General features: G+C 49.9%; 2 protein-coding genes across 4 annotated transcripts; one reads left to right on the top strand and one right to left on the bottom strand.

Annotated features, from left to right (window-relative positions):
* Positions 1–4993: 4993 nt before the first annotated feature.
* Positions 4994–39831, bottom strand: SLC4A3 (solute carrier family 4 member 3). Of its 2 annotated transcripts, none has more exons than XM_030454144.1 (23): positions 39668–39831; positions 34365–34505; positions 33013–33169; positions 29126–29454; positions 28518–28660; positions 27719–27930; positions 21745–21896; positions 20934–21114; positions 20245–20380; positions 19964–20138; positions 19452–19551; positions 17524–17708; positions 15307–15520; positions 14771–14992; positions 14292–14440; positions 12104–12298; positions 11448–11654; positions 10763–10852; positions 9015–9181; positions 8527–8780; positions 8027–8196; positions 7379–7552; positions 4994–6661 (listed from the first exon to the last, which is right to left on the bottom strand). In XM_030454144.1, the coding sequence occupies exons 2-23, from the start codon at positions 34416–34418 to the stop codon at positions 6584–6586; spliced, it is 3744 nt and encodes a 1247-aa protein (XP_030310004.1). In that variant the 5' UTR covers positions 34419–34505; positions 39668–39831; the 3' UTR covers positions 4994–6583. The 2 variants fall into 2 exon arrangements, with proteins under 2 accessions (XP_030310004.1, XP_030310005.1); XM_030454145.1 differs by having other exon boundaries at positions 19452–19548; positions 39668–39742.
* A 44-nt stretch (positions 39832–39875) lies between these two features.
* Positions 39876–58854, top strand: STK11IP (serine/threonine kinase 11 interacting protein). Of its 2 annotated transcripts, XM_008498186.2 has the most exons (25): positions 39876–40104; positions 40189–40391; positions 42398–42472; positions 42781–42876; positions 43783–43890; positions 44093–44164; positions 44924–45053; positions 45226–45329; positions 45991–46083; positions 47113–47154; positions 47634–47801; positions 48105–48186; positions 48296–48646; positions 48830–49020; positions 49962–50072; positions 50740–50932; positions 52410–52904; positions 54224–54339; positions 54531–54628; positions 54800–54978; positions 55233–55317; positions 55790–55872; positions 57378–57604; positions 57899–58020; positions 58556–58854. In XM_008498186.2, exons 1-25 carry the CDS (start codon positions 40050–40052, stop codon positions 58605–58607), a joined length of 3531 nt encoding a protein of 1176 aa, XP_008496408.2. In that variant the 5' UTR covers positions 39876–40049; the 3' UTR covers positions 58608–58854. The 2 variants fall into 2 exon arrangements, with proteins under 2 accessions (XP_008496408.2, XP_030310450.1); XM_030454590.1 differs by lacking the exon at positions 57899–58020 and having other exon boundaries at positions 39877–40104.
* The last annotated feature ends 4454 nt before the right edge of the window (positions 58855–63308 follow it).

The following is a 63308-nucleotide window of genomic DNA, read 5'->3' as shown; positions in this document are numbered from 1 at the left end:
GTCTCTTGGAGGCAACTTGCAATGCTGGGCTTGTGGGAAGGAGGCAACCCAAGGAGCACGTGAAGCTGGAGGCACCCCAGCTCCATCCTCTCTCTGTCAAAGGTGGCTATCTCCTGTCTGCCAAAGTGTGCAGTTTCAAGGTGAGTTCAGCTCCATTTCAGAGCACCAGGAAATCAGGAAATGGCCCCAGCATCTGACCATCTGTCCTTGCTGAGTTTGAGAGCCTGTCACTACAGGAGTCAGTCACTTCCCAGCCCCTCCCACCTCCAGTGATGTTGCTGGATCAGAGGGAGACATCCTCCAGGGACTGGTAGATAAAGGCAATCATCCAACTGGGCTCCCTCAGCAGGGACCACAAGGTCCCCTCTCTGCAGAAGACTACAGAGGGGCATTACTTGTCTGTCCTGCTCAGTGGCAAGGTCACTTCTCGCAGCCTGTGGCTCAGGAGATTGCAGTGCAATGTGACAAGAGCAATGGAAGACAAGAGCTACTCTGGTGCTTGGCACTTCTTACACCAGTTTGTGGGTGGCCTCTTCTGAGGGAGGCAGGACACCCATGGGTGCCAGCCCACCTCCCTGCTGCTCCCTGCAAAGGAAAGCTTTGTCAGCCACATTTCAGAGCTCAAGCTGAGTTTTCCTTATGTTACTGCAGCATTTACCCTCTCTGTAAGGGAGCTCATATGAGCCGTCTTTGTGCAGCAAGACATGGCAGCACATGGGTAGGTGCATCCCAGCCAAAACTGTGCACCTGGACAGGGGAACATTATAGTATCTCAGCAGCAATGTTCCAGTGATGTCCCCCACAAGGAGCTCCCAGCCAGGAGACCCTGGCTCCCTCCTCACAGGGTCCTGATGCCAGGCAGGAGGGCCAAGCACAGCCCCAGAAAGCTCTGCAAGCAGACAAGACTTTCTCACTGAGCAGGGCTGAAACATCAAGTCTCCCATGAGCACAAAGCAGCAGGAAGGCAGTGAACCTCCCAAGACTAGGAAGCCTCACCCTTGCTGTGGCCAAACAAGCCTTTGGGAAAAATGCAGGGCTGTGCACAGGTGTGCTCACTTGTATTGAAGAAATGTGCTATACAAACCTGTGCCCCCAATTCAGGCATCCCTGCAAGAGAAGCATCCTCTGCAAAGACCTGTGAGAGGGAGAGGGGCAGGAGGGAGCTGAATCCCCTGTAGCTCCTTGGCAGGGATGGTAACCAGCTCCAGGAAAGGCTGTCACAAGAGACATGTCTGAACCTGCTGTTCCCATGGGGAGCAAGGTTTGTGTCAGTGCCCAGGGAAGGCAGGTTCTTTCCCTAGCAGGCAGAGGGGCTCAGCTCAGCACTTTCCTCTCCCTGGTGCCTCTCCTGGGGCTGGTGAGTCTTTTCTTGAGTGACAAAGAGGGGAGGTGGATGGAGGGCAGAAGGGGTCTGAGAACATGGGGAAGGGGTGTGTGGGGTCACTGGTGCTTGGCAGTATTCAGTGGTGGTCCGCAGCATCTGCCACAGCATGCCAGACTTCAGCTCCCCTGAGCTGGGCTTGCTCTTTAACAGGTCACTGGGGCTTCACACACAGGTGTCTTTCCCCTCAGCACCAACTTTCCTCCCAAACTGATGCAACTCACATTTAAACAGATCTGCTTGCAGACATGGCTTGGGGAAGGCTTGGGGAAGGTGAATGGAGCTGTGGGCCCACCAGACTCCAGAGCACACCATGCTGCCTCCTCATGCCATTATTGCCTGCACCCAGGTGCAGGGCTTACAAACCCCTCCTCATCAGGAAGAGGAAAACTGATTTTAAAATTTATTTTAATGACATTTGAGTGCCTGGAAAGCAGACAAAGACCAGGGAAGGACTTCAATGTATACAGGGGAAAGGAGAAACTTTGCCAGTGGCACTGGTTCCCAGTTTTGTTATGGAATAGTCTTAGCCATCAATATCCTTAACTTCCCAGCCACACAGCCATGTGAATGGGTGCCAGTGATATCTCACAACAGAGATGTGCCAGCCCCTCCTGGCTGCCAAGAATAAAAATAGCTGGAGAAGATAGTTGGAGCATACTTGAACAGGGGTGGCAGAAACAGAGACCCACCTAACACACAATGATTTAAAATAATATGCTTGAGTGTTTTGGGACCAACATCCTATTTTTAGTTTTTCAGGCAGGCAAGGGTGGTTGCTTAGTCTTGTAAAGATAGACCTCTTCTCAAACAGCAAAGAGGTGGGAGACGCCACCAGTTAGAGTGCAGATCTGTTCTGGCATGACTGAATCCCTTTTTCGGGAGCAGGAGGACACTTGCACCATCCTACAGCATCCCCCAGGGCAGCTGGGGCCTGCAGGCACCTAGGATGTTCTCCCTCAACCCTGTATCTTTTGGGGCTGCAGGCAGCCTCTCTGTGCCTCTCCCTGTGCAGCATACTCCTTGATGTGGCAGCACCCAGCAGCCTTTCCCTTCTCTGGTTCTGCGGAAGTGGGACTACTCCTCGGAGCTCATCCTTTGCAGATCTCTCACTCCTCCGGCCCCAGCCCATCCCTGTTGCCTTCCTCCTAACTGTCCTCTCTCCAGTGGAGCAACCAAGGCCAACTGATCCAAGCAGGTCAGATGTCACAGCCTTCAAAGCAGCACACCAGCCCTTGGTAGCACTATCTGCTGGCTGAGCCCACACGTGTGACCCAAACCAGAGCCCTGCAGCAATCCTGCCTGCACCAGCTGGTGCCTCATGTCCCAGTACAGTGTGTTTTCCCGTGCATTAAGGGCCCAGGACTGCGTGGGTGAGCTGTGATCCCAGCTACCTTCTCTCCATCACTGTGGTCATCCATGGAGGCCCTCTACTCTGCCCTCGAAGGGGAGATTAGCACCTTCACAGGGCACGTGCAGCAGTGCCAGCAGGGCTTTGATCTGCGCAGTCTGTACCATGTGCTGGTGCTGGTGCTGCCACAGAGCCCCTCAGGGCAAGTGGAGAGCTGGCAGCACCTTCAGAGGCTTGCCCAGCACCAGTCCAGCTCAGGCAGCCCTGACGTGGCCAGCTACGTGGGCTGGCTGTCATCCTACCTGCAGCACCTAAGCATGCTGAAGGAGCAGTTTGACACCAGGGTGGTGGTCCCCCTCTGTGAGAATCTGTATGTGCATGAGGAGCTGGCCACTCACCCTGCCAAGCAGTTCCCCCTGACATCCATTCCACACCTGGCTGCACAGCTCTTCACCCACCGGCGCAACTGGGGGCTGCTGCTGCGAGGGGGGCCCCTTGGTGAGTGGGTATTCAGCCCCCAGAGCCTGCATGACCTGCGTGGTTTTGCCAGCACTGGACCCTTCATGAAGGTCTTGCGGCTGGTCCCTGATGTCTTTCACCAGAGCTTGGCCACAGCGAAATTGGCCCAGCAGTGGATCCATGTTCACCGCAGAAGGTACAGCCTCTCCCTACCACCATCACCGGTGTTGTCACCACCATCTCTATCACCATCACTATCACTATCACCATCACCATCACCATCATCACCACCATCACCATCACCATCACTGCCACAGCAGCCAGCAGCTCAGGGCAGAGCAGGGCTGGCTCCCAGCATGGTGCAGCCCTCACCATGCAGCAGGGATCCCCACCAGCCTGGCTCTTCTCTGCTCTTGCCTGACCTGCTGCAGCCTACAGGCACAGGAAGAAGAAGCTCCAGGGTGCTGTGGGCCCAGCTGCAGGAGAGCCGAGAGGAGCTGCTGACCCTGCTGCACCATGAGGAACGGGCAGCCATCCTGCGTTCCCAGATCCATCATGTCGCCCAACGCATCCACGCCCTGTGGCAACAGCAGCAGAGCAAGGGGACAGAGTTGTCCAAGCCCCAGTATTGCCTGGGGCCAGGAGGCCGCTGGCACCAGGCTGCCCTGGCTGAAGACCTACAGAAGAGCCTGGAGCTGGAGGAGTACCACCAGAGCATCCTGGAGGGTGACTGGATGCTGGAGCTGGAGGTCAGGCCCATCTTTACCCAGAGGATCAATGTGGTAAGGAGCACACAGTGGTTCTGCTTGCACTCCTGGCCCTATATCTCAGGGTGAGACTGGGGTCACTGTCATGGGCAGGGGAATGGAGAGGTTGGGGGAAAGGCTGGACATCAGGGCAGAGACACAGATCTTATAGGACAAAGGCCACAGCATCTTCAGTCCAAATGGATGACCCATGTGGCATCCCTAGGCATTCACGAGGAGTGGGGATGGGAGAGGGAGCATTTCCCAATGACAGGGGGTAGCCTGCAGGATGCATTCATGTCCACCTGGATGCTCAGGAGCCAGGCACCTGTGCTGTCTCCTCTCTCACAGGTTCAGCAGCGCTGCCGGGACCTGGAGAGGATTCTGTGGGGCTAAGTGCTGCCCAACCCACAGTGGGCTTGGCTCTGAAGAAGGATGGCACCTGGGTGGGCACAGCCCTCTGCAAAGTGTCCCACATAAGTGCCCAGCCCTAGGAGCAACCAGCAACCCTGACCACAGGAGGCTGGACCACAGCAAATTCCCAACAACAACACCTGGGAGAGCATGCCTGGAGGATTTCCAACTCATCACCACATGAGGTGCAGGCATCCAGCAGCTCACAGGGACCTAACTCAGATCCTGCCTGGGAAGAGGGGAGTGAACATGTGTTTTAGGAGATGTTTCTTTCCCCCATGCTCAGCCCACAGCCCTGCCCTTTGGCATGTGGCAACAGGTTGGGTAAGGAGATGGGCACCAAGTCCACAGACACACGTGTATGGATGCATGTAGGCATGAGTACATGCTTCTGGTTAAATATGGGGCTCAGCCTCCTGTTTTCAGCACAGGGCCTTCAGCTGGGCCCACCATAACCAGCCAAGTTGGTGGTGGAGAGCCCGCCTCTGTTCTGGCAGTGTGTGACAAGATGTCAGTCCCCACTGCAGCTTGGCTTGCTCCCTCACTGGCTGCTGTTGTGGTCAAGGAACAGTTGTGTGTCAAGGAATTTCAATCAGTTTATTTTATTGCTACTTACAAACAAAAGAGGAGAGCCAGACATGATTCCTGTGACAAGTTTATTGGTGTAGCTGTTTCCACTACAGTCAGAAGAGTCACAATGCACAGCGACAACAGGCCTCCTACACTACAGGGAGGACAGGACACACATGGCCACAGACACACAGAGACATTTGTCTCTCTGGCGCAGGCCCTGCAGAGGGCCAGGCTGTGGGGCAGGAACCTGCCATGAAGGGAGGTTTCTCTCTCTGGTGGGATATTTCTGCAGCCTCACAGGGATGGTGTTGAACCCTCCTGGTAATAAAGTACCCACCATCTCTTGCAGGAGCTGGTAAGTGGGAACTGGGGCAGTTAGCTTGTCCTAAATCCAATGGTGGAGTGAACATCCCAGTCTCCCCTGCAAGGCCACTCCAGCTCCAACCATCACGGAGAGGCTGGGGTGCCTGTCTCCTCTGGCACCACCCTCTGAGATGCCATGGGTAGCAAGGGCACCATAAGCAGATTCTGAATCAGCTGTGAATGGGGGCTGCCAACCTGGGGAGACAGCCCTGCCAGGCAGAAAGGTGTTCAAAGGTGCCCAGAGCTGACAGGGGCTGACTGCTCAGCACACTGAATGTTGCTCCTTCCCAGCTGGAGAGCACCTCTGAACATGAAAGGTCACCCTGGTATGGCAGCAGAAATGGAGCTGAGGGTTTCAGAGACTTCCTTGTAGAGCTGCAGGGAGCCAGCCCCAGTGGATCACTGCACAGGGAAAGGAAGGGGACCCAAAGGACTGTTTTGTGCTCCAGCATTACATTATTGTATAGCTTCTTAAATAGTTTGTCCTCAGGAATGGGAACATGGGGATCAAGAACAGCCCTATGATGAGTTTTTACTCCTGCAACCTTTGTGGAGGTGCAGAATGGACTCCTCTTATTACCCCAGTAGGGCAGCTACTTGAGGCTTCAGGATACCTCCTTGCCCCTCCCTGCGTTGTTTTCCTTTCCAAGCAAGAGATGAAAACAGTCCTGTGGGAGGGTGACTGGGCAGATGATGGTCTAGAGGACAGGGCCAGAGTGCTGGTCCCTCCTTGCCCATCTGCCTGGCTGCAGCTGCCCTGTGGGCCAGTGGTTGTGGCACAGGTCCAGCATGAGCTAGAGGCAGAGGCATCCACCAGCCAACCAAGGAGGCTGCTGGCCTGGGAGGAGCCCACTGGCCATCTGCAGGCAGCACCTAGCCCATCCCCTTGACTTGCATGGTGGCACACGGTGCTGAGACATCCAAGCCTCATGGTAGTGGAGGGGGACACAGTGACACCAGTTGGCATGGCTCCCCTTCACCACTGGGAGACCAGGCACAGGCTGCCTCTACCAGGGAGGGGGAAGACCCCTGACCCATGGGCACTCTGGCACCCACACAGCCTCGGGATGTGAGAAGCTTCTCTCAGCCCACCAGGTCCAAGAGGAGAGAGACTCTCAGCCTCTTCTGAGAGAGCAATGGGGCAGCAGGAGCTGGGGCTGTCTCCTAAGGGGCTAGGGACAGCCATTTGGTTTGGGCAAGAGATCACGTGACTCATGGCAAGTCTCCAGTCAGTCCTTGGGAGGGATGAGCAGGTATGAGCAGCCTGTCCCATGAGTGGGGAAGGCAGATCCCAGCTCACACAGGCATGTGCAGCTCGTTGTACTCGTCCTGGCCATCCTCATCAAAGTTTGGCTCTGCATCCTCCGAGTCCAACTGCAGAGAGGCAGAGACCACGCTCTGAAGGCCACAGCTGCCCCCAGCAAGGGTTCAACCCTGGCACTGGTGGATCAGCATGCAGTGAACCAGGCAGCTGGGCTGCACTGAGAAGAGCAAAGCTTTTGCTCCTTCCCCTCCCAACAGACGCATGTTTTTTGGCCCCTTGTGTTTCCCCAGCTCCCTGCCCTTTCCTATGAGTGTCTTGTTTGAAATCGACCCACCACCAGGACTTTGGTACAGCATAGCAGCTCCTCCCTCCTCAACTGCTGGCAGCACCCAATTCTAGGTGCCACTCCAGGCTGCTATCCAACAGGAGCTTAAGATGTTGGCAGCAGCAGAGGAGAAGCCAGCACCCTGGCACTGTGGTTATGTGCTCCTGTGCCAAGGAGCCACAGGGTGTGGTGTGCTGCGGGGCTCTCCTTGCTGCTCTCTCAGGGGCAAAATGAGGTGTTTCCTGATGAAGAGGCCACAAACAGGGAGGAAGATGGAAGAGAAAACCCTTATTTCAGGCCTCTGCATAGCCAGATCCTCTGTCTCCTTTGTCCGAGGCTGGCCATCCACCCCACACTGCATTCTCAGGTCTACAAGCCCTGTGGAAGCCATCATCCCACCTACTGCCATTAAACAAAGAGGATCTCCCAGCCTTTTGGTCCTCCAAGTCTCAACCTCCCTCCAGTGTTGCAAGCTAGGCTGTTAGGACAGCTGTCTGCTTACCGCTTTGAGCTCCCTGTCATGGAAGAAGCGGGGCAGCACGAAGCGTCGCAATGGCACTGTCATGATCAGGACAAAGGGGAAGGCCAGGGATGCCACCGTAGATTTCACCACCCAGAGCAGCACAATGCAGGCCAGTTGAATGCAGGTGAACAGATTCATTCTCCAGGTCTTCACCTGGGGAGGTAAATCCCATCTAAGAATGCATTATCCATTCACACAGATTAATAAAGACCCAAGTGGCAAAACATAACCCTTCTGCATAGTATAGTACAGTACAGTACCTACAGCACTCCCGCACACTCCACCTTCCTGTACTCAACAGCAAGGCAGGCCTCTATAGAACACCAGGCTCCGTGCCACCTAGCAGCACACCCACCTGGCAGTACAGAGTCCCTGCACTCATTCAAGTGAGGTATCACAGTATGTCCATACAATATCCTGTCAATACACTCCTGTGTACAGCCTGTCAGCACTATCATACCACTCTATCACCTCTGTGCATGGCCTATACAATCTCTCAGCACAAACTTGCAGCCAAGGGAGGGTATCCAAGCCAAACAACACTCCAGCAAGCCACCATCCCCCACCAGCTGCCTCTTCTTCCTCTGCTCCTCATTATCTAGTTCCCCACAACCAGCATTCACTCACCTTGACAACATAGATGTGGTCAGGATGGTGCTTGGATGGCATGAAGATCAGGAGCAGCCGTTCGTAGAGCTGGATGCCAGTGAGTGATGTAACCCCCATGTAGAGGAAGATGCCAAAGAGCACAGCCAGTGGGATCTGCCGCAGCATGTTCCCCATCACAATGGATAGACCTGCACAGTGTGTCTCACATCAGCCCCTCTGCAAGGTACCTTGGACTCTGTCCCTCTCCCAACTCCTCTGTCTACCCTAGGGAGCATGGGTAATAAAACTCAAGAGGGGTCTAGCTGGAAGGGCTGCAGAGATGGACTGACTATAGGGGAGAACCAAAGTCTGACAGAGGAAAGCTGGTGTAAGTATACATGGTGGCAGCCCTGCAGCAAGTGGTCAGGCCACGAGTGGTCCCCCTGTGGGACAGGGATGCTGCCAGAGATTCAAGTGGTTGGTCCTAACCTCCCCTCCTCTACCCCACTCCCCACTCCTCCACCCAATCAGAAACTCACCAACAAGGGCAGCAATAAGCACTCCTGTCACACGTTGCTCTTTCACCTCCTCAATCTTGGGCTTCTCTCCTGGTGCAATGGCCTTGCTCATGACCGTCAGGGCATTGACATGGGTGACAGAGCGCACTGTTGCGGCGGTCAGCCAGGGCAGCCCAAAGAGTGCACAAAGCCCCCCCATAGTGCCTATGAGCAACAGGTCCAGGTGGAAGCCAGAGCCTTTCATCAGCTTCCTCTCCTTCTTGCTCACAATCAGCCTGGGAGGAAAAAGAGCCCAGGTCAGTACTAGGCCCACCTCAGTGCCCAAGAACAGCACTGTGGCTGCAGACAACATTCACTCCTTGGAGAGGACACACATGAGAAAAACAAGGAGTAGGCTGAGGAGAGGGATGGTGGCTGTCAACCTCAGGTTAAAGGTTTCCTTCTCATTCTGTCCCAGCCTTGCCTGCCCACGGGTTAGTGATAGATGGCGTTGGTGGGGAGGTACTCACGTGGTGATTTGTGTCTCCATGAAGATAAGAATGAAGACCAGGAGGGCAGGGATAGCAGAGGCAAACATCATCCACAGAGGAAAGGTCCCACTGCTGCCCATGGGGTGAATGAACCAGCCACGTTTGTGAGGAGATGTGACGGATAGGCCAGAGGGAACATTCAACTTCTGGTGGTGTGGCCACAAAACCCACAAAAAGCAGTTACTCATCAATACACACATGCCCACAGCCTCACACAGGACTAGCCTTGATCCTCCTGATATCCCTGGTCTAAACGCTTCAGATGATGGGATACCCACAAATAATGGGATTATCTCATGGATAATCCTCTTCCATGAAAAAAATCCCATGTTCTCCTAATATGAGCCTGTCTCATTTCCTTTATCTATTGGAATTTGCTTGGGTTTTGTCCAGAAAACCAAGGAAATATCTTCCCCCAGGAATCTCACCCCTATGTTGGTTCTTGTGTAATTATAATGCTCCTTGACCTCTGATTGGACAAATCAAATGTTCTGAGCTGTCTACCCTTCTCTGAGATGGCTTTCCAGACTTTCCAAGCCTTTTCTGAGACATTTTTCCAGTATTGTTTTTGCAGTGTGGACCCCAGAACTGGCCACATTATCTGGAAATGACCTCATTTTGATTGTGTTCAGAGGGAATATCATGTTTGTGCTCCCATCAGAGACCACACAGACTCCTAGCTGCACATTGTGCCGACCCTGTGTTTGTCAGCATTTGAACTCTCAGCTCTGCACTGCTCTACAGCAGTCCTTGCTATGTGCCTGCGTGAGCACTGCAAGAAGAGTTTATGATTTGCATTTATGTTAATCAGCACAAGTATGAATAATATTCCTGGAATGCTTGTACTTGAGCTAAGCTGTGTAGCCAAGTACCATTTTCTCAGAAAGCTTTGTACATATGCTGAGTTAATACAAAAATGATAATGCCTTTGATAGGAACTGCAGAAGTGTAGAAGGGTATGAAAAGGATGTACAAAGTGCATGGTTTTACTAACATCTGATAAAACCAGATTTTTCATTGAAATTTAAATGAAAACGAGTGCATTTGTTAAGCCTTGGGCTGTTTTGTTAAAAAGCTTGCATGCTGAACAGGAACTACCTTTCATCTTCTCCCTGATGTTAGCTGAAATAAATACCAAAACAAAAAGATGTAACTACACATCGACTAAAAAACAGGGGGAAAGGGAAACCTGTGAGATGGATTTTCTTGATAGCTTTCTATCTGGTACACAAACCAGGAAATAAATAATTGTTTTTGAGATACGGTGATCAAAATCTATAGAAGCCTATAGTCAAGAAGAGTATAAATATGTTAAGTACTAAACCCATGGCAAGCACCCCACTGAAACCACCTCCAGACTACATGACACCCCCTTCAATGTGCATAATCAACTTATGTCTTGCTGCCTGATTGCAAGTTTTAAGAGATACAAATAAGGAATTAACTGCATTGAATTTCTCCAGTCCCTTAATGCCTCCCCTGCTACTAGCTGGAATTAAAAGAGGGATGCCAGGGGTACTCCAGTCCTTGTCTCAGCCTCAGTGAGACCCTTGGAGCTTCTATTTAGCGGGGGAGTGAGAATGAGATGAGCATCTCAGTTTGATCTGTGCTGTTATGACTAAAAAGGCAGGAAACACAAATCTCCTGTTGCACAAGAGCAGGCCCAGGTGCAGCAGGGTTCACTGCTGGGCTGCAGGAGGGACCCTGAGGCCGGTGCTGGCGCCTACCTGTGTGTATGTGTCAGTGATGGTGTAATCCACCAGCACCATGACCAGGATGGAGATGGGGATCCCGAAGTCTCCAATAATCCGCCGAGCCTGCAGAACAAACATTCCTTGCTGGCAAAGGGAGCAGGCTGGCTCCCCACACCCAGCCTGCTACACGGAGTCTGTGGCAAAGCCAAGGGCCACATGGGGCCAAGCACCACTGCAAACCTGAGTACTGCTGATGAGCAAGACAAGGGAACCCAGCCTTGGCCTATGGGGCTGCACATCCCACTGCCCACAAAACACAGAGTCCTTCAGCTACTCTTACGTGATGAGTTAATTGCTCCAACTGGCCTGTTTGACGGTGCTCCAGGTACTACACTGATGCCCTGCACATACAGAGATTTGTGAAGGGAGTAAGTTGTAGGCTGTCCTTCCTAGTTTAACACATTTGTATCCAGCGAAAGGAGCTTTCTCAAGGTCCAGAAAACTTTTCAGCAAAGGTCACTGAAGCAGGACTTTGCAGACACCATCAACAGCTACCTCTGGTCTGCTAGCCTACCAACCTTTGGTACTGGGGATTTCTGAATTGCTGGTGTTTCTTTGTTCTCCAAATGCTCTGGAGAACAAAAGGCTGTAGCAATAATAATTTTTTTTTTTTGGCACTTCCCTTGTCCTTAACATCTGGGTCCCACAAACTTCCCACCTTTCCTCCTAAGAAACGGCTGTTCTTGAACTTGCGCATAAAGAAGGCAATGAAGAAGGTGCCCAGCATGAGGATGAGGGAGAGGAGTGCAGTATTGGGCTGCATTCTGATTCCCAGTGACATTGCATCTGCAGACAGCATGCTGGCGTTTAGGCTGCTCTGCACGTTTGGTGGATAGAACTTCAGCAGAGGATGTTCCGCAAACACCTGGGCAAGTGAAAGAAGCAATGGGCACTGTCACTGCAAGGATGGGCAGCAGGGCACTGTCACTACTAGGGGCAGGGGGATGCAGAGGTGTCCTTCTCTGTGGAGAGGTGAGGGCAGCAGATGGTGGGTGTGGACAATCCCAGCATCTGTCACCTCGCCTCACAACCTACCCAGCTGGAGAGGGCTGGGGAGAGAAAAAGTGGCCCCTCTTTAATGCCTCCTGCAGGAAGAGAAGGGGAGACAGACATTAGGGATTGTCCTGCCAGCCTCTGTGGTGGCACAGGGGCCAGCTGGGCTGGGGCATGAGAGACCAGCAAAGAACTGCTCTGCAGAATGTCTAGGAAAGCTGTGGCTGTGCTGGCCCTGTTCCCCTGCCCCTGTACACTACACGGTGTGTATGCTTGGGTGACCAAAAGAAGCGGGAGCCCATCTCTCTGGGGAGGGTTCACCTTGTACAGTTTGTAGAACGTCTCGTAGATAAAGATGAGGGAGATGAGGAAAGCAAAGATCTCCTGGGTGAAGGGTGAGATATAGCGCACCAAGAAGCTTCCCTCAGCTGCCACGATAATGAAGATGAAGACGATGAGCCACAAACCAATCCATACTCTGCCTGTCAGATACTCAATGCCTTGTGTCTGGCAGAACTGAAAGGGAAAGAGGAAGGAGTTATTAATGGCTGCCTCCTGCATCTCCTCTGTATTAAGCTCACAGACTGTCCTGGAAAAAAAGCATTCACAGCTAATTGAGCATCCAGTAGATACAGTGAGACTCCAGACCTAAAGTTACAGGTAAAGTTCCAGACTTTGCATTAATGCCTGCCAGCTCACACCAAGAAAGTCTTCACTGGCCCCACCTTTGCAAACCCCACCTTGCAAGGAACTCCTTCACTCTCAACTGAATCTATCACATGCATGACACTCCCTGTCCCACCCGTATCAGAGGTGCCATTACTCCAACACAGCTCTCTACTGCTTCATGCACGCAATAGCACAAGCCTGCTTCAGGAAAAGGAAAACCTGAGCAGCCTGCTGTGTCCTGCTGCACAGAGACTACAGTAGCTGGGGCACAGTTCCAGACAGCACTCTGCATACACACAGTTGTTTGTGTGGAAAAAAACCCTGAGACTCTCACCACAGAACAGACCATCTCCACTGCCTCTGCTCATCCCAAGTACACACAAATCCCAAACCTCCTCCCATCACAGCAACACCAGCTACTTCAGCCACAAATCCTAGGCATACCTCACTCTTACACATCCCTCCCTTTGCAGCTTTCCTAGCCCTACCACCTAGCAGTACCCTCACACAGGGCAGAGAGACATCTTTCTACACCATGAGTGGGCAAAGCTAAAGCAGTCAGTGAGAAGCACAGTCATAGAATCATAGAATGGTTTGGGATGGAAGGAACCTTAAAGATCATCTAGTTCAAAAGCCCTGCATGGGCAGGGGTACCTCCACTACACCAGGTTTCTTGTAAACCCATCCAACCTGGCCCCAAGGATGGGGCACCCACAGCATCCCTGGGCAACCTGTTGCAGTGTCTTGTAGAATCATAGAACTGTCAGGGCTGGAAAAGACATCCAAGACCACTGAGTCCAAACGTCAAGCCAGAAAAAGAACATCATCACCCTTATAGTGAAGCATTTCTTCCTAATATCTTAAAACCTAAATTTATATTCTTCTAGTTTAAAGCCATTACTCCTTGTCCTATTGCTACGTGCCCTTTCGAAAGGTCCTCTCCAGCATTGTTGTAGGCCCCCTTCAGGTACTGGAAAGCTGCTACAATGTCTCCCCAGAGCTTTCTCTTCTCTAGACTGAACAACCACAACTTTTTGCAGCCTGTCTTCATAAAAAAGGTCTGGAGGAGAGGTCAGAAGAGAGCAGAAAAACTCTGTGCAATGGCATTACTGGCTCCAAACTCTTGACACACCAGAGTGAAAATCTAGCTGTAAGAAAAAACATGCTTTAAAAGCTCAGACATGCTAAGAGAAAAAAATAGGAGAAGGATTAGATCCTCTGCTTGAAAGTACATTGACACAGGGATGGTTTTTAACAGTGAAGAGGTCATGCTACTTATGAAAGAAACATGTCCATCCCAGCTGGCCAGTAGTATCTCTGAACTGAGCTTGGGCTCCCATATCCTTGGGGTCCTCCTGAGAGGTGAGAGTACATGGGACATCCCAGATGCGTGGTACACTGAGTGTTGGGTTCTCGTACAAGGAAACCTGGACACAGGTAAAAGTTGTGAACTAGTCTTCAAAGGAAGCTTCAAGGACAGGAAAGAATTACTGAGCAATATTTTAGGATGCAGCTACAAGCACTCCTTGTGCCAGGATGAACTGTAGCACAGGGCTGAGGAACAATGTTCCCCTCACAGCCAACAGGTAGAGAAGCACTGTTACCGCTGTCACACCTCAAGGGTGTCAGCCCATGGGATACAGCAACAGGAGGCAGAAGTCTCTATGGCATAATTTGCAAAGGGTCAGTAGAAGCAGGGCCAGCCCCAGCTGAGTTGAGAGCAGCCTGGCAGGATCCAGGGAGTCCACACCATTACAGACCCTTTAGGGAGCTGAGAAATGCTGGCTGCCCTCCCCAGCATAAGGGTGGGTGCCAAGCATAGACACTGCTTCTCATGTACCTTATAAAAAGCTTCTTCAAACACCAGCAGAGGCCCTGAAAAGCCAATGACCAGGAGTGGCTGGGCTCCAAGCAGGGAGAAGAGGATCCCTAAAACCGAGGTGGAGATTATCAGCTCGGAGACCCCCATGAGACCCTCAGTTTTCTCTCCTGGGAAAGAGAACAACGTGTGAGTATTATAACCTGGACACAGGCACCATCACTGCAGGCAGACAGGCTGCAGACACAGCTCCAAATGGAGATGGCAGGTCCCTGTTCCAGCAGTCAGAGGTCCCCTGCATTGGGCAGGGAGTTCAGACAGAGTCCGGGGAGCCCGAGCTGGAGAGGCTGAGCAGCAGAGAGGGGACAAGGCAGGAGCCAATGTGCAGCACTGCCACTCTGCTTAAGTGAGCAGCACTGAAGCCCACCCCAGCACAGCATCACACAGACACAGCCAGTGTCCCAGCGTGCAAAGAACAGACCAGAAAGCAGGCCCATTACCTAGAAGTCCCCCGAAGGTGATGGCAGGAGAGAGAGCAGCAAAGTAGATGAAGAGAACGGCCGCGAGACACTGGCTGTGCAAGGCGTCTCTGATGTCACTGAGGTATTTGGGGTACCTGCGCTTTATGTCCCGAACCAGACCTCCAAAAAATATCCCGGTCCGCTTCAAAGGGTCGTCCTCAGCTTCCTCCTCCTCTTCCTCAGCTTTCACTTCACACAGCTCTGGAAGTGCATGGAGGGCAGGGCTTGAGCAGGGAAAGGCAGGTCTGCCATTGAGCTGTCCCACTCCCCTATACCCCCTGGAGACCTTCCTCCAGCAGTGCTCCCTGTGACTGCACATCCCACTCTCTCCAGCTGCCCTCAGCTGCCAGAGCTGCCCACAGCTACTGCCCTACCTCCCCGTGTCCCCCTCCCTGCTGCCCACTGCAGGAGCCAGGCCCCGCTCACCCCTCTGCCAGGCTCTGTGAGGGGGAAGCTCATTGGGGCACGCAGGGCTCTAGGCACAAACTCTTTTGCCAAAATGTGAGTGGAGAGACCTTTGGCTTCCTGGACAGCCCCCTCCTTCATGAACTTCTGCTCCCTCTCTTTCCTCTTCCGCAGCAGCAACTTCTGGAAGGTGGCAATGGATTTGAGCAAGTCTTTTCCCTCCACCTCTGATGGGGGGATGACAATGCTGCAGTCCAAGAACTCATTGATTGCATTGAGGAGGTCTTGACGGTCATCTGCCATGTATGCAGCTTCATGGAAGTGCTGGGAGGTGCAGGGAAAAAGAGAGAGGGAGAAGGCTCAGACTGAGATTGCACTCATCTACCTACAGCCTGGAAACACACCACTTCCTGTGACCAAACAATAACATCCCACTCCCTCAACCCATTACTTGTCTCACTACTGCCACTGTGACTCACACTCCTGAATCCTTCCTGTCCAACTATCCAGTGTCCCACATAATCCTATGTCTGTCCTCTCTGCCCTATCCATCCTTTCCAGTAAACTCCTTGCTCATGCTTTTCTCCTCCAAGCCCCACTGCTCTTGCCTAAGATGGTGCTACTGCAGCATCTCTGCCAGCTGCATGCTCCAACAGACTACAGGGTGCCCCTTGTGGGACTTCACCAAACAAAATCAAATCTGTGCTTTCCATTGCATGGTGCCCCCCTTTCCCTAGCCAGCGTGCTTACACCAGATCACTGCATCAGGCCAAGATCCTTCTCCTCACAAGCTCTGTATACCTTTGCTCAATTGTGTAGGGCTTTTGTTCAGAGTCCAGCTCTGAGATACCAGAAACCAGGCACCATATAAAGACTTTCCCTGCTCCTGCAGCCCAGAATTAGGACTCTGCAATACCCTGGTGTCCTGCTATTCTAGTCTTGGGTTTGTTTGAAAGGAGAACTGGTGGAGCTCTGAAGCACCACAGATAAAAGCTAAGGAGGGAGTATAGGAGACCCTTAGGACTCTCCACACAGGAGAGTGAGGGAAAACAGGAGTCTGCAGCTTGAGGGAATCTATGCAAAGAAAACCAGGCAGAGAAGGGGAGATAGTCTTTACAGCAAGGGCAGGATGACAAAGAAGGACTCCAAGGAGACCATGATGGGATAGCAGATAGGAGGGCCGATGCTGGCAAATGGGCAGAAGTGCTGCATTGCCTCTGGAATGTGCCTGCAGAGAAAGGGCTGGAGGAAGAAAAAGTGAACGGCCTGTAAAGCAGGTAGGGGACAGCCAAGGTCCTTGCACACAGACTCCCTGGAGCCACAGCTTCGAACTGTAAATGATACTGTGCTCTCCTCATGGCGCCAGCCACTGTGTAACCTTGCTGCGGCCAGGCAGCTGCCTCCTCTCTCTCAGCAACACAGGAGCAGAGGCTCTGATGAGCGAGACCAGCCCACAAACACAGTGCTAAAGCTACAATGTAGCACCTCACCTCTTCTGGCTAAAAACACAGCCTCAGATGAGCCCTGTACAACTCCTGGAAAGCAATCTTTCATCTAGAAGCCCTTGTTGCCCACAACCCACCTCCTCTAGGTGGACCTTTTAGACCCCAGTTCAGGGAGAGTTGTGCACCAGTGGCAGGACAGGCAAGTTTGTTATTCTGTTGCAGTTACATGGTACCAGCCAGAAGGACCCTGTGAACCTCTGATACTGGTGACCTCGATGTATGCAGCACATGCTCAGATTGTCTTTCATTTGCCTTTAATTCCTTCCCAGGATAATGAATTTAATTTTCCTGCCATGTAGCCAGATGGGGGACTTACTAGCACATCACACACTAGGCAGAAAAACCTTCCTGCCTCCTCATCTCTCCTCCTCCATGGATGTGCTACTCTGCATAGATGCCCCAGCCATGAGGCTCAGCTAGAAAACTCCATCCAAACTCCATCCTGGCAATAACAGTCCCCAGGCATTGCTGGGTCTTTCTGTCAGCGTGGTCTGGGCCTGGTGACATGGTCACAGGCATGACTCAGACTCCCATCCTCTGTGAAACATCAAGACAATTCCTCTAACCCTGGGCAGTCCTTCACTCCTGCTTTTACATTTGGTCCCTGTTTTCACCCAGCCAAGAAGCTGTCATTCCCTCTGTACTGAACCCTCCTACCTTGGTTGAGCGAGGCTGCTCTTAAAAATCCCAGGTGCTCATGCCTGCCTATCCTACCTGGGCCTTTGCTCAGCATCTCTCAGCACTCTTATCCCAGAACTGACTTCTGAGGAGCTACTGAAGCTCCCTTGCCTGTGCCAGCATCACCATCTGTCAGCTACTCACCTTGTCAGACATGAGGGTGGAGATTGAGCGTCCAATTTCATGGTAGTCCATGTTGGCTTGGCTTGGTCCCAGCAGCACAAAGATGAATCTGACAGGAATCGGGACCTCCAAGACAGATTCCAGGAAGACAGCCTCATTTAGTCGGACAAAGGCCATAGTTGGCTGCTCCAGGAACTGGACACAACCTGCCAGGAGGGAATGTTTGCAGCAGAGTTAATTATTAGGGTGAACTGTACTGGGCTGACTTTAATGGTGGAAACAGGGATTCTGCGTGTTCCTATGAGCCCTGCAGCCCTGTACTTGTCTCCAAGACCATGGACACAGCACTGATCTTCATACTGAGGACTGCTCCATGTCTCCAGTTCACTGATCATCCCCAAGCAATACTACTTCCCTTAGCTCTCCTATTCCACTCTTAATGCATGGGCTCTACTTACACTGTAAGAAGCTAATTTTTAAATCAGAAGGTTGTTTCCCACTATGCCACTGCCTCATGGAAGGAAGTCTTTTCCATGTTACTTATATCAAACAAACTTCTAATCTCATGGAATAATGAAATCAGGTGACCTATTTCCCATAAACCTTACTGCTTGGCAATAATTACGTTCTTTTCTTTTAGCACTTTATTAATTGAATCCTACATTAGCCCTGCCATGATTTTGTCTAGGAAGGATGTCAGGTTAAGCAACCTATAGGTACTGGGTGACTGTCCTTTCATTCTTCAGCACTGATGCTACAAGCTTTCTTCTGTTTTTCTCGAATATTCCCAGTATTCCTAGACTTTTTTTCAGATGAAAATGAGCCAGTTCTTTAAAGACTCTTAGGTGCAAATGGCACAGTTTGTTTTACAATGTCTGCATCTCATCAATGCTTGGCAGCCTCCTCAGCTCCTAACAGATTGGGAAGTTCTCCTGCATCCTCCAGCACACCAGCCGCTTCCTTCCCATTCTGAAGACAAATGTTGATTGAATACTTGCATTTCTCTGTGATTATTATTGAGCTTTCTGCCATCTGCGTCCAGCAAAGTGCTGTGATCTGTGTTAGACTGGCAAATCTGGGCCATCCGAGTGGCCAAGCAAATCCCAAGACATAGCCTCGGAAATGGCCAATGTTCAGTTATCTGAGTTTACAAAGCTGATTTGGCCTCATCATGGTTAAGCATCAGCTTGGTTGAGCTGCCAAGCCTCTTTGCCTGAGCTTTTCATCTATTGGATAGGCAATGACATTTATTGTGCTTGTAGTGTAGCTAATGTTTGCTGAGATGTTACTGCCAGCAAAGTGCTAAGAAGGATTACTCTTGTGGTCAGAAGTCACTAAGCCCACTGATGCTCGAGACTGCCTGCACACAGCCCTCTTGTACAGAGAAACATCTCCAAGCAGTGCTATCACCGATACCCGAGACCTTGCCACCAGCCAGCCCCTGCTTCCAGAAACTCAAAGCTCCTAGACACACACATCCAGCAACCAACATCAGCCAGGGCAGGGCCCAGATGCTGGCAAGGTGTGAGGAGGCCAGATGGAGAGCAGCAATGGTCAGAGGACAGCGTGAAGCCCAGTATCAATCAGTGCCTGGTCATTAGTGCACTGGGCAACACCTACTTACTTTGGAGCTGCAAAATGTGATGGTCTGGTGAGCCTGGAAGAACTTTCTCCTCTAAGCTGGGCCCTGGCTTCCAGCAGCAGTGTCTATCAGCCTCTTAATTTAGGAAATGAACTACTCATGCACCCCTTACATTTACCACAGACAAAGAAAATGTGGGCTGTCACCAAAGGACAGAGGAAACAAGGCTCCCTCCCCAGCTGAACTTTGGAAACATGTACAAGATGACTGAATACCTCTCAGGAGGAAGAACACAGACAGCTGGAGCCAGACCAGGGTCTGAACTGGTCTCTTTTGGCACCAGAGGACTCTAAATGCTGCCTCTTACCCACAAGGACCACTGTGGCCTCTGCATCTTCAGGGATCTTCTCCATCAGCTTCAGGTATTTACGGTGGCCCTCAGAGTTATGGAGATGTGGGTTTTTCTGCTGGGGAAGGATACAAACAAGTAAGGGTGGAGTTCTTGTGCCATGATCACCCTACACAGCTCTGCACCTCACGAGCATATCTATCCAAGGTTGCCTCAGCTGCATGCCTGACACCCTGCTTCAGAGGCAAGGCACCCTCACAGCAACCGGCCACCCTGCAAGTGCTGAGACTGGTGCTGCCATTACATGCTCAAGCAGACATCTGCATACAGCATGAGGCTAAAATCAGGTCCTGAAATCATAATGCAGTGACCTGATTTCCAGTACTCCAGGTTATCCAGGGAAGCTCAGCCCTTGCACATACAAGGCCTCTCATGAAAGAGCCCAGAGGTGGGTGCCAAGGGCTGCCATTGGCCAACAGTTGTCCCCAGGGTGTGGAAAAAGAAGCAGTAACACCCCATGTCACCCTCACCTCCTTGCACTCAGTTTCTTGGGCCTTGGGGTCAGCCATCTCAATGCGCTCTTCTCCCATGAGGGGCACACAGGTGTCAGTGGTGTGGTTGTGGTGATGGTTCCCCACAATAGAGTTCATGCTGGAGCTGGAGTGGTTCCTTGGGAAGAAGCCCTCCTTCTCATCATTGGGGTGGCTGAAGGGAAGAGCAGCAGCAGCCATGAGAGGACCTGCCTCCCATGCCACCTGAGGCTCACAGACAGCCCCTGAGCCTCCAGAGCCCTTGGCCATCTACAACCCACCTGTGCTTTAGCAGCAAAGCACGCAGCACATTGGCTCGGTCCTCTGCTCTGATCTGGTCAGAGATGATCATGGTCTCCACCATGAGGTGAGCGATGCCAGGTAGTGTGGTCTGCTCCAGGTCAAGGAGGACAGCACCTGTCAGCAGAAGGGGAAGAGCCCTGCTCCTAGTGTGCAGCACTCCCTGCTGCATGCACAGTGTGGGGACACACCTCTCCCACCAGGAGCCAGGCTTTGGTTGGGGTACAGATGTTCTCAGTTGAGAAATGCCCCAAGTTCAGATGTCCCATATCCTCTGAGTAAACCATTGTCCCAAGAGAACCCAAAAGCTCCGAGACACACTAGTAACTCCAGTACTTCCCTCTCATTTTGGTCTTCCACAATGACTGAACTTGTCCTTTCACACCAAAGATGGATCAAGGACCTGCAGGTCCAGGCACAACTGACTGTCACAGCTGCCATGTGTCTGACAGCAGCCAAGCAGAGAAAGGAACCAATACAGGCACCCTTGGACTACTGCAAACCATGGCAAACAGTTTGTAGGATGGTTTGTCTCTGCAGACCCTACATGGAACCTGGACACAGACACAGTTGGATTGTCTCCAGTCAAGGGCCAAACAGCAACAGAAGCTGTTTAGCAAAACCTGTCCCAGTGCAAGACACAAACCCTGGCTCACAGTTTCTGACTCACCATGGGCAATCGTCTTCCTGAGCTCCAACAGGCTGCGGAAGGACAATGAAGCCACATGGGGTTTCCCCCACCTTGCTGTGTCCTCCTCCACATCCTCTTCAAACTTGATCCAGCGGGCTGTCTCCCTCCAGTGCATCTCCTGATTCTTATCCACCACCAGCTCATTCAGCTCCACAAATACCTGGTGTAAATAAGTAAGGGTATGAGACTGCTAAGGATATGATACTTCTATCAATTGGACATGGTAAGCCTCAGGCTTGTTTTCAAGGTACCACTTGGTATAAAGCACTGTCTGAGCAAATCTGCCTTAATTAACCAGAGATTTGTTGAACAAAAGCAACCAGGAAAGGTATCACTGGCAGCATGGCAGGAGCTTCCATCAGCCTGTGGAACACCAGAAAGCTCCAAGTCAGATAGTGTAGGTAGAGGAGAATGAATGATGTAGTGCTGCACCTCTCTACCAAACTGTGACATTTTTGTCCCCTGCCTGCTTCTTGGTTTCCCCCAATATTTCCCACACTTACCAGAGATGGTGATGCTACTCTGCTTGCAACTTCCACAACATCACTACTATTTCTGTGACTTTTTAACATCTTTCCTAAGGTTGAAGCTTTGTGATTTTAGAGAAATCCCTGCTTTTTATTGAAAAAAAGTTTATTTTCAGTCCTTGTGATAAGAGCTTGAAATGGCACCCTCAAGGTCATGTAAAGAATTAATTACAATGAAACTATATCTATCACTTTATAAAGTGCCTGTTTCTAGTCCTGATTCATGGCTTCTGAACAAGTGTGGGAGGACAGCACACGGATACCTCATGGGGCTTTCTATCCAACTTCTTTTTCTTCTTCTTTTTCTTGACAGATGGAGTTGATGCTAATTTTTTGCTTGTCCTGGTGATCTGACTCCGAGATGGTTTTTTCATCAGATGCCTCCTCACACCAGGATTATCTTCAAAACGGTGGCCTTAAGACACAGGAAAGGAAAAAAACCCACCGTTGTGTATAGCAGAAACACAGTCTGGCAGGGAAACACAGCTAATGAGAGAAGGGTGGGCTTAGATAATTCTATCATTTGATAGTTACGCTAGCAAAGCCCTGGCAGCTGGAGGACTCACCATCATTCTCCAGACCTTTGAAGATCCTTCCTGTCTCATCTGCCTACTTTGCATCCTTCTAGACATCTGACAGCTGATCCCTTCAAGAAAAAGGCTTCCTCCCAGGCTGTGCATACTCTTTGGCATCACAGTAAAAGCTTTTATTCATGGTACCTGTGTAAGTGGTGCATGAACCCTTCCCATACTCCCTCAACAAAAAGCAACTTGAAGCATTGTCTGTGCAGCTCTGCACCCAAGCAGCACAGGCAGGGACCTGGCTGGGGTTTATTGCTCCCACTGAAGGAAGTCCTGGTGCTCAGAATAAAGGGCAGTGAAGGGGAAAGATATTTAACTCCTGGTCTGGGAGACACATAGAAATATCAATTACTATTTTATTTAATTGTGCAGTGAGACTGTAGGATAAGAGCACACACTGAGCCCATGAAGGATGGGCAGTTAACTCCAGGTATAGCTGTTTCTAGATGACCTGCGGTGCTCCTGTAAAGCCCTCTGGAAGGTCAGTATTACAGAGGATTGCTTGCTGAATCAAAGCCTCCTAAAGCATCCAGAGAGGCTGTTGAAGCTGCATTACAGACCGACCCATCACCAACCTATCGGTGCCAGCACCCACCAAAACCTGGCCACAACCCTGCCAGTCCTTTTTGCAGCGTCAGAGAGACAACACACGGGCAACAGCCTGCCATGGGAAGATGTTTCCCCGGCCACTTCCCAGAGAGAGTAAATATATCTTCCTCAGCACAGACAGCCCATGGGGAAGGGAAAAGCCTCAGAGCCCAGCTCCAGGATAGACAGGCTCTCCCAGGTCATGAAGTCAGGGGTTTTGCTTAGTTTCAGTCCATTGAGGTTTGTTGGCCCTGACTGTAAAGGCAAAGACAAGGTCTTCTCTGTGGGAGATTAAGGGCAGCTCTTCACTGACTGGGATAAATGTTTGGTCTCCACATAGCTTTCTACACTTAGTTTCAAGACCTGCAGGCATGAGAGGTAGTAAAAAGCACTGGGTTTGATGGCCAGGTGGTGTCTTTGTTGCAGGAAAATATCTTTACCTCTCTGGCATGGAAAGAGACAGCCCAGCAAGAGGCCAGGCATACCATGGCCTTGCTCCTTGGAAATCTGGGTTGCTAAATTAAGTATAAATTAATCAATACTGACCCTGAGGGTATTTTCCTCCACTGGCTGCCCTGATGATGGCTGGACTCCTCCCTGCTCCATTTACTGCACTGCAATGTCAATAGCAGCCAATAACTGACCACTACCATGAGTGCTGTGCTTCCTTGCACTTCTGCATAGATTTCTCAATTCCTGCATGCATAGGACCCACTTCATGGCACTTGGTGTGGATGTGTGCCTAAACAAGCAGGTCACCAGGCAGCACAAGACCTTGGTTTCTGGCATCTTTCCTCCAACCCCTGAAGCTTCTGATTCTCCCATGCATCCTGGGACTCATTCTCACTCATGTTCACCCTAGAAGAACAGGGCGAGAGGATGCTCTGCCCAGCAAGGCAAAGCACTTATGAAGGCACAACAAGCCTCCCACATGGCAATGCCAACCTGCCACACAATGCTTTTCAGCAACAGCCTTAGAAACCACACACAAGTGTTGGCCTCAGCCACTAAATGGCTGGAGGATGAATACAAAAGGAGCCATGTTTCCTGCCAGCATCTCCAGTGACTCCCACACTTGCTGACAGGGCTGGGAGCTGGAGTGCTGCAGGTTCAGAACAAGCTGGTGAAAGCACACTTCCAGAGCCCCATAGAAGAAAGGAGCAATCCATTTTTCTGCTTTCCCTTGGCAGTGCTTGTGGCCACTGAGATGGTAGCTGGAGAAGACAACTCATAGCAGCAAGGTGGACAGATGCTTAATTTTGGAAAAGGCCACTGCTTTTGGGAGCTTCATGCAGAGTCCATCTGTCTGTGCTTCAGATTGCTCTACAAAGAGCCTTTCTGTGTGCCATCAGATTGGTGCTTCCTCCAAATAAAGTCAAGCTCAAGTGACCACTAACGTCTGGGGTCCTTACTTGGGACAGAATCTTGAACTGAGACCAAAGGGTGAAGTGCCCAGGGCACTCTGTTCTCCTTGCTTGAAGCTAAACTCTCCAGGGCGAGATGAAGCAGCCAAGGACAGCTCTTGCTATACCTCCTTTCCACTGTTACCCAAGAGCAGAGCCTGAGACAGTGACAATATCTGAGGACAAAGCAAAATACTATGATGGCTCCAATAAAACAAAATGGTATGTCACCCTCCCACACATTATCTGACAGTCTCCTCCAGATCACTGGCTTCCATCAGTCAGATTTCTTGCGATGATCGAGTTCCTTTTCTTCCAGCTTAAATCTGAAGATGACAAATAAGTCTTCCCCCACAGTGCCTGTAGTAGTCAGTCCAACTCATCATGCAACTGCCTCCAATTCTCGTGTTAGCTCCTGCTTGTCCCCTTTCATTGCCCTCTGTCCAGAAGCAGGAAGCCCAGGTAGAAGCATTGTAGTAGTTGTACTAATACTAGAAAACAACTTGCTAGCTTGGCATTGTGGGGATGGTGCACACTTTCCATTTATCCCATTGGTTAAGTTATAGCAAGAAAAAAAAAGAAGATTGAAACCCTACCTCTCAGAGTATTTCAAATTAGACAAAATAAATGAACTATACCATAAGTCATAAACCTATGCTGGCTTCAGAAAAAAGCTACTGCCATGCTCTGCCCAGAACCCAAGTGTCTCCTGGCTCCTGCTGAGTTCAATGTGACAGGGACAGTTGGACCCCAGGTCATCCCCGCTGCCATCCAAATGTCCCTGCACAGCACTTTCCATGCTCTGAAAACAAAAAGGAGAGCAAGGAGACCAGCTTGGGTCCAACAAGAACTCTGCTCTGCTCAAAAGCTATTGATTTCCCCTGGATCCAAGTTGGTCCTGGAAGAGGTACTACCATAGAGTAAAACAAGTAAATGGCACAGGCTGGATGTAAACTGACTTAGCAGACTCTGGTGTCTATGCCACCTCTGTCTCCATCATATCTGTCTGCAGGATTAACCCACTGTCTGGATTAATTGTGCAGAAATATTTAAGAGTTAACTGTACCATACATCCTGTTTCAAGCACCTGCACTATTAGCTGTAGCAATGAATTGCTATTAACTGCTAGCAAGCCAAATTTCCCTACTTTACCAATGATGCATATCACACCACACAAAAGTGATCTGCCTCTTCTACCTTACAGAAAACTATCTTTTCCTGGGTGAATCTGGGACAATTTCTCACTTTTAATGTACAGTTTGCTCAGCTCAGGACAGTTGATAGAGCCAATTTGTTCCAGGTTTCTGTTTTAAACTTTGCTGCTATTACAATATCAATTTACAGTAAAAAGTAGCAGACACAGCCAGAAGCAAATCCCTACTTTCTGGTCTCTGCAGAAATACATAAACAAGCTCTTCTTCCCTAAAGGCTTGTAAAGATGGATGAGCTGAGAAAGAGAACACGATTGTGGGACTGGAGGCAGGGGACATTGTTTTGCCTGAGATCAGCCACAGAGGCTCTAGCAGGGTCTCAGGATGCCTTGGTTCAGTTTCTGGCTCTGCAGAGTGCTCTAGCCTCACCACTCCTGCATGCAAAGCTGGTAAGCAGCCTAGTTCTGAGGCCGCATCACCGTCCTGTGTGCACTGCTAAAATCCCTTAGAAAATGAGACCATGATCTAGATGAGGATATCTGGGCAGTGGTCACAAAGCTATGGATATGAAGTGTCACTTCCAAAGTGACAAAGAAAGCCACCTTTTAACTGTGGGTTACCACCACCTGCCACTTGTGTGAGATGAGAGTGAGGGTCTGGTTTCTGTGCAGTTCCCAGATTGCCCCAGGGACCCAGCTCAAGAGATGCACAGGTACAGAAACAGATGAGGAGAACAGAAAGATTATCTTTGCTCTAAGAATTCCTATTCTCTACTTCTCTGCTTTTTCCACTCCCACATTCTTTCTTTTTTTCCCTCTTCTAAGCACCTTGGCCAGCCTGCCATTAGCTAGTTTCACAGCTGTCCTCAAGCCTGCAGACACAGGGCCTAGGTTATTTTTCCCTCCAGGCACAAGGCTACAGAGCAGAGCTGAGAACCTGATACCCACTGCTGCTGCCAGACCCACAACTTGGCTCAAATTCCAGCAAACAGACCAGCAGCACACTGTCACCCTGTGCTACAGATGTAAAGGAAAATGTCTCTGCTTTTATACACACCTCAGCACAGCTGCTTTTTCTCTGGCTGTGGCATGAGAATGCTTATCCTGATAAGCACAAACAGCAAGATGCAGGCTGACTCCAGAACTGCTCAAGTGAGACACACACAGGGAAACACCTCAAGACTACAACAGCGATTTGTACGAAGACCTCCCAGACAGACACACAGACACCAGACAGATCCAGTGGTGCCCCCAGACACACCGTGGGGCGGACAGTGCCTCCACTAAGCCAGAAGAGCAACCTGACACAGAGTGCAGACAACAAACACAGCGTGAGGGATACACACTTAGCTGGGGGCTATGTTCTATGCAACCGTGGGGTCACTTACAGTACTGCTCTGGTACTTACAGGTGGGCTCCCCGCCTGGGTAGCCCAGATGGTTTCTGATGGCCTCCCATAAATCATAGTCTTCAAAATTGAAGGCAAACTCAAAGTCTTCATAGCCGAGCGAGTTGCGAATGCAGGTGCCTATTGCAACCTCCGGGCTGCTGCCCCCTTCTGATTCCTTCGCTGCCTCCTCTCTCTCTTGAAGGGTTGTCATTTTGTCCTTGAGAAGGTCAGGGGTCAGGTGCCATGAGCCACTCACCTTCAGAGGGGCTGCGGTAGCCAGACTGATGCACAGAAAACAAGCTGTCCCTGGGAGGCTTCACTGCAGCCCTGGGACCAGCCCCAGCTCCTTGCTCCCCTCCTCATGGGGCATGAAGGTGCCGGCTGCAGCAGCCCCTGGGGATTGATGAGGTCCTGGAAAAGCTGGCTCCACCTGGGGATGCTTCCGTGGGGGGCTGGCCCTCTAGCTCCTCAGGAGCAGGATCCTCACTCTGCCGCAGGATCTCGTGCCGGCTGCCCAGAGACACAGTGCCCACGGCCTGGGGACAGCCAGGCGGTGTGTGCAGCACCGCTTTGCTTCCTCACTCCCCTCTGGTCTCTCCCTCCCTCTCCAGCCTGCAGAGCAACCTATTGAATTCTCCATGTCCTCGGGCCTGGAGCGTGCATTTCCATGACGTCTCTGCCCTTGCGCCACGCACACGGGCGGTCCCCCTCAGAGGTGCTCTGGAGGGGGCAGCTGCCTCTCCGCCAGCAGAGCAGAGAGGAGAGGCTCCTCACCTCCGCTTTTCTGCAATGCTTGAGCTGGCATGTCACAGTGAGGTCTAATTGCTGGGAAAGTGTGTCAGGAAAGGAGAGAGCTGGGTCTCGGGGAAATGCAGAGAGCAGTGGGACAGGTGGATGAGCAAGCATCTATGGGGCGGGTGTGGAAACAGGGACCAGCGCCATGGACACTGCACAGCTCATGGAGAGGAGACAGGGCTGGAAAACAGAGGCTGGGGGACAAGGAGGTGAGGATCAGGTCCTGTGGCAGGCTGAAGACCATGCCTGGAGCTGCTAGGGAAGAGGGCAAAGAAAGGGGAATCAAGGGACATACACACTAGTAACATAAGCAGTGTCACAAAGCCTCACTTTTCATGCCATCCAAGTCAGCAGACGCCAGCATCTGGGCCTCAGCCTCATCTGTGGGGACACGCTGGTACGCTGCACTCTCCAGTGTGGTCATGCTGCCAATGCACATCCTCTCCTTCAAGTCATAGGTAACACGCTGTCCACTTGCCACCTGGCCCCAGGGCTTGCGCTTCTCCCACCCACGAGACAGACGTTCCCGAGGCCCAGGGAGGCTGTAGGAACCAAAGAGATGGATGGTACCAAACGAGGTAGATGAGGATGGGCACTGGCCCCACAGGGAGTGAGGTCCTTCAGCCTAGGCCTGACCAACAAGTACCTGAGAAGGAGCAGAGTCAGAAGTCACCTACCCCAAAACCTAAAGGTTCCCCCTTCTGCTCCTCCTCTACCCCATGGTGGAGTGAGATCAGCTTGTGGTCAGTGTCGGGGACCTAACTCTGAGTCAATGGACTCTGAGTCCTCATGGACCCCTGACTCAGCCAAGCCTCCTGGGGCTTCCCAGCCTGCAGGTCAGCAGGACCACACAAGTTAGCTGGGAGGAAGGGAATTCCAGGTATGCAGCCAAGTGCCTCAAACCTGCATCCTGGGGATCCCACAGACCCAGACTCACAGGAGTCCTGAGGAGTGACCATCCTACCAGAGAGCAGCCATGTTGCTCACAGCCACTCTCCCTCTGGGCCTCATGTCTCCTCTGGCTCAGCAGGCAAGTTCAGGCTGGGCACAGATGCTTTTCATGGGGATAGGGCCTCTGTGGGACCATGAGCCCAGGAGAGCGTCAGGCAGCTCAGCACCACCCGCATACCTGCAGAGGGAGGCAGGGTCCTTGTCCTGCAGCAGGTCAGTGAAGCGGGGCACAGGGGACAGGATGCCACACTCCTCTTCCACACGGAACTGCACAGGAGGCAGAGTGCTGCCAGGCTCCTCCTCATCGCTGCCGATGGTGAACTGCAGAGATGACAGTCCTGACAGCAAGAGCTGGGGAAGGCAGTCCTTCGCCCCAATCCCTGGCACACTGATTTTCCTCATATCCCCACCTCCTAGATGGGGCCACAGCAGCTTCTCCTATATGCCCTATACCCTGGGACTGAACATATTGAGCCCCACACACCCTATGAACCCTAAGAATAGCCACATTTGTCTTTCCTTGTGGGTCTTACTTCGACAAAATGGTCATGGATACTGTACCTAGCATCTACCCAAAGTAATGGCTTATTTATCACTGTCCTCCAGTATCAGTCTCCACTAGGCAAGGACAAAACCATTCTTCCCACAATATTGCACAGCAACAGCCTCGTCTCATTGAGAAGCACACTCCCTTGACCATGCACCCTGGCACCCTCCTGGCACTGATACTCCCTCCACTTCCCCCCAACCTTCAGGCCCCATGCAGATAAGATGCCCTATGCTTGCCTTTGGTTTGCTTGGGGGCTCCAGCTTGGGGGATGTACCCTTCCCACGAGCTTCACCCTCAGACTCTGCAGAAATCTCTTTCCTCTGGGCCTCCTCTGTCTCAGATTCTCCTTCTTCCTCTTCTTCCTCTTCTTCCTCCTCTTCTTCCCCCTCCTCGTCCTCTTCCTGGATGGTTGGGGTGACCTCTGAGGGGGGTACAGAGGTTTTCTTCTTTTTCCTCCTCCTTTTTTTCCTCTTGCTGGCACGGGAGGGCCTCTTTTGGAACTTGAGGGCAGAAGGGAGGTGAGTGGAAAGGGGATGATGGATGTGGTGCGAGGTTTGGCGGTGGACTGAGAGAGAAAAAGAGAGTCAGGGGCAGGAAGAGGTTGGGAGGAACCTGCCAGGCGCCCCTCCAGGAAACAGCATGGTTTGGAGATCAAGGGCCAGGAAGGGCAAGGAGAGCCACCAGCCCACAGGGACACAGCAAAGCTCTTGCAGTGATGTGACAAGCTATGTCCAGCCTGGGATGGCTGGAGAGGCAGCTCCAATTCAGTGCCAAATCACCCCAATATAGATCCACTGCCCTAAGAAAGTCAGGTCTTCTCTCCTAGTGCTGCTGCAAGCCATTTGCGTGGCTAAGCAAAGCTGCAGTGGCCTGCCAGAGGATCCATCCCTTTCCTAAACATGAAGAAATGCTTCTCTCATTCTCAGACAAGCATGACTTGAGCCCTTTACAAATATTTCTTTCCTGCTAGTACTCTTTGAGTTAAATAGCTGAGCCTTATTTATCCCCCAGGCTTCGACAGAAAGTTCCCCTGTGCTTCCCCAGGAACCACAGACCGTCTGTTAGTGCAGATGCAAACTAAGTCAGCACCCCAGCTATTCTGAGGGTTTGTATCTACTGGGCTCTGAAGTACAGGTTCAATTAAGAGGCTGTCTTTTAAAAACCAGGGTAAAAAACAGGGCAGAAGGACTTTTCTTTAAACTAATCTACAAAGAGAAATTCATACAAGCTTGACCTGGGTGTCATGGGAATTACAGAGTGAGAAGAAATTAATGGTATTTCTGAGACTTCACTCAAAAACAATGATAATGCACCAGGCAGAGAACAGGGCAAGCTCAGCATCTCCCCATGAGAGAGATGAAAGCCACTGCTGCCAGGGCTGTCTGCAGGCACAAAGGCTTCCATAGAACAGCCTGCAGGATGTGTAGATCCTGGGGCTACACCCGGAGCAGCCGAAACCATGGGGTCAGCAGCCACTTTGCAAGGGGGCTTTGCTCAGCAGCTCTTCCTGAGGAACTGTTTCCAGTCTGTTTTGATTTGGTTCCTTCCCAGCTTTCCTGTGACATGGCAGCAAAACCTGTTTATAGTGAAAACCACCTTCAAAGGACATTTTCAATGGAAGCTGTAACTATCTCCCTGGGAGAGCCAGGCAGGTTCATTGTTCTGCTGTCATGTTTCCTTTCCTTTGGTTTCTCAAGTCTTTTCTTCCTTGTTTCCCCCCTTGGGAACAGCAGGGATATTTCACACACACCACTGGCTAAGCAGGAGACGTTTGTGGCAAGATGAGAGGAGATTCAGAATGGTTAGACAGCTGCAAATTGGAAAGAGTTTGGGCTCTTTATGAACACTTTTCTCCCACTGTTTTTCTTTTCTTTGGATTAATTAGTTATGTACCTTATTTCACTTGCAGGTTTAGGCAGATAGACCCTCCTGTCATTCTGCTGTGTTTCTGTAGCACTACTCTGCATGCCATGGATAGCTCAGGCATGAGTTTTTAACATAAGAAGAAGCAAGGAAGATCCCAACTGTACCCACATTGCTCCTTCTATGGTATGAAGCTGCTGGTGAGGACACAGCACATCTTTCTCTTTCAACTTGCTCACACAGCCCAAGACAGAAACATCTGCATTTTGGATCAGAAGGAAACAAAAGCCTTGAGCTGCAGGGAAGAGCAGTGGTGAAAAGGGGTTGATCTTCAGCCTTGCACTCAGCCCTTCTCATGTCAACTGACCATGTCTCCACAGAGAGGAGGTGGGAAAAACATACTGCTCCCAAACACAAAAGGCTTCATGCTTCTCTCTTCTTCTTCCCTATCTTCCTGCAACTCCTGTGTGTCCAGCCCTTGCCCTCCTTCCCTGCTCCCTTCCTTGCTCTGCCTATCTGTATGGAAAGTTTTTGCCAAACCAGTGTCCTAGACATTTGATTACACTTCTCAGTGAACTTGATACAAAAGACATGAAAAAAGTAATTTGGATAGGGAGCCTACATTTGGAAGGAAGAGCCTACATACTGGGAATTCCTGGCTTTGAATGGGACAGGAAACATTTCTAAACCCAGAGAGCATTCACCTCCATGGGCTCATGTTATCTTGCAAAGTACAATGACCTAAACACATCCTCCAGCTTTATGAATACAAACTGTATAAAGCTTCTGATAACCAGGGTTGATATAGTCCAACATAACAGGGATACATTAGAAGCTCAGAGGAAAACAAGCTTGATTCTGACCAAAAAAAAAAAAAAAGACTCTCCTATTTAGAAGACAAAAAACCCAGCAAACAGTACAAATCTCTGGTGAATTTGTCAAAGAAGCTTCTGCCATGCATGCTAAAGCAGATATCTGTGTCCTTCAAGCCAACCCACACACCTGTGCACATAGGCAAAACTTCTGAGCAGTAAGTCCTACCAACACAGGACAGGTATTCAACCCACAGCAAAGCTATTAGCACCTTGCAGCCATGTGCACAAGTGACTGTGTGCTCAGGTGGAAAGTGTTATTTGAATTGAGCCTCCGTAGAGAAATCACACAAGCAGGAAGTAGCAGCTGGAGTGCAGCACAGTAATAAACTTTTACCAGCAAACTTTTACAACAGTCATTGGGAATGAGTGGCCAAGCAGAAAACAGCCTGGTGATGTACTTGACACGTAATGTTCCTGAGGTTTTATCCCACCAAAGCTAAGTTGGAAAATAAGCAGTATCTGATCACAGAGAGCCGAACAGCAGAATACTTATAGAATATGCTAAGTTGGAAGGGACCCATCAAGATCATCAAGTCCAACTCCTGTCCTTCTGTAGGGTATGCCCAGGATCTGAATACTCCTTGAACTCAAGCAGGCTTGGTGCTCTCCCAACCGTTGCTACTTGTCCACCACACAGCAGACTGCTGGCCAGGCACCTCCTCTTGCCTTTCACTGCTATGACTGCAAACTGATGCAACACACCTACACCAGGTGATAGCCTATGATCCTTCTTCTGGGCACATTCTCATTCTACAGCCAAAGTGAGTTTGGTAAGGCTGGCTGCCTTCATCAAGGAAGGGCATTTGAAGGAATAAATATGCTGATCGGAGGAGTTCAGGTGAGAAAGTGATAGTTGTTTTAAATTCACACACCATTTTTATTTTGCAATCCTTTCTTTGAGCAGATAAGTGTGATAGTTTTGTGGCTGCTATTTAGAAAAACAACAGGCATGTCTGACTGGAGCCATCTGCTTTCAGACTGGGGAGGACAGCCTGGCTTCTGGCCATATTTGAATGTTTCTTTGCAGCCCTATGGAAGAAAACCAGTTTTGAACTGGAAATTTCAATACAGGGGAAGTGGCTGCAGAGGCCCCCAACACTGGGTGAGGAGACAAGCAAACACCCCAAGCTGAGCTATGCTGCTACTTGGGCTGGGCAGTAGCTACTCCTGCAGGGATGGAGAAAACAGGGAACAGACTGGGATGAGGCTGTGGGCACTGGTGCTAAACTGAGTATACGTAAAACTTTGGGAACACTGCGAAAGGGGAAAGTGAATAGCAGGATAACACAATCTACAGGGTTCCAGAACAATGCTACAGAGCACATGAGGCTGAGTGAGGGTTGGTGGCGAGGGTGGAAGTGGGGAAACAGTTCAAACCTACATACATTCAAAATCTCTCTCACTGTAGCTGCGTCTTTGCTTCTCCAGATCGCTTGATGCTGACTTGCTTATCAGGTCCCCAAATCTCTCGATTGACAAAGTCTTATCCAAGTCCTCATCGTCCTCGACACCAGGAGAGGCTTCCTCTGCATGAGCTCTGCCCTGCACAGAAATCGCCAGACGAGAATCAAACACTGCAGACCCCTGCAGCCCCCTGGATCCTGCCACCCAGCAAACAGTGCTGGGCTTGCTGAGGAGCATCAGGCTCCACACAGCAGGGCTGGGGCAGAGATGTCTCACTTAGAAGCATAGCCTTTCTTAAAACCAAGAGTCAGCAGCCAAGACTCCAAGCCAAAATCCGCAGAGATACCTTACCAGTCCACCACATCTCTCATGAGTGGCAGGTATCAAACGACTATGTCAGTGCTGGTCTCTCCTACTTATCTGGAATTTCTCTCTCCTCACATCTAACTGCTGCTTTCCTTTGCCCAGTCTGCCATCCCTCCCTTTCTTAGACTTCCTCTATACTTCCCTCTGGGAAAAAACATCACTACCTTGGTGAGCCACCCCTTGGGGCAGTGACCACTCTGTGCCTTCCCACCTTCCCTCTGCACTCCTAGAGCCCTCCATTCCTCTTAGGCATGCCTTTTTCTGCCCTTTTCCCTCCCGTTTCAGGCTATAGGTGCTTCTCTGCCTTTTACTGGTAAAGACTCTTCAAGAAGAGCATCTCCAGGTGACTCCATCACCAGCTGCAGCTGGTAAAATTTTCCATCAATATCACTGAAATGCCAGCATGAGCTGTTGTGGACTCCCCTGTTTCCATGGAAACAAGAGGAGGCCCAACTGTGACAAATCTGTGCTGGGCAAAAAGATAGTATAAAGCAAGGCAGCTTTAGCTGAGTTGTGCCTCTCCCCGTAGCCCCCAGCTGTTCCCAGCTGTGCCCCAGCAAAGCTGCTTGAGCTTCCACTACAGCCAGGCCAGATGATGGGAGAGCAGCTCTATATCTCTGGGGGAGACTGCTTCTCTTCTCATCTCAGTATCCCAAGCCTAAATGAGGAGAGTCTAATTGCAAGCTGCCCATCTCCTCCTGCCACTTGCCTACCCCACCCAATGGCATACGAAGGCACAGAGACCCCACAGAACAACCTCTGGCATTTTGGAGACCACTGTTTGCTGTCTGCATGGAAAGTGGCAGTGGGCTGGTGGGCAGCCTTTGTGCAGACCTGTCCCTGGAGAACATGGGCTGTGTGTCCTACTGCAGCAGTCTGCCAGGGCACGGGTCCCACACTCAGCCTGGCAGGACCATGGACCCTGGGGAAGAAAGATGGCCCTGCTCCTGCTGGATTCCCACCTCACCTGCTGCAGGTCGATGAAGACATCTCCTACGGGAGGGGACTCTCCAGCTGCCATTTTGGTTCAGGACCTAAGAGCCTGGGCAAAATATCAACCCTTCTCTTTCACCAGCAGGCACCCAGCAAACCTGGAGAGTGGCATAACCTGTGGAGAGAGGGCAGGACAAGGGAATGTCGTGGGAGATGGTTGGCCACTGCTCTCAACCCTCCTGGCTCCTAACCCAGAGAAGTCACCTTGCCAGCCCTCAGGGAACCTTTCCTGGAATCACTAGGGCAAGTCTGTCCCCTGGTACACTGCAGCAAGGGTGCCCAACCCGTGCTGCTCTAGGCACCAGCTCTGACAGCTCAAGGGCAGGTGAGACCTTGCTCTCCTCCAAATGATTTGCTTCATGGAGAGTGCAGGGGCTGATTGAGGCAGTGGCTATTCAAGAGATAGAAAAACCTCCTGCTCAGTCACCTCTCCACTGCCACATCTGTGCAAAGCTGGGGTGTGTCTGACTGCTGGGAAAGAATAATGTTGGAGAGGTTAGGTGCTGGGAGGGCATGCCAGGAGCAGGCAGCAGAGTGGTCTTGGGCCACTTAACTTTAACAGGGAAGACCCAAAATGGCCAGAAGGAACATCAGAGATCTGTGCAGGCCAGAGAGATGGCACAAGGACAAACATTTCAGCATTCAAACACCACACACAAAACAAGACGTTACAAGGAAAGAGGCCAACCTTCAGACTGCAGACCTGCACCTTGTCTGCACCACTGTGGCTGGGGGATGCAGAAGACCCAGGGGACAGCCCAAGGGAGTGATCTGCTCAATGTGCAGCTGCAAGTGAAGAAGGCAATGAGGTGCCACAGGTGACAAGAAGTAGGATGGAGACTAACACAGAAACAGCTGCAGGCTCATCTCAGCATGGGCTGCAGTCCAGGAGGAATTGGAGATGACACTGGGAAGATACCAACCTTTAAAAACTCCTCTGATCTCATACAGAGGACAGAAGATGTAAGCACATGCACAGTGCTTTGGACACAGGGATAAGCAAAGTGTTCTCAACTCACAGCATGAGAAAAGAGACATTAGTTAAAACTACAATGGTAGAATACAAATGAATTTAAAAATGAAAAAAAAAAGATTTTTTTTTTAGTAATGTCATTGCGCAGAAGAAGAAATACAAAGTCAGCGGATAGCTTGGGCATCTCTTTGGGTAACAAGTTGTCATATTTATGACAGAAAGTTAAACCCATCTTTTAGAACAAGCTATTTTCCAGCTATGAAAGCTTTGGAAGAAGTATGACAGGTTATGGTAAGGAGTTTACTACTCCTGTTTCAAGTACATAGTATGAGCCACTGTTCAAGACAAGTTATTAAGACACTAAAAAAGATAGTCTGAAGGTGAAACCAGTAAGGCCACTTCATCACCCCTCCTATTCTGAAGATCTCTAAAAGGTGCTGCTACAGTTTCTGCTTACCCTGCCTACCTGAAGACAGGTAGACAAAAAAGATTAGCTTATTCAAACCAAAAATCCTGATGCTGTCTGTAAAGCAAGTTTTTCAGGAGCTAATCTGACCACTGATGAAGAAGGCTGTGTTGATCCATGCTCCTAATCATTGGGAAGAAGGCAAAACTTAATGAAAGAAACACCTCAAAAGCACCATTGGAGTCTTCAGTAATTGAGTCCCTCAATGAGACCTGAACAGCTCATGAGAAATATGCTGCCGAGAGAGTCACCTAAAAGTAAGCACAGAGTCCAGGCTACAGGGAACAGGACAGAAAAGAATGAAAATACCCAGTCCACTCTGTAGATCTTAAGCTGTAATCTCAACTTCACACTCTGTTTTCCAAGAAAGATAGACCAAAAGTGTTATAAGAGAGAACACAGAAAAAAGGAGAAAAGTCTGGAAATCATCTGTAAGCAGAGACTAAGCTGTTTTTAGTAGGAGACATAATGGGAGAAAATCGTAATGCATGTCTTTTATTTCCTTTTGCATTTAACTCAAGAAGGTATCATTCTATGAAAGTAAACAGCAGCACATTTGAAACTTCCAGTGGGAAGAACTGGCAGGGAAACCAGGCTCTGCAGACCTGCAGGGCCACAGCATAATGACTGTTATAGCAAGGATTGGGTATTTATAAGAAACATAACATCCACAACTACAGACTGCCTGCAAAAACGTGCTGCAAGTACTTCAGGGAGTAAAACGATGTAGTGACAGAATCCCTAAAGACTAGCAAAAAGGTAAAGGTAATTTAACAAAGAAAACGCTAATGCTCAGCTCCACCTCTGTCTCATTAAGGTGGGGCCTCCAAAAGATACTGCTGACTATCAGCAGTGTTGTGAAACCATGTCTTTTGTTTCAGGTAAAACTCAGGTTTGTCTGGAGCTAGGCTCAAGGAGAGAAACTCATAGCTGGGAGAACTGCTGGATGCAATGAACTCTGCTGACTCCAGCTTAGCAAGATGTTACACTGAGTTTAAAACTACAACCTGACTGCCTAAATGAAGTTAAAAGGGAGGCAAAATACAGCACTTTCTTTCTTTATCCACCAAAGCAGCATATTCTGAAACAGGCTGAAATTATGTCACTCTAATGATGCTGATGAGCAGCTAAAAGCAAGACAATTGTACTAGTAGTAAAATAGAGTCCTTGTGACTTGCTTTGACATTTCAGAGGGATTGTGAGGTGCCCACAGGGTTTCCATCTATCATCTACTCACCACCCTGTGAAAGGGGGATGCTACACATGGACACCCCGATCCAGCGAGGTGTGGGGGCAGAGCTGCCAGAGGGGTTTGTCACTTTGGGGCCAAGAGACAGATGAGGACGAGTGGCACATTCTTCTGTCCTAATCCTTCTCAGGGGACTGCACATGTCCTGGGAGCACTGGTGCTCCCGTTCAGAGCATTAATCGATGGCTGGCCACTAGAGGCCACTTGCCCCTTACTCTGTGCAACCTCTAGGAGAAAGGCTGGGTGGACAACTACTTGGATCTGGCCTGGAGTTTCTATTACCCACAACAGACGGAGTTCTGAGCAGAGCAACAAAAAATTGCCAGTAGGCCAGAGGGATTGATTTATAAGGAAAGGTTAGGAGCTAATTTTGTCTGGCGCAATATGGGATGACTAAGATGGGGAGGGGACAAGCCAGCAATCTGGAAAGATCTCAAGGGTGTAAAACATGACTGAAGATTTTGGGGTTTTTTTCAGGCAGTCATGAACAAAGAGACTTAGAAATGGGCTAAAATTTAAGAGAAACTTAAAGTGAATATCAGGGAGAATTCTGCTAGTGAGCTGAAGCACCCAGCCTGTAGGCATCACTGCCTGAGCTGCCATAAGAAGAACACATGACAAAAGGGGAAAGAAAAACAAACAAAAAAACAATAAACCTGAATGAATGATACCTTCACCCTACTGTATCTCCTGATTATCGGCAGTACATGATTCAGCATTCCCGCTCGGAGTAATTTTCAGTAATAAAAGCATCATGCCAGCAGGCCAGATTCAAAGGCAGGCCAGAAAAATCCACAGCCTGCTGACCTGCGTGCAGTCACACTTCCCTACTGTCCCTGCAGGCCCATCAGTAAACAGAACTGGCTCACCTAAATCACTGTACCCTGTACCGAACACCTAGGTTTGGGCCAGGACACTAGGCTAAACAATTACTGAAGGAAAGCGAACAGACATGCCCCCGAGATGCTGGCAGCTGTGGCATCTCCCACAGGTTGCTAACAGGGACTCCAGCAGGGCTTCCCTTGACCCTCAGAGGCTGCTTCACAGTGCCAGTACAGGAGCTTTCAGGTTTTGCTGAGAAAAACACATCTGGCACATCTTCAAGGCGCAGAGGCGAGCAGTTCACGCTGCCCCTTTGCAATAACGATGAGCCAGGAGCACTTCAGCAGGCTGCCCCAGCTCGGTGGGCAAGGAGCTGCTTGAAGGCAGCTATCAGGCCCTGCATCCATCTCCCCAGCTCCTGCCTAATCCCCTGGCTATTGGGCTGAGAATAATTTAGCCATGGAGTGTCTAGACGAGTGGATGTTAAGATAGGGAAAAGCCACAGGGGCAAAGCTGGTTTGGGGCAGAAGAGGAGACTCTGGCTGATAGACAGACAGGAAAAGCTCAAAAAGGAGAGGAATTAGAGGCATGGGGAGATTTTTCTGGGAAGACATACTGATGAGCCTGTCCATGGAGGAGAGGAGCCAGAGGGGTGCTGCTGCCAACACCAGAGCATTCAGATACTGCTGTGACAGTCACAGCCTCAAAGCCAAATGAAACAGGAGTGGGCTGCACAGCCCCCACCTCTCTCCTGCCATGGCAGAGGAACGGGGAACAGAGGAACACCAGAATGAAAAGGCAACACAAAAGATAGTAAACGCACAAAGTTTTCAGGCATGAAGGGTTTAACCTGTGGATTGCTGCCACATGGTTATGCTGAAAGTAAGAATACAGAAGTATATTACAAGGCTTTAAAATATCCATGAGTCCTGTACCCTACAAAACTAGCCTGGATAAACCACCAAAGCCATTCACTTCTGAAGCACCTGTTCCCTTCTGTGACTCTCCCTTCACAGAGGTACCAGACAGGATGGAACAGACAGACAGACACAGACAAACAGGAACAAAACCCTCTCCAGAATGGCGTACCAGCACCAGAGAGTGACAAGGAGACACCCCTCCATTGCACATAATGACAGCTCTGACTGACACACGTACAGCTGAGGGAGTGAAGGGATATAGGCAGGCGCTGGGGACACATTGCACCATGCACCTTGTCGGAGCGAGGGACCACACCACGCCGTGCAGCATCCAGCGCCGGGCACGGCGCTTTGCCTGGGACTGAGCTGCGTGCTGCGCCGTGCCCCATGCCATGCCCCGTGCCGTGCCCGAGCCATGCACTACGCACCGCGCCGTAGCACGACCCGCGCCGTACCGCACATCGTGCAGCACCAGGGAGCCCTATGCTCGCTGTGCCCCGCACATAGAACCAGGGGGGAGGGCGGCCAGGTGGGCTGCCCGGGCTCTCGGGGCAGCGGCGCCCACCACGCCTGTCTCCGGGGCCCGGAAGCTGCTGCAGCCCGGGGGCAGCGGAGGGCCAAGAGCCAGGACCCGCCCCCCCCGGGCCCCCCGCCCGGCCTGTACCTCGCACCGCTGGAGAAGGAGAGCCGCCCGCCGCCACCGCCCCGCAGAGCCCCAGCCCCGGCCCCGCCACCGCGCTCAGCCCGACACGTGCCGTGCCGTGCCGGCGGCGGGCGGCGCTGCGGCCCCGGCCCTGTTCATGGCGCGACGCGGCCCCGCCGCCCCACTTCGTGCCGCCCCACTTACCGGTTGGGCTGCGGAACGGCAGCAGCTGTGCCCCTACCCCCTACCCTCCACCCCCCCCGGCGGCGCACGGCGGCGGCTGTGGCGGTGGCGGCGGGGCGGGGACCGGGGGCCGCGGGCCCCGCTGGGCGGGAGGGGGACGCTGGGGCGGGCTCCATGGCAACCGGATGTAAGCGGCGGCGCTCTAGCCGCGGCGGCCCCCTCGCTGGAGCAGCGGAAGGGTGCGTCTCTGTGGTAACGCGGAAGTACCAGAGGCCTGCGGCGGCGTGGGAGGTGGACCGGGTTCGGGCCGCGCCGTGCTGAGCCGGGCCGAGCCGGGCCGAGCCGAGCCGGGCCGGGCCGCTGTCACCTCGGCTTCCGCCGCCTCAGCCTCTCCCGCCTGCAGATGGCGGCGGCGGAGACGCTGGTGCGTGGCCTGGCGCGGTTGCTGCAGGACGCGGGTGAGTGGCGGGCCGTCCGCTGTGAAAGCTCCGGTGTGAAGGCAGCAGTTCTCACTGCCCGGCCTGTCCTTCCCCTTCCCGCAGGGGACCTCGTCCTGGACGGCTCCAGCACGCTGACGCTGCTCACCTCCACCCTGCAGCACCTCACGCAGGTCTTCGAGCAGCACTTGGGCTCCCGCAACCAGAACCGGGGCTTCGTGGCCCTGCCCTCGCACCCCGCCGAGACCGCCGCCATCCTTCAGGCTCAGTTCCTCTTCGATGTCCTGCAGAAGACTCACTCGTTGAAGGTCCGTACCTACCGTGCCCGGGGAAGTGAGGGGCCGGGGGTATTGCGAGGCCGGCGAGCGGAGGCGGCAGACACAGCTGCCAGCTTCAGAGTCACTGAAGCCCACTGGCCCCGTCTTGCGTGTGTAACGCCTGGGTCGGCCCGCTCTCAAAGGGCTGTTGCATTGAGTCGTGGTTCAGCACGATGGTGTGCAGCTGCTTCGTCTAGGATCAGCTGTAAAACTCAGTGGAAAGTTTTTCAGAGTTAAAAACAGGGGAAGCAGGGGTTAATTATGTCCTGACCTTGGTAAGCTGTTGACATTGTTGGGAAAATGATTATTTCCTGAAATGCTTGAGCAGTTCAGGCTGTATCTGGCAGCAGAGCACAGCTGAATGCCCTCTGAATGATGATCTACAAGAGGCAGCAGAGCCGTGGCATTTGAGCAGAACAGTCAGATGTTGGATACAGCCACCACTCTGAGACCTTCTGCTTCTTGTTTCTGAGTTTGACTTGCTGCAGTGATTTGGGTTTCACAGTGTTGGGACATTGCTCAATAATTTTAAGAAGGCTATATTAAAGGTAATATTATGGAGCTAGGGATTCTGCAGAGGGCATTTTGGAAGGTGGCACGTTTTGCAAGGTTGCACATGATTATACTTGGCACAGGGGCACTGTTACAAGGGTAATAGTGGTGAACTGGGCCTGAAAGGGGAAGGGGAAATCAGCATCAGTCTTTCGGTTCCACAGTGGTGCTTAGGAGGTGTTCTGTCTGAGCTCTGTGGTCTGTGATGTCTTTATAACTGTTTTGTGTATGAGATGGGTTGGAGAGTTTACGTGAATGTTGTTGAGAGGGCTTTGTACCAGTCAGCTGAGGGTGGAGATTGGAGTGGGGTCCAGAGCCTGCGGAAAAACAGGCACCCTGGCAGGAGAAGGTGGGGAAGGACACTGAAATCTGGTTAGTGCTTACAGTAGCCAAAAAACAGCATCTTTCTGTAATACACCTGTAAAGACGGGGAAGCTACTCATTGTGGTGCCTTAACTGATTTGCTTGGAGGAACTGACAATTTATTTAACCCTGATCAGATCCTTAGGACAGGAGAGGGGGAAGAGATGGTAAGGGCACAGAGCAAGGATATCATCTGAAATAAACTTTGCTGAAACTGATCATAAGAGTTTCCCAGTGCTAGCTTCCCCTATAAATGGTCCTGTCCAACATCCCACGTTAGTGCTGGCAGGCAGTGGGCAGTGATTGATCTCAGCCAGGGCTCTAACTGTGGAAGCAGTGGTGGTGATGTGGCCTTGGTATGTCAGTTCTGTATCTGATGAGTCTCTGCAGGCTGACAGAGATGGTCTCTCCATTTGTACTCTGGTGTCTGCAGTGGAAACATCAACTACTTCATTACTCACATAATCTGAAATAGGGCTTATACGCTGTAGAAAGCACAAGAAGCTGGATTTAATAAGCTGCTTGAACACAGTCTAGCTACCCTGTGGTGAAAGAGCCAGTGGCTAAACTACAGAATATAAAGAGGAGGTTTGCAGGTACCTCAGTCTAATGCTCTCAGCATCTTGGGACGCAAACTGTGTTCCATTTGATCTGCTTCTGATTTGCATTATTTGGTGTGTTCTAGTGAAATGCACACCCACACCTCCCACAAGAGAGATAGTTTAGCTTCAGTTGCTTGATAAACATAGCTGTAGCAGTTAGCTTTGTCTTTATTTAGTAAATTTGTTAGAGTTGGCTAATGAGGAATCTAGCTGTCAGGCCTCCCTGTGGTATTGAAAGTAATGAAGCCACATAGGCAGAAGAGAAGAAAAGGGGTGCTATGGGCTGTGCTGGCTAACATGATTTTCTCTTTGACCTCTGTTAAATTAGGGAGCCAAGAGACAGTGCCAATACCCCAAGCATTGGAGGAGGGCATGTTAACACCTGAGCTGCTGTTCAAGCTGCTGCAGTTGGTGTATTGGGAGAGTAGTAGTTCAGTACAAATCAAGCTTGACGTGAGACTTCTTTTCTGTTTTCTCCAGCTTGTTCATGTTCCAAGCTGTGTTTTGCAATCTGCTGTGAAGATCTTCCCTTTCAAGTCCCTCCGGCATCTGGAAGTAAGTGCAAGAGGCAGAACTGGCTTTGAGTCTTGCTGTTTGACTTTTGTTGACTTAGGTTTGTGGTTGCAGAACACCACTACTCCTATAAACTGGGGTAGGCTTTTGTGGCTTCCCTAGAAGGCTAAGTTTAAACTCTAGCAACACTTCCTTGGGAGAAACCTGGGTAAGAGTGAAGGCTGGGATGTTAGGGAAGGCTTCAGCAGGGAAACAGGAGATCCCTTGCAAAGATGGGCCTGGGATGGCAGCTGCTCTTACACTGTAATATTTTGATGTATGTTGTCCTTATTTTCTCATCGCTGCTGTAGCTGAGGTCTGTCCCTCCACACTGCCTCCGGGGACTGCGATTTGTCTATTCTCAACTGGAATCTTTAACCTGTTGCAAGTGTATCAATACACTGGAGGTGAGTGTCTCTACACAGCTCATATGGAAAACTGCAGGGCAAAGGCATTCCTTCACACAGGAATGACAGGTTTAACTATCTTATCAGTCCATGTTGTATATGACTTTTTCTCCCTTCCCTGTTCTGGAGTCCTACTTCTAACTCATCACTGTTGAAGTATTCCCTGGCTGGATACTCAAGTGCTCTGTGGTCTCCTTTTTAGCTGCTTGAGAATGTCTTCCTCCGTTGAGTATTTGCATCGTCTAGATTTGACTGTCCTGTGTGTTTGGCTGTTTCCAGATGCTGCAGCTGATTGAGGTTTATTCATTGTACCTCAGCAGCCTTAAGTTAGAGCCGATTTTCAGAGGGAATGCTGTGCCCCTCACCCATGTCTTATCTCCACTGGTGGCCATCAGGTTTTTTAGACACAAAGTGAAGCTCCAGCTGCAGAGAACTGAGTAGCATGGGCTGTGCTAGCTGTGGGGCTCTGGGCTTCTGTCTGTGGCACCGAAGCAGCTGCCTCCTGGGAGCAGGGGCTACTGGTAGGAAGTGCTTTCAGTGGTTCTTCCATCTGCCAGAGGACAGGTTGGTGTGTATCTTGTGTATCTGACTTCTGTTTTGGTGGAGGTCTGAAAAAGGTTTTGTTAGCATAAATCTTGCTGCGTAGTGTTCAGAGCCTGTGAATTGTAGTGTTTGGTTAACTGTTGCCACTTGAGTGTAGGAAGCAAAAGCAGTTTCTTTCTAAATATCTAGTGTGCAGTTCCCACCACCTCCAAATACTTGAATTAGTGACATAAAAGTCACTGCCACTCTAGGCACAGCAGAGTCTGCAAAGCACCATATGCCACCCTAGTTTTAGGCTGTGTTCTTCTGCTGTTACTGTAGCAACTAGTCCTGACCAAGGAATGGCTCCTTACTTATTCCTAGGAAATCATTTCAGCATGTGGTGGAGATCTGAGCTGTGCTCTCCCATGGTTGGAATTGCAGACTGTGAACTTCAGCTATAACTCAATCACTGCCTTGGATGACTCACTGGTGAGTGGGGCACCCTTCCTGCATGACTGAAGGGAAGAGATAATCACAGCCAAGAACAAAGCACTCATCACTGAGTGCCTCAAGGTCTGGGTGGGAGGGAGTGGGCTGTGTTAATTTTGCTGGCCTTTCCCAGCAGGACAGGGCTTCCATGCTGTAAGGGAGACATTTGGAAGATCTTATATAGTGTCTTTGTGTCTTTCAGCAATTACTGAATGCCCTGAGAGTCTTGGATTTGAGTCACAACAAGATCCAGGATTGTGAGCACTATTTAATGGTGAGTATCTTGTCCTGAGCACCAGCGTTTCCTTGTATGGAGAGGATGCTGCTAAAGTGCTGTAATCATTAACTACGTGCCTGCTAAGTGAAGTGTAACAAAAGGAATTGGAGTTGTGGTCCAGCAAGCATGTGATTTACAGCTAGTGCCTGCAGCCTTGAAACTGTTGTACTGTGTGTGCAGCCCTGGTGCCACTGAGGCAGAGTTCCTCACCTGTTCTAAGGCAGGAGAGCTAGCTGTGTGTATCACTTGCCACTCCTATGTGGCCAAGTGATAAATACCAGGATGCATACAGTGTACGCTGTACATACGGTCACGCATGCAGTGGGGGATGGCAGTGAAATACATGCCCTGCTGGGCTAGATCTGCTTCTTCTAGGAGAAGTTATGAAACAGCTTTTCATGGAGCTGGTAAAACTCAGAATGTGTTATTTAGCATCATCCTTGCAAAGTTAAGAAAGGGCTCTTTTAATAGTTAAGTCCTGTTGCTATGGCAGGGGGTCTAGATCCTTACTATGAAGGTGGTGAGGAAAGAGAAAGCTGCTCCTAGCAAATTTTATGAAGTAGTTAGATCATGCTGAGCACCCCTAGACAAACCACTTCAAATGTGAACATCCATGTCTTGTTGCAGAAGTAGTCTTAAGGAATTCAACTGTTGGTTGACCTTGGTAGGATGGAAAAAATGGTAGGGCCTTGTACCCTGTCTTGAGTTCAGGGTCAGGTCTCAATTGATCCAGTTGCTGCTCTTCTCTCTGAACAGACCCTTACAGAACTTGAGTACCTCAATCTGGCTTATAACTTCCTGTCCAAGGTGCCAAACCTTGGTATCTTCAGCCGATCTAAGCTGGTGACTCTCATCCTGCGAAACAATGAGCTTGACAGCATTAATGGTGAGCCCACAAGGGAGAAATATTTCTGAGTTTAAGGCCTTTCTCTCTTCCCTGAGGAGGAACAGAACTTGAAATCCTGGGCACTAGGATTTTACTAGGGTTCAGTTTTGGGAGAGAGGGGTGGATGGGAGGTTCATAGTAGTGTGCTGATGGTGTCTTGCTTTATTTGCAGGGGTTGAACAGCTAGTGAATCTGCAGCACCTGGATGTGGCCTATAACTTGCTGCTGGAGCATGCCCAGTTGGCACCATTGTCCTCTCTGCACCGTGTAAAAAAAGTAAGCACAAAGCCTGATGGTTTGGTAGACTATTGATGTCATGGTCAGGGAGCGCAAGGTGGAGACCATGTGGTAATAAGAGGGTTTTCAAAGATCAATTCAGATCTTAAGCATTTTAATTTTAAAGTTGGAAGCTGATGAAGGAACATTAGAGAGGCAGCATTCATTTTTGGTGACCTGCTCAAGCCAACCTTTTTCCATAATTCATCCCATTGCTTCCATCCCACCTTTTTGCTTCCCCTTTCTGATTTTAGCACTGTCAAGTTCATTAAAGATTCTCCCCTAATCCTGTTGTGGGTTTGTATGTTCAGAGAAGTCTGAAGAAGGGTAAGTGAAGTCCTGGCCCAAACCAGGACACTATAGCACTTGTGAAGGAAGATGATAGTCTTCAAAGGACTGTTCTTTCAACACTTCATAGAGTCAGTACTGAAAAAGTTCCTAATGATTTAGGAACCTGAGTTGGAAGTATCTTAATTTCTTTCTCTATTTGCTTAACAAATTTCAGAAAACATTGTAAAAGCTTAGTCCTCTCCTGGCTTGATCACTGTTCTGCTGCAAGGATCTTTTCTGAGTTAGAGAGAAAGCCTGGAGCGTGCTGGCAGATTACATCAGAGCATAGAATATTGCTTCTGATAGCAGTTTCTCTATTTCCCCCACCCAGCTGCATCTGGAGGGAAACCCATTATGGTTCCATGCAAACCACCGATCTGCCACCCTTGTACATCTGTCTCCCAGGGCAGCCTCCTTCAGTAATGTGAGTATCAGCCATGTGCCTTCTGCCTCTGCTGTTGAAGGTGTAGGGTGTTCTGACACTCAGGGGAAAATGAGGGGAAAGAATTTCATAAACCTGAAAATTTCTTCCTGGGGTGTAAGAGTGACGATTTTTTAGTGGTTTGTTGGGTATTTGTTTTTTTGGGGGGGGGGGTTTGTTTTTTTTTTGTGGGGGGGGGGGGGGGAGTTTCAAATAGAGTAGTTTATCTTGAAATTTTTATGTGGTGTGCTGGCCAGGTCAGAGAGAGTTCAATATTCATCTCAAGTTTGCAAGACTTCGTATCTAGATATATCTTCACTATCCTTCATCAGTTGTTTCTCTCTGACGATTCCAAAACTTTATTCTTTTCCTGCTATGTAGCTGGATTTTGCAAAGAAGGAACTCACTGTCTTGGCCCACCTTGCCTAATTACATACTCCTTTGGCAACCGTGGCCACCTCCCTATCATTCTGCTCTCAGCTAGGTATCATCACTGTTTCCCTTGCACATTGGTACTTAGGTCAATTCTTGGTAATCTGATTTTAAATAAAGAAGCTACCAAAGAGAGCATTCTGGCAATTTAGGAAAGTAAACTTGCTTGCTAAGGGTTAGAAGGGGTTCCAAAGCTGATCTGCCCTTCATATAAGTGGCAAATGTCTGGATTCATTGTCTTCAAATTGCATCTTGGAACAAGCTACTGACTCAGGCAAAAAGTAGGGCACAAGCTTTGAGGTGAAAGTGAGTACCTCTCAAAATAACCTGTGTGTTGTTACAAAATATTCTATTGTATTCCTTGAACTGTCCTGTAAACAGGAAAGCCACAATGGTCCCTTCTGGCTTTACATGCTATTAGGTCAGGTAGCTACAACTGAAGGAGTGATGAATAGACAGGAACAGGGTTGTTGTCTTTTCAGTTTTGCGCTAGGGATCCCAAACCTAGGGTGGTCTGAAGGGGATTAGGAGTCAGCAGATGTTGTCCTGAGTATGTGCCAACCAAATGGAATCTGACTGCCAATGGATCTCTAATTACAGTTCCTCTTGGATGGGGAGCCACTGTCTTCCTCAGACTTAATGGTAAGTACAGTTGTAGACTGATCTTACCAGCTTTGGGTGTGGGAGCTCTGACAGTTTTTTGCATTGTTACATGTGCCCCTAAATCTTTATGGGCTGCCTTGACTCTTTGACACAGTTCATTTTGGCCCAGTCTTTGCTGATTCCTAGTAATTGCTGGGACTGGCCATTGTAGCCTTGCAGAACTTGGAGCCTTGCCTGTTTCTTCTTCAGGATCCTGCCTGGTACTTGACACTTGAATTACATGGCAGCAAACCAAACAATTATCAGTTTCCCATGTTTTTAACAAAGGCAGATATTGAGTCAAATCAGAGTGGTCATGATAAAAAATCCAGTCAATCAGGCAGGATCTGTTGTCATCATCAACTGAGATGGTGAAAGTTTGGGGAGAAGGGCAGGGAAGTTGTCAGGCTGAGTTGTGGCTTGGTAACCTTGTCTTCCCTTTGCACTCAGCAGGCAGCATTCTCTTCTTTTGGCTTTAGCACCTTCCAAGACTTGTGCAAAGTGTGTCACAGTCAATCCATACTTCTACCTCAGAGAAAACTCTCCTGGACCGCAGTGCTCTGGACAGTTCCTGTGCTGCAGACTTCAGTGACAGTCCCTCCCCAGCAGAGAATGTGGCTGTCAGGCTCCCTCGGAGGAAAAGCAAGGTCTGGGACTGAAATAGCTGCTTAACCATGTAGTTGGCATGTTGGGTGAAGGGGCTTCCTCAACATGAAAGCCTCATATAGTGGGATGTGGTCTTGTACTGACTGTATGGTAGTGGTAGTGAGCCTCTGTACTTTGGTGTGTTAGAAAGGTGCTGGGCTTCACATCAGTCTAGATATACTTTGACAAATATTTCATGGTGTGCTACTGTACTGTAGCAGCCATGAACCCTTCAGCTTGGCAGAGCCAGATGCTCTTTTGCTTGTTCTGGTGCCTCCCAACTATTCTTATTCCTTTTGTTCCAGGGAAAAGTCAAAGTACGCAGAGCGAGCATTTCGGAGCCCAGTGACACAGAACATGAGGCCCCGGCATTACCTCTCTCTGCCGGTAAGGATTGTTGTCTTCTTCAGTGAAACAGCAGCTGAACTGCCCACACTCAAGAGGCGTGCTCTGGCGTGGCAACTGTTTTCATACTTCTGAAGTTTCCTCTCTGCAGGCCTGGTCCTACAACATCAGAAGGAGATGAAGCGCTTGAGCAGCTTCAGAGATCGTTTTGGTGTTGACTGGCTGCAGTACAAGAGACATCTAGAGAAGAATGACCAAGTACCTGTCATCTGCCGGAGTCGTTCTGCAGATGAAATTGCAGGCAGGCCTGCTGCAATGGATTTGCAGAGTGAGAGCTCTGAGACAGAGCAAAGAAAATTCCAAGTATCCCAGAAAGAATCCCCTCCTCATTTGGATGATACTGAGAAGAAGGAAGAGCCTGAAGTACAGCTGGATGAACACATAGAAGAAGAGGAAGCAGATGAGCTAATGCTGGGGGAGGAAGAGGAGGAGAAGCCAGAAGGTAAATAGGGTCTTTCACTGGTGTGTTTGAGAGCTTGGGTGATGAAAGAATAGACGGAACAAATGTGATATCCCTGAAGTTTTATCATGCTTCCCAGTATTGTAAGAATTCTAAGGACTGGGGCCAAGCAAACTGTGAAGGTCTGCTGTGTGTACATACCTGTACTGTGTCTTATTTTGGCAGTGGACCTTTGCCAGCCAGTGCTGGTGAGTCAAATAGAAGGTGAAGGGGACCCTGAGCCAGACTGGATCTTCCTGCGAGTTACAGCTAAGCATGTGATTGAGGTGGAACTGAAGGCTGCCAGAGTCCTTCACAAGCTGGAGCTGAAATGCCTGGAGAAGGTGGACACCTCTGAGATGAACTGGAAGAGGATGGTAAGTTACGCCTCTTGTGCGAGTCTTTGGCATCTTACTCCCTGTGTGGGCCAGCATTCTGGATTTGGTCTTCTGTCACAGTACCCTGCAGGTCTTTTCCTAGCTCCTGCAAAGCCTGATTGATTGATTGAGCATCTCTTCCACCCAACACATGTATCAACAGCATCTGTATTGCTTAGAGTACCTGTGGTAATATAGCAGAAGCCAGCACCAATTCTGTTCCAAAGCTGGAGTTAAAAAGTCAATGGCTGGACTTGTTCCAGTGTGCAAGAATGGGAGACTTCTCAAGAGGAGCCTGTATGAAACAGAGACTCTCTGCCATCCATTCCTCACCAGGATATCACCGTGGCCTTAGAGGACTGCTTGTGGACTGCACTATTTCTTAGACAGTGTAGCACTGAGCCTAGTGTGATGTTTGGAAATCTACTAGTAGATCAATGAATGGTTTTCCATCTGCTTTAGGTGCATGCATTACCAGTACCAGCCCTATTTTGCTTTTGTGGTTCTTTAGAAAGGGATTTCAGAAATCTCTCTTTCCTCATGGTCGGATGTTTGCATTCAGTGTGGACATGTTCACAGGCTTCTCTAATACTGTTTTCTCCAAAAGCTCCAACTCATTTTTCCTTCCTGCCCTTGTACTTCCTGAATGTTTGTGGCTTGATATGCCTCAGAATATCAGTTTTCATGATACCCTTGTAAGAAGGTGTTTCATTTGAAATGCTTTGTTCCAGGCCCTGAAAAATTACTTTTGTTCTCAGCACTTGTGAGCTTATTTTTATTTGTTTGTTTATATCCATTTTACTGTGCTCCCAAATGCTATCAGCTAGTCAGGTCTTACTAAATTCAGTGCTTATATGGCCATGTTTCAGACAGTTGCAAACAAATCTGTATAGTGGATGCTGTGCTCTCTTTAGAACTGGTTTTGTTTTTATCTCCCGTAGGATGTGGAGCAAATTTTCCCTGTCCTCACGCTGCACTTCAGCTACATTCGCAAGGACCGGCAGAAGCGCAAATATGTGGTGCTGGATGACTGCCCAGAGCAGTGCCTGCAGGTGGAGAGGAAGGAGGGGGAAGCCTGGGGAAGGGGCAATGTTAGTGGAAGACACTGGTCCCCAGCCACTGCGTAGCCCCTGATTTTAGAGCACACGTACATCTACTGCCCTATTGCAGCTCATGTCTGGCTTGTAAGCTGAGGATTTCTCCTGCTACACAAATGACCAGTAGAGGGCCCTGTGAGCCACGGGCTGATGTTTCCTGGGTGCTGAGTGATGCTCTAGCCCTAGCCTGGACTTAGCCCTCCAGACAATGAGAGTGTCAGTGCTATGGCCGCTCTGGTCTGCACAGCTGCTGGAGGAAGTTGGGTCTCAAAGTATTTTTCTCAAGGTACTGTTGTTTAAGTACATTTAAACAAGATGTTACAGAGAAAGCACAAAAAAATGGGACCTTTGAGACCACAGTTCTAGAAATACCCTTGCAATACATAGATAAGAGGATTGGAACTGCAAAAACAGGTTCTCTTGGTCTTAATGCAGTGAAGCCCTTGGCAAGTCTTGCATAGACTGGCTGTTGTACTCCATTAGCTGGGAAATGGCCCTGCATCCCTTGCAGTCCATCATGCTGTAATGAAGCATGTGAGACTTGCTGATTTCAGAGCCCTGCTTCCATTAGGATGGTTATAGCTGCATGCTAGCACTCTTTTCCCTGTGCTGCTACTTTTAGTGTGTCCTTGAAGTGCTGTCTCCAGCTGTTGAGGAGAATCGTCGAAACCAAGACCAGGAAAAGGGATCCACAAAGCTCCAGTGCCTGAAGTGCAAGCAGGAGTTTTCACAGCCTGCTCCCTGGCATCAAGGTTCTTATCCTTCAGAGGCTGGAGATGCCAAAATCCTGGAGACCCTGATTGCCTCAAAAAAAGGTAAGATGTAGTGCCCAGAAACAGGATGCTAGCTAATTCCAAGACAGACTGCTGGAATGGCAGCTGTGGTGCAGATCATGGAATATGTAGGAGAGGGATGATGCCTTGGCTGTACTGAAATTAAAACCTGTTGTGGGATGTACTCTCACTTGACCCACTTGGACTAGGAAGAGCCTGTCTTGTTCACAAGCCAGAATAAGCCACTGTTTTAAGGTTAAGCAAAGAGAGCAGCCCAGCTGTGGGTGGCCTGGGGTCTGAGAAGACACAGGGGTGCTGGAAACTGCAGATGGGCCACAGAAATCTGAAGGCTGGGAGAGGCCTTAATGGTCACATGGTCTCTCAACCTGTTGAAGCCAAGGTCAGTTCTACCACAGAGACTAATTTGGGCTTTTCCTAATGGAGGCTTCTGGGGAATCTGCTTCAGTATTTTGGGTAAAAACTTGGCTGTTAGACATCAGAAAAACCACCAGAACCCTGACCTAGGTCTCCTTGGCTGTGATCTTAAGCCCACTTTTGCTTGCCTGATGGGGAATGATTTATTCCTTTCTTCATATTTGAGGGCCATTATTGTTCTCCCCCTCCCTACAACTAGTCCGGTCTTCTCTCATCTAGACTAAATAAGCTCAGGTCCCTAGATAATTTGCTTGTCAGTCATATCTTATATAATGCAGTTATTCTTGCTGGTCTCCTTTGTACTCTTTCCCATTTGTCCACATATTTCTTTGTGTGTCTGAAACTAGATGTGGTATTTTGGCTGAGACATGGCTAGTGCTGAGGAGGTACCTTCCAGTTCCTGATTTTTTTCAAAGCTCAGTGGGGAGTGCCCAGCCTTAGCTCAGAAGATGCTTCTTGTTTGATGAAGTATCCTGGGATCAAAGTACTGCAGTGATGGCAAAAGTGCTGTCCTGGCTGCAGCACTTCCATCCACCCCAGGATACTTTCTTCCCCCCCACCAGGGTAGTGGGAGTCCCAAGATCCAGCTGGGAGTCTTCTGTGGTGTGGATAAAGGGAGCATCAGGAATTGGGGTCAGGAAGGATGAGGACAGCTGGAAAAGTGACACAGCATGTCTAGCTGGAGGGTAAACTAAGCTGGGGATGGAGGTGGCTAAGAAAGGTTGAATTGGCTGGTTATGATTTTGGTTTTCAAAGACTATGTGAGCATTTGTGGACACAAAGTGGAGGAAAATCATGAGACAGAGTCCTGATGTAGTTTCAGTTGCAACTAAAGCACACAGTGGTCACTAACGCTGAGCAGAGCTATTTCTGGTGGATGTTAGCACTGATCCAAAATTTCTCAATAATCTGTGAGGTGATGTGTGTAGGATATGATTCAGAGTTGCTTAACAAGTTGCTCAAGTCAGATAACTATTGTCTACTTCAAAAGGAATAATTTATGGTTTGCAGAAGGGAAAAAAAAAACCCAAGGAGAATCTTGTTGTGCGTTTTTTTTCTTTATCCCTGATGAAATCTTTCACAGATGCTGCAGCAGCTGGTGAGCCCATAGTCTGTCCCAGTTGTTCTAGTGACCATGTGGTCATCCTGCCTTCAGAGGTGTATTCCAGCACACCTTTGCCATCTGGCCATGATAGCACAAGTGAAGACCTATCAGACTCTGTCCTGGAGGGAGGAAGCCAACAGGAGGGCCCAGAGGAAACGCCTGCCCTGGCCAGTGAGAGTGGGAAGTTCTACATCGGCGGGGAGGACAGCTCTGAGATGGATACCAGCAACAGCACCAGGACCCCAGAGCCGAGTGGCGAGCACAACAGCGCTCTCTATTCCAGCTCCCGCAGTTCAGATGGAGGCATCGGGAAAAAGGAGCTGAGCCTGAAGAGCCAGTACTTGTCCCTCAGCCACACAGACACAAACGGGGGCAGCTTGATGGGTAGCTACCGCTACAGTGTTTCTCGTGGGCCCACTCCTTCCCAGCTCTCTTTGAACTCCGAATCTGAGGAAACATGGAACCTCAGTCCAGGTGAGTATGCAGGAGCACAGCTGGGTTTAGGGGTGTGCACAGTTTGGTGCTGGGCTTTCTCACTGGTGCTTGCAGGGTTCACTGCCTCCTGTCTAATGGGGAGGGGGTGTCACGAAGCCCAATCAGCAGTAACTGTGGTTCTTTTGTGCATTTTTTCATTCCCCTTTCTGTTCGATCCTTGTGCCTGAATATAGTGAAAACTGAATCAGATCCTAATTCTGGGTATTTCTCAGAGTCTGACTAATAAGGTCTTCTTCTGGGAGCTGCACCGCTCAGTGACAGACACACTGGGTTCCTGTGGCACCGGTGAACTCCCAGCTGAAGCATTACTTTTAGAGACTACTATGCACAATTTCTCTGTATTTATTCATGGGCTTAAGTACAGTGTGAGGCTGGTGTTTTTGTAGGAGGCTTTGGTTAGTGGATCCACAATTACTTGTGCTTTCCTCAGCGGTCTTTGTGAGCTTCAAATGACAAAGCCTGTCCCAAAGAAGAGACTCTGTGATGGCTGTGTGAGGGCTATTGTGCAAGACAGCAGTTACTAGGAAGTCTACAAATGCTTTCTGTGCAGCACCTTGGGTTTCTGATGAAGCAGACTGCCTTTGCTTGGGTATCAGCTTGTGATTTACAGAATAACTGAAGCTGGTACAGGACCAGTGTATAGGATTGGCATGGTCAGTCCTGTACACTTGAAGTGTCAGAAATAAAGCAGTCTTCTTCTCCAGGTAAAATCACAAGGTCTCAGTTTATAAACCAAACCCCTGCGAAAGTTCCTGCTGAGAAGTGATTAGTATAGTGTTTGTGGTGGAGAACACCTGCACTGGGAAGCATATTTTCTCAGGTAGTATTGTGGCTATTGCATAAATTACGTGGTCATACAATTGCATGACAAACATAATTATATTCCTTAGCAGTTTTATTGATGTCTTCCTCAGCCCTCTTTAGCCTTACCACAGCCAAAGTTGGAGTTTAAAAAGTTGACTTGAGCTGACACCAGCTGAAATGAGAAATATCTTTCACAAATTGCCCTTCTGCCAAATCTGCCAGCAAAGTAGTGTCCTCCTGTGATTAAACAGCTGAGCATAGATTGAAGATGGGTTAGACCAAAGCTTTGTATATGTCAAAAAGCAAGTGTTGAGGTCATGAAATCCCCTCATGTCTCCACATAGAGACCTGTGGCCTGTAAAGCCCTGGATTTGGCCCTTTGTCTTGAGGAGAGCCTTGATGGAAGCTGGTGTGCAGAAGGGGTGATGCTGCTGCCATGCTTGGGCAGCACCTGGTCCGTGGGCAGTGTTAATGATGCTCTTTGCTCTCCTCAGCTGTGAACAGCATCCCCAGCATGAGGGACTTCCGGTCTGTGGATCATCGCCTGAAGCTGTACCTGGATATGGAGGTTTTTGAAGAGGACACTGAGGAGTTCCAGTGCTTCCTCAAGGTGAGCTCCCGCGATACCATTCCTACAGCTCCTTGGCTGTACTTCTTGCCACCCTGCAAGTTCTGCACTGGGGTGACATCCTAGAGGCTGTGGGGTGTGAAGGGAGCTGAAGTGTGTTTGAGTTGGTCCTTTCCATGAGTGAGCTAGCAAGGGGCAGGCCAGTGGTGTGACCCACCCTCTCTGTACTCTAGGTGGTTATGGTGAAGTTTGGCCGACAAGAAGAGTTCCTCTCAGTCCTGGTTGCCTCTGATCTCAAGATTTATGTGCTGGAAGTCACGGGGGCTATCAGGTGAGGAGAATGGTGGCAAGTGAGACCCTGCGAGTGCCAGCCTGTGCTAGCCTTACACTGCAGGTGTGGTGACATGCAAAGGCTCTTCTGGCAACCCCCCCCTACTGCAGTCTAATGTGGGAGAGGAGATGGGGCAGCCTGCTGCAACTGAGAGCTATGCTCTGTAATTAGGGGACAACCTGCAAATTGGCTGAAGAAGAATGACTCTCACTACCTGTCTGATATTTCCTATCTGGAAGTGGGACTCTGCCACCAGAGCTTGCGAATGGAGTTTGAGAACCCAAAAGCCTCCTACAATCTGCTAATGCGGAACCAAAGCTGCTGTGACCAGTTCCTGGAGACTCTGACACGTAAGAGTAGAGCTGTAGTTGGAGGGGTGTGAGGTGGGGAGAGAATTTGGAAGATTTGCTCTTGAAAAGTTCCCAGGAGAGCTGTAGTTGGAAGTATGTGGGAAATTTACTTCTTACCAGCTCAGAAAAAAATTGGGGGAGAACACCTTTAGCACCGTAACTTTGAGTGTCTCTCTGTTGACTAGAGAACCATTCTGAGATGTAATATTCTTTCCTTGGGTTTGCAACAAAAGACACCTTTTCCCTCTCTTTAGATCTCATGCAAGAGCTGCCTGCTAAGCACAGGAGTAAGGTGAAAGAAATCCCAACTGTGGAAATGAATCCACAGCATTGGCTATGGTAAGAACAGCCTCTTGAGAAGTTGGGGTTTTGGATAAAAGAGGATGTTTTCTTCTCCAGCCATGCCTGGGAAGCACAGTTCTCAAAAGATCAGAGCACAGGAGGAGGTGATGTTGGAGTGGCAGCCATGCCTGTGTTGCAGGTTTAAGGCAACTGGTTCAGGTGCCAGCTGCACAAATGGTGAGCAGGCAAAGGTGTGTCACAGACTGAGTCAGGGAGGATTCCACATCACCTGGAGGAGCCTTAGCAGAAAATAATGGAGGGAAGAAAAGAAGGAGGCATAGGGCAGCCTCCTCCCTTGCAAGAAGCAATTGTTTCCTAGCTGATGAGGTGGTAGGCAGAGTAACAGGAGGGAGGTTGATTGTACAACATCGGGAAGAGGTGGGTCCCTCAGTTCCCCAAAAGGACAGTGAACAGTAGCTAGCTCACAGCAGACCTAGACTTGATTAGCCTGCTGTTGTATCTCTTCCAGGCCTCTGCTGGACTCCAAGACCACAGATTCTGCAGCTGCAGATGACCCTTGTTTTTTCTACCTGCTGGCCTACCTCATCCAAGGTACAGGAGATCTTGGAAGCCAGGTGTCCCACACCTTTTGCTGCCTGCTTACATGCTTGTATCTTTAGTGTACAGTCTGTGGGAAGAGAGCTGAGCCTTTGGTCCAGCAGCAAGATGGGGCAGGGGCATGGGTGAGGTCTGGTTTTTTTAGTGTTTAGATGTGGAGGATAGCAGCATGCTTCTCCCTGCACATCAAGAGAAACTACAACCCCTTTTCTGCATGATGGTCTGTGCTATAGGAAGCAGCTGGTCTTGAACACCGGGTTTGCTGACAACTTAGAATGGTTTCTGAGAAGCTAGAGATTTTCTAAGGGCTGGATCGTTGCCCTGAGCTGAGGGAAAGCTGGGGGCTCATACACAAACAGCTGGTTTGTGTGAGGAGCTGAAAAGCTTCTCAGTTTGGGAAAATAGAAACAGGTGTCTGGAACCTGAGACAGTAGGACAGATGCAGCCTGCTGTAGTCCATCAAGTTCTGTTCTAGGGCTTGCTGAGGGCCAAATGTGCTAAACCTGGGATCTGAATCTTCAGCGAACAATTACAGTGTCTCCTTAGCTTGGGACACTGAAAAAAAGCAACCTAGCTTTTTTAAATTAGCTCTGACCAATTGTTTACTACTCTTATACCTGTGCTTACCACTGACCATTGGGGAGGTATGAGAGAATAAGAATCAGAAGAATCTGTGGGAAGTATATTTGTAGGTCTTCTCAAGCTGAACAAATAGCCTATGGGAGGGTGAACATAAATTGTGCGTTTTTTTACTCTCGGTTTTTGAGTAGGGTGCCCTACACTGGACACAGTTCCAGCTGAGACCTCATTGCCAAGTAGACAAGACTAATTAAACATCTTATTTCTGGTACTCCTACTAATTCCCAGCAGTGGGATGTGATGAGAAAAGCAACATGTTGCTGTAGCAGCTTGTGATTCCTCTGTGACCTCAGCCAGTTCTACTATTGATTCCCTATTTCTGTGCATCTAGTACTTTTCATTTGCATCTGATGAAATCAGTTGTATATTTATGCTCCCTACAGTTTATCAAAACTACTTTGCTTCCTGCCATACTTATGACACATCCCAACTTGGTATTAAACTTTGTGTGTGCGGTTACAACCATCAGATATCTGCAGCCAGACAAATTCAGGCCAAAAAAGGCGGCTGTTTAGCTGGAGCTGATGACTTTTAACTATGGAATCATAAAGTGTTGTTCAAGAGGTGAAAGGACTCGAATGTTTTTTCCTGCCTCACATGAGGACATAGGCTGGACAAAGCTTGCTGGGAGATCGTCTATCTTATGCATGCTCCTGCAATGAGATTGGATAAGCTGGTCAAACCCAGCCATGTTTAGCTACCCTGCTCCCCCTCTTCAGTTAGGAAGCCAGATAACAGCCAGGAAGCTGTTCACCCAGTTACTGTTGCTGGAATGTATTTCCCCAGGGGAAAGCAAAGCTGGTTCTGTGGTGACTCAGGCTTCTCAGCAAAGCCTGTCCTATTCCCTTGCATCCTTTTAGGGGCATCTGCTTTCCCTGTGACCCTGCTGAGCACCCGAAGCATGCTGTTTCTGCTGGAGGAGAATCACCAGTGGCAGGTGCAGCCCTCCTTGGATGCAGACCATGAGGCAGAAACGCCTCTTAAGAGCAACATCCAGTTGAAGGAGAAGCAGATGATCAGCAGTATTAGCAATGTCATAACCTATCGACTCTGTCCATGTGACATCAAGCTGATGCTTTATGATGAGGTAATGGGGCACACAAGATGCTGGGGGCTAGATTGTGCCCAGAACCCAGTTCCTGTCAAGGGTACTTTGGGGCTGTCATTTCCCACCCTAACCTAGGACCTTGCACAACAGAGACAGGGGAGCACAGGGTATTGCTGCTGTACAGAAGTCATGCAGGGACACTTCCACAGCTGGCAGCAGAGAGGGTGGAGGATGTAACATAGGAAATGGGAGGAGCTGACAGGTGCTGGGGAACAGCAGCTCAGGGGTTATCAGGCCCTGCTCATCCACCTCCCTCTCTTTCCTCCCTCCCAGGTGCTGAAGGTGGAGAGCACTTGGCACATCCGCACAGAGTGCCCTGAGCTCCTGCTACAGCTGGTGGAGTGGATCCGTAGGCCCTGGGAGGAGATGTTCTCAATCAAGCTACGGAAGGCTGTGTATGAGGGGCTGGAGTGAGCTTACCAACTGTGTGCAGGCAGGACTTGGAGTCAAGCATGCTGCTGTGCTGGTGACAGTGCACAAGTGTCTCCCATTCCCATTAGACCTTGCTGTCCTGTGACCCCTGCTTTCAACTCTACTCCTGCCCCTGACCCTTATTTGTTGAGAATGAAGGGAGCACACAATGGTCCAGACTGCACAGTCACTTGCACTGGCCTGGCTATGGAAGGAGGAGGAGGGGAGTATTATTCCCTGTAATACTGCATAAGCTACACAGAATTTTAACTTGGCAGTGTCTGCTCGTCTCCTTCAGGGCCACATAGAGTACCACTGAAGGAAGAAGGAAGCCAGACAAATGTTCAGTAGGACATGCAGTGGTACAAAGTAAGCAGCAGGCCAGAGGCAGTTGGGTGCTGTGGTCTTACCATCAGGTGTATTTGCTGCCTTTCTACCTGTCTCCAAACAGCAGCCAGTATTTGCTGCTGATTTTTCTTTTTTTCCTTTTTTTTTCCTCCCCCTTCTTCTTGTCCACAGCTTCCCTAAAGCTGCCTGCTTCAAACGGGAGCCTGATTGCACAAGGGGATGAGGCATGTTGGACTAACAAACCCCACAGAGAGCCCTTACCTGCCTGCCTGGCAGGGCGTGGCTCAGTCTGCTGCTGAAGTCTTTCACTGTCACTGGGGAGGGAGAAGCTGTGAGGCTCTTGGCACAGAAATACGTTGTTCATTGCTTAGGGGTCAGGACCCTTGTGGGCACAAGCAGGTACAAGTGAGGCTCAGACTTTTCTGAGCAGTCCAAAAGCAAGAGTTTATTTTAACATGAGTTTTACTATTTTCTACTGTAAATAAAAGTTTATATTTACTGAATTGTCATCTTTTGTCTATTTCATCCTCTTTCACTACTGTAAGATCTTGCATACTGGCTTTGTAGCAGTCTCAATGGTTCTACAGCATCTCACAGGGTTCAAGCTGTTCTCCCTCTCCTGTTCAGGATGGGTGCTGATGGGCTGCTAGACAAATCTCAATATTCCTGACTCCCAAGGAACAAGGCCCAAACAGGATTAGACTGATGACAAGTACCAGTTGTGTTGTTCTCCTGTGACCCTCATACCCTCAGGTGAGCATCCTGTGGGCTTCCAGCCCCAGCAAGTTGCTCACTGGCTGTACAGGCCTTCAGAGTGTGATTCTCATAGGGGATGTTGCTGCATGCCCATGGAGGTAGGAGTACCTGCCCCCAAGTTCTTCCCTGTTGCAGGCATTACTTCGTCTCAAACTGCCCTGCACGCTTAATGCAGCTGCAGAAATGCTGCTGCCTGGCGAGGGCTTGCTGTGTCTCAGGGGTCTCTGCACCCTACCCAGTGAAGAGCAAGTAAAGATGCCATGTGTGGTGTTTTGATGCAGCTGAAACTTCCTGTGGGGGTGCACAGAAATGGTGCTGCCTGGTGGGATCCGATAGTCCAAATAAGGAGCTTTACTGATGTCTGCGTTTCCCAGAGCAATGTCTCTGTCGTGCTGCAAGTGTTCAACCCACTGTTTCAGGGCACACTTTCCCACAGCTGAATCCTTAATGACAAAACCTCTATTTTATGCCAAGGTGATCTAGATTTCTTCATAGACGTGTATTTGGCATTCAGTCCCTGATGCCTGTTTTCTTTGGATACTGATTACTGCAGCTCTTTGCAAGTGTTTCTATGATGTCTAGACTTCACATACTCAAAGTTGGTGGCTGTGGTTTTGGTTTCTGCTACTTGGAACACAGCAGTGACTGTGTCCCACAGCATCCCACTGTTCCAGTCTCACCTTGGCAGATCAGTTAAACTTTCTCTCCCTGGTCAAACCAGCTATGCCATCCTCATAGCCATAGGAGAGCAGGATGTTCAGTTTCCATATTTTGTAGTGGTCCAAAGGCCACCTTGCAGCATGCTCTTGGACACTTTCTTGGACTCACTGTACAATTAGACTTTCTCCCATCACTTCCAGAAGCAGTTGAATTGCTGAAGGCCTAGTGGCTGATATTTTTGTCTAGCCTTCTACAGACTTGCTTGACTAGATCTTAACTGTCTTGAGGCAGATGTCACAATGCATTCCATTTTCTCCTCCACTCTTTCTAAATGGACATATGGTTGTTGCTCTCCATTCCTTTGGAGCAATCTCGGACTGCAAGCATGGGTGAGCTTGAAAGCATTGCCAGCACCTAGCACTTTGTCCAGAGGAAGGAGTATGAGTTACGATTCTGTCTTCATCTTGTCATCTAAGGAGCTTGTGCATGTTCTGTCTTCATCTTCTATAACTTTTTTACAAGGGGCAAGAGGCAAAATTGGAGTTATTGTACCAGCGCACTGATGCCTCTTCTATGTGAGTGGATTCCCTGAGAAAGCCCATCCCTGGAGCTTTTTTTTTTCCATCTCAGCTGAGCTGCACCTTTGCTCTGTCATGCTTGTGTCTGTGTACATTGAGGGGCCTGAGAAAGTGTGGACTGCCAGAACCAAAGGTTTCAGTGGTGTGTCTGTCCACTGTTCTTCTCAAGCTCTTCCAAGTTTACTGCACAAGTGACTACTCGTTTGTTCTCTGCTCCTTGAAACATCTCTGCAGCTCTGTGCTCAGCTCAGCATTAGCCCCTTGGTCCTCTTAACAGCTCCCTGCTCTTCTGCATTCCTCTGGCCACTGACAGGGAAGCTCTCACGATGCCACAACCTCTCTCTTGCCTCTGTATGAAACACTTGCTTTATTTTCCCTTAGGGACTTGTCCTGGTTGTTACAAGGTTAACCCCTTTGTGGTTGATTTGCAATTGTGAACGCTTTGCTGTGGGTCTCCTGACACTAAGCAGAGTGATGGAATTAACTGCTCTTATTGCATCATCTGGGGGGGTGTAAGGGCTTCCTGATAGGCTTCTCCACTCCAGCACTGCTGGTAGCCCCCACTGGTGGTTCTGCAGGAACAGGGGTTGTATAGGAGAGCCAGGACTTCTGGAAAGGATGTGACATTCGTTGAATCAGCTGCAGATGTCTTCTGCCTGTCATGACACTGAAGGTGCAGTCCCTCAGCTGCACTCATAGACACTCTTGATTTTCCCCGTCTTTCCCCTCTCCTTTTCTGGATGCACTTGGCTCTGGCCCTCAGCTGCTAGCATTGAGCAAGCCTGGTCTGAATCTCAGCATTTCCCTGCCTATATCTGCCTGGAGGTCACAGGCTCTTCTCAAGATGTGTTTAGCTGAAGGTAAGCCAAGGCCTGGAGTGATTACAGGCCTCCAGAGATGAGCTGCCAGCAGCTATGGGATCAGGCTGGCCATTGCCATGAGCCTGAAGCTACCACTGCTTTTCCACAGACATGTACCAGCCTTGTTTTACTTGAGTGTTTAACTCATCAATGAAAACAATGTCTCAATCATGGGTTTAGCTATTTCAGTACTTCCTGCTCTGCATCTCTGCCCTTCTAAAGCAGTGCTGTCTTTTGAGCATACATAGCCTGTGGGTTGGCTGTCAGTTCTCTTGTGCCATGTCTAACTAAGGAAGACTTGTTTCTAATCAAACTGTATGACTGGAAGGACTGGTCATTTACTTCTAGCAGAATATCTCTGCTGTCCTCATCTTCAGGAGACTGGTGATGTAGCAGCAAGGAACACACATTCCCTGCAGCTTGCAGACCTGCCTGGCGGCCAGCTTTGTCCCTTCTGGGGATGCCAACACTTCTTAATCCAATTTACAGAGCAATGTCCCAGGGCAGTTTAACCCACATCCCTTTGGACTACCCTCCAGCTTGGCTGGCAGAAGAAAAAACAGTGAGCACAGGTTAGACTGGAGTGCCACACACAGTGCTGGGGTGCTGACAGAATTCATCACCCAGGGACTGGGGAGCATACCCTAGCAGGGAGGAGGTGAGCATGTACCCCTGCTGTGCTTCATAATCCACCAGGGGGTAAAGGGAATGGGGCTTTATTTCCAAGTCATCCCAGCCTTCTCTCAGTCTTTGTTACAGGGGACAGTCATTGCCCTTTGTGCTCCTGGGACAGAGCATGTCTCTGCCTGTTATCAGAAGGTTATTAAGCTAGCTGTGGAGCTGTCCTGTGTCAGGACAAACAGTTCCTAATAGAGCTGTCTGCTCCCCATCCCAGAGCCAGATGAGCTGTTTAACCTAGGAAGAGCATGTTTGCTGCCAAGGACTCATGCTGCCCACCTGCAGCCCTGCTCAGGGAGGGTGCAGCTAGTTCACCCCTTCCTCACCCTGCTGCCAAGCACAGCTGGATGAGATCCATGCCACCCTACAGCAAACACACCTGGGGTGCCCAGCCCTACCATCTGCTGTGCTGCCATAGCCTCCAGAACCAGAGGCAGGCGTAGCAGGGTTCAGCCCATCCTTCCCTATAGGTTAGAGCAGGAACTGAGGCTGCCATTCAGAGGCAGACTGGGCCCTGTGCCCTCCATGGTACCCTGTGTCCAGCAGCCAAGGCAGGATCCCACGGTATAGTCCCTGAGGCTGCCTCCATTGCAGTGCTGTGGCTGAGCAGGGGCTGTTTGTGAGACCTCTCGCAGCATCCCTCCTGAGCGGTACTGTTTGTCCCAAAGTTGTTCAAAGATGTTCTTAGCCCTGCACTCACACTCCTCAGCCACTCCACCTCCCCTGTGAAGACAGGCTGAGAGATTTGGGGTTGTTGCTTGGAAAAGAGAAGAGTCTGAGGATACCCTATAGCAGCCTTCCAGCACCTGAAGGGGGCCTACAAGAAACTGGAGATGGACTTTTTACAAAGACATGTAGCAATAGGACAAAGGGGAAAGATTTTAAACTGGAAGAATGTAGATTTAGCAAAATATTATGATGAAATTCTTTACTGTGAGGGTGGTGAGACACCGGCACAGGTTGCTCAGAGAAGCTGTGGCTGCCCCCACCCTGGATGCATTCAAGGCCAGGTTGGATGGAGCTGTGAGCAGCCTGGTCTAGTGGGAGGTGTTCCATAGCAGAGGGTTTTAACTAGATGATCTTTGATGTCCCTTCTAACCCAAACTATTCTATAATCTCCTCAATTACCAGTTCCCGTTGCTCTTGCTGTTCTACTATGCTCCACACATTCACACCAGGTCTGGGCTCTACCCCACAGACTTAGTGGTTTGAGGATGACTCTGGTTTTTGTGGTTGGTGACTGTGCTCATCTCTGAGCTGGACCCCACAAGGCTGCTGGTCTTGCACATCCTTCCTGCCCATGATGGTTCCAGGCTCTGTCAGCCTCAGCTGATGTGGGAAGGGATGAGGGTGGACAACACCCTTTGCCAGCTGCTTTCCTTTCCTGGCTGT

Source organism: Calypte anna, chromosome 7 (genome assembly GCF_003957555.1).
Source record: "Calypte anna isolate BGI_N300 chromosome 7, bCalAnn1_v1.p, whole genome shotgun sequence".
NCBI lineage: Eukaryota > Metazoa > Chordata > Aves > Apodiformes > Trochilidae > Calypte > Calypte anna.
The sequence above is the reverse complement of the archived record's forward strand: the minus strand, read 5'-3'. Positions and strand labels throughout refer to the sequence as shown.

What these genes read in the sequence shown, in the direction of transcription:
- SLC4A3 (XM_030454144.1), bottom strand. Translation starts at nt 34,418, where the DNA reads ATGGCAGCTGGAGAGTCCCCTCCCGTAGGAGATGTCTTCATCGACCTG. An exon ending in AGCCCCCAAGCAAACCAAAG is followed by an intron (nt 28,661 to 29,125) that starts GCAAGCATAGGG and finishes TCATCTCTGCAG; the next exon opens with TTCACCATCGGCAGCGATGA. An exon ending in TTGAAGAAGCTTTTTATAAG is followed by an intron (nt 12,299 to 14,291) that starts GTACATGAGAAG and finishes TTTCCCTTTCAG; the next exon opens with TTCTGCCAGACACAAGGCAT.
- STK11IP (XM_008498186.2), top strand. Translation starts at nt 40,050, where the DNA reads ATGGCGGCGGCGGAGACGCTGGTGCGTGGCCTGGCGCGGTTGCTGCAG. An exon ending in CTCTGCACCGTGTAAAAAAA is followed by an intron (nt 45,330 to 45,990) that starts GTAAGCACAAAG and finishes TCCCCCACCCAG; the next exon opens with CTGCATCTGGAGGGAAACCC. An exon ending in GGGCAGCCTCCTTCAGTAAT is followed by an intron (nt 46,084 to 47,112) that starts GTGAGTATCAGC and finishes CTCTAATTACAG; the next exon opens with TTCCTCTTGGATGGGGAGCC.